At 35.3% G+C, this 72,089-nt stretch overlaps 3 protein-coding genes and 1 non-coding gene across 4 annotated transcripts; all 4 read right to left on the reverse strand.

The window, feature by feature from the left end:
* Nucleotides 1–9,515: 9,515 nt before the first annotated feature.
* Nucleotides 9,516–13,297, reverse strand: LOC107822320 (proline transporter 2-like). The gene is made up of 7 exons (XM_016648850.2): nt 13,041–13,297; nt 12,348–12,572; nt 12,132–12,226; nt 11,552–11,741; nt 11,246–11,370; nt 10,520–10,735; nt 9,516–9,912 (listed from the first exon to the last, which is right to left on the reverse strand). The coding sequence occupies exons 1-7, from the start codon at nt 13,138–13,140 to the stop codon at nt 9,535–9,537; spliced, it is 1,329 nt and encodes a 442-aa protein (XP_016504336.1). The 5' UTR covers nt 13,141–13,297; the 3' UTR covers nt 9,516–9,534.
* Nucleotides 13,298–22,265: 8,968 nt separating this feature from the next.
* Nucleotides 22,266–22,367, reverse strand: LOC142166760 (U6 spliceosomal RNA). The gene has a single exon (XR_012697137.1). It is a non-coding gene; the product is annotated as a U6 spliceosomal RNA (small nuclear RNA).
* A 191-nt stretch (nt 22,368–22,558) lies between these two features.
* On the reverse strand, nt 22,559–32,712 carry LOC107815416 (proline transporter 2-like). The gene is made up of 7 exons (XM_016640988.2): nt 32,375–32,712; nt 26,052–26,276; nt 25,741–25,835; nt 24,489–24,678; nt 24,271–24,395; nt 23,775–23,990; nt 22,559–23,170 (listed from the first exon to the last, which is right to left on the reverse strand). Exons 1-7 carry the CDS (start codon nt 32,502–32,504, stop codon nt 22,793–22,795), a joined length of 1,359 nt encoding a protein of 452 aa, XP_016496474.1. The 5' UTR covers nt 32,505–32,712; the 3' UTR covers nt 22,559–22,792.
* A 16,248-nt stretch (nt 32,713–48,960) lies between these two features.
* Nucleotides 48,961–56,488, reverse strand: LOC107824619 (proline transporter 2). The gene is made up of 7 exons (XM_016651424.2): nt 56,221–56,488; nt 52,493–52,717; nt 52,182–52,276; nt 50,993–51,182; nt 50,793–50,917; nt 50,205–50,420; nt 48,961–49,487 (listed from the first exon to the last, which is right to left on the reverse strand). The coding sequence occupies exons 1-7, from the start codon at nt 56,348–56,350 to the stop codon at nt 49,110–49,112; spliced, it is 1,359 nt and encodes a 452-aa protein (XP_016506910.1). The 5' UTR covers nt 56,351–56,488; the 3' UTR covers nt 48,961–49,109.
* Between the last annotated feature and the right edge of the window lie 15,601 nt (nt 56,489–72,089).

Below are 72,089 nucleotides of genomic sequence, written 5' to 3' on the forward strand. Positions count from 1 at the left end.
GTAGAATAGTTCCCAGAAGACAGACCATTGAATTGCAGATTAGTATAGAAAGAGCAATTTTAAACAAGTTTCAAAAGAGGCAGATTGTTTAAGGAGAAAACGAGTTCGAGCTGCAGAACTTATTAAAAAAATGATAAAATACAGAAAAGTGATATGTAACTGAGTTGGAAATCGTTCATCGAACTACCAGAAAAGGCAGTAAGTTTCAGAAAGCATGCAAGTTTACCAGAAGATTATGTTTTAGAAAGAGTTGCACTAATCTGAGAAGAGGCTCAATGGTTCAGAGAACCACTGGTTTTTGTCCGTTAGTCAATGAAATCGTTAATGCTTTTAGACGAGTGAGGCAAGTTTGATTTTAAAAACTTCCTATAGACATGATCTCTACGAGTCATTTTGTTTTAAACCATGTTAACAAACTTGTAAATAGATGCTGATTTGATTAACCCTAAAAATTTGCCTAATATCGTGAACATGCACATTCCTATAGGCATGATATCTATATGCAAGATTGCAGAAAGTTAAATATTGTCTCCTATAGGCATGATTTCTATGTGATTGGATCAGAAACATTAAAAAGAATTAAAACCCTAAAGCATGGTTTCTACCCTTTGATGCAGGAAAGTAAAATCCCTCCCACACCCTTTTACTAGATTCACCGAGTTTGTACAAGTTATTACAGACCAAAAGAAAAGATAAAAATACATCAAAGACCAACAGCTGCATCCGAGGAACCTAATTCAATCTTAATGTCTAATAATATATGATTAACCAATTCTGAATCCAGATTTCCAAAGCCTTATCTTATCCAAAGTGTTTCAGAGTTCCAAGGAATCTCAAGGATTCTCGGCATTGCTTACACCCAGGATACCATTAAAACAATAGTGCAGTGTGGAAGAGCCAGCCCTCAGGAATCCAAGTTCAGTGGGAACTCAAGGGTCCCAAAGCATGGCTTGCAAGAGGGGGCAGAACTTAATTGCTAAGAATGAGTGTAAGTGTGAAAAGGGGTTGGGGAAGTCATAACAGATTGGTGGTCATACCCAGCCATAAGGCTGGCTGACACACCCCCTGACCAACCTGTTTAGCCAAACAAATGAGAGCAAGACCTATTGAAGGTCAGACCAAGGTCTGGACAGTGATTAGGACACTGCCAGACCAAGGTCTTAGGCTCAAAACACACATAAGGGGAAAGGGGAAGTGGGAATTGGTTTGAGTTAAGAGGTTCAAAGAACCTAGTTCAAAGTCATGGGCAGCAATAACAGAGTGTTGTCATGGCTAGAACCATACTCTCATACAAAGAGGAAAAAGGAGAGGGAATTCACATAAGAATAGTAGTCACAAAGTTGCAGAAACATAGTAAAGAAGAACATAGCAGACTAAGAAGTAAACACATAGTGGAGGAGAATTATTTAAATTAAGAGTGACATACCAGTTGCAAAGTAAATAAATAGCAGAATAACAGAGTAAGCAGACAGCCAAAAATCAGCAGGAACAGACTTAAGTCTTCAGCAAAAACACTTGAGAGTTCAAAAGGAACTCAAGAATGTTTCAGGCAGTAAAAGAGAAGAAGAGCAAAGTGTTCAGTATTAGAAGCAGAGAAAACAGTAGTAGAGAAAGTATTGAACTTGTGTCATCTTGAGTGTTTGTGTAAAAAAAAATTCTGTTAGAACTTGTGAGAGCTGTGAGCTTTTATAGTGCAAAAACGAGTAGACAAGAAGGCAAGGAAATAAAATCTCAGTCAATCAAATAAAATCTCCCTTAGTCAAAGGGATTTGATTTCAAACGAGAGTGAGTAATTAAGGAAAGGAAAATAATGAAAACCTTTCAGAGTAGCATAATAAAGGGTAGGTTCATACAGAGTCTATTTAAGGTAAGAAACTATAGTACACGGTTTTGAATGAATAAGGAAACAAAGTAATCAAACAGCCGGAATGTTTTAAAAGCTTTAAATGAACTTAGTCAGGAAAATAGGGAAGAGGCTAAGTTGTAAAAAAGCAGTAGCAAATCAATCGAGCCTCAGTAAAAGGAGATTGAAATCAATCACAAGCTAATAGTATCAATTCAAAAAAAAAAAACCCTCGTATATAAGCATGCTAGTATCAAGAAAGAAAGAAAGATTGGCATAAACAGTTTTAGAATCATAAGTAAAAAAGGAAAGCAAGTTTCAGTTCAGTCTATGAACTCAACACAAATTTGAGAGCCTAGGGTTTCTAGAGTAGAACCCTAGAACCAAAAGCTCGCAAAATCCCCAAATAGGTTTCAGTCCGAGTAGGACACACAAAAAGAGAAGGCAAACTCAACAAGCCTGGGGAACTCTTTTAGAATTCCCTGAGGAAATACACAGACATACGTAGCAATCGAAAGCAGTAGAGTGCAAACTAAAACTCAACCAGTTCAGAAGAGATAAGAGATGCCATAGAAGTTTAGGAAGTAGTAAAAGAAGTAAGTTCAATAACTCAAATAAATCCAGTAAGAGTAAACACTTTCAGTACCATAAATAGTAAATGGACAGGCAAGATAGACGTATAAACATGCTTATAGAAAAATCAGTAGAAGTAGTAATAGAACAAAGGCAGAGAGACATGCATATTAACAACAAATCATAAGAAACAAACGAAAACCCCTAAAGCATGGCATGAACACACAGATTCACATAAAGAAAGAAGGAGAAGAAGAAGAATCGTTTTAGGATTTTTTGAAAACCCTAATTTGAACAGACTAATTTTAAATAGGGAAAATTAGGGGAAATCGTTAAAACATCGAATAGAGCATAGATCTGCTACAGATCTAAGAAAATAAGGAAAGAAAAACCTCAAATCAAGCTTTTTAGGGTTTCTCGGAAACCCTAGAGACGAGAAGGCCTGGAATGGTTTGGTCTCTGAACGAGTCTGGGCCATGCTAAGCCTTGTCAAAGCTCGAACATGCCGGAACTGGGCCGGAGAAACCAAAGGAACTCAGGTCAGCGGAGGACCTGAACAAGCCTGTTGAAGATCGAATCCTCGAAGAACCTTGAATAATCATGGTTTGGGAGTGAAGGGAAGAGAGCACAGGCCGTCCATGACCTGAGAAGCCGTGGACTCCGGTGAGAACTAGTCGGGGACGACGATAGAGGCGGCAAGGGTTTCGAGTGTTAGAGAGCATTTGAGAGGATGAGAGAATTCGGGGGCGGCTACTTTGGAGAAATGGTTAGCGTTAGGGGATGGGGCGGAATTAAAAAAGGAAAGAAAGAACGAGGGCCGTTGATTAAAACAATCAACGGCCAAGATTTAAAGATGTGAAGCGGGCGGGTTAGATTAATTGGGTTTGGGTTGGGTAAAAATTGGGCCATCTAATTGGGCTGAGTTGGGGTCAAAATTGAGGTTCAATTGTGGCTAAAATTGAAACGGAAATGGGCCAGCTTTTAAATAGCCATTTTTCCTTTTTTTAATTAATTAACATAGTTAAAAAATAATTTTAAAATAAATTGAAAGAACAACACTAATTGATAATATATAAACATTAATCTAAAAATATCTGGAACAATTTTATAATTATAAAACGCAGTTAATTAAAAAAATAGGCCATAATTGCAATTTCATGCAATTAAGCTTTAGAAATTCCGAATAAATTTGTAAAAATATGCAAAAATCATATTAATTATATTTTGGTGTAAATATGAGAATTAAATAAGTTATTCATCAAAAATGATAATTTTGGGAATGATTTTGGATTTTTGTGGTATTAAAATAGGCAATAAATTGGTTTAAAAATCACAAAAATACCAAAACTCTTGGGTGTGCTTATATATGCACATATATGCTATTTTAAAAATATTTTGGGTATAAAATACATAGGGAAAATTGGGTATCAACACTTGGTGCGTTCATGAAAAAACAGGATTTGCAGCAATTTGGATGGCCGATTTACTGTCACAATATAAGGAGATAGGTAACTGAATACTCATATGCAATTCTTTAAACAATCCAAGCAACCACACAAGCTCAGCAACTATCGAGGAAAAGCTCCTATATTCTACCTCGACAGAACTTCTAGAGATAGTTTTTTGCTTCTTAGATTTCGAAGAAAGGAGAGAATTGCCAAATTTAACGAAGTACCCTGTAACAGACCTGCGGGTATTTGGACATGATGCCCAATCAGCATCACAATAAGCAACTAAACAAGAAAAAAAAGCAGAAGACAAAAAGATCCCAACTCCAGGAGACTGTTTGATATAACGAACCAATCGTACAACAACTTCCATATGAGAGACCTTAGGTGAGTGCATGAATTGGCTTAAACATTGAACTGCAAAGCTGATGTCTGGGCGTGTGTTAGTCAAATATAACAACCCTCCTAAAAGTCTCTGATATATACTAGGATCATCAAGAAGATCATCATCAGTCACCCCAACATATGCATCAAACTCTGAAGACGTCAGCTTCAAATTAAACTCCAAGGGAGCACCAACTCACTTAGCTCCAGCCAAGCCCATATCTGATATCAGTTCAAGTGCATACTTCCGCTGATGCATAACAATGCCATCCTTGCTTATGGAAAATTCGATCCCAAGGAAGTACCTCAGCTCACCAAGGTCTTTGATCTTGAAACTAGATTGCAAACATGCCTTAGTTTCGAGGATCATGGTGGAGTCATCACTTGTGATCAAGAGATCATCGACATAAACCAACACTATGACAAACGTTGCCTGAGACTATCTCGTGAACAGAGAATAATCCAAATGACTTTGGACAAATCTATATGACAGTAAAACATAAGTTAATTTTAGATTCCACTGCCGAGAAGCTTGCTTAAGTCCATACAAAGACTTAAACAACTTACAAACATGCTGAGAGCCCTTAGAACTGTGAAAACCCTGGGGTAAAGTCATGTACACTTCTTCATTCAAATAACCATGTAGAAAAGCATTATAGATGTCCATTTGATGGATTTTCCAATGCTTGGTTGCAGCAATAGCTAGAACACATCTAACAGTTACCATTTTAACTACGGGTGAAAAGGTTTCTTGGTAATCTAAGCCCTCTTGCCGACTATAACCCTTTGCTACTAATCTTGCCTTGAACCTTTCTACCTCATTTGTATCTTTATACTTAATTTTATACACCCACCTACAACCAATATCCTTTTTACCTTTAGGCAAAGGTACCACCTCATAGGTGTTATTAGCTTCCAAAACTTGTAATTCAGCTTGCATAGCCTCAATCCATCTAGGATCTTTGGCAGCTTATGCATAGTTCTTAGGCTCAATATTAGTAGAAAACTTGGTGAGTAAACTTTGATACCTTGGTGTCAGAGTATCCTAGTTAACAACATTAGACGATGGATAGAGACAAGCAGCAGCAGCTTTGCCAGGGACAACAAAATCCTTCAACCAAATAGGTAGCTTAGACACCCTTCCAAATTTTCTATGTGGTGTGTCTAGATTAGTAACTGGTGGTAGCTCTGAATCGAGAATAGGTACAGAAGTAGAAGGAGATAAATTTGCAGTGAGGGGAGTTGATTCTGCAATATCAAAGACTTCTATTTCAGGTGAATCTATTGCTTGTGGCTGGTTTGATACATATGATGGAATGGGAACAAGATCTTCTAGTGTAGCAGAGGGGATGGATATAACTGGAAAAGAGAAGTTTTGTTCTATGGCCTGTGAATAGAAGGGAAATATGTTCTCATGAAAGAGAACATCTCTGCTAATGAAGACTGCCTTGTGCTCAATGCTATATAGCTTGTAACCTTTCTGAAAAGTTCCATAGCCAAGTAGCACATAAGTAGCTCTAGGACTGAATTTATCTTGTTTAGGTAGTGTCGTTGCATAACAAAGACACCCTATTACCCGCAAGTGAGACAATGAAGGACACCTGTTGTATAACACTTAAAATGGAGACTTGTTCCCCAAAATAGTGGAAGACACTCTATTAATTATATATACAACAACTTCTACACAATATTCCAAGAACTTGGATGGCAAATGGCCCTGAAATTTGATAGTTCTAGCTGTCTCAAGGGTATACCTATGTCTCATCTCAACAACCCCATTTTGTTGAGGAGAATAAGGGCAAGAATTTTGATGAACTATCCCATGTAACTTGAACAACTCACCACAAATATTATTGAAAAACTCTGACCCATTGTCAGACCTAAAAGCCTTGATTTTCCTTACAAATTGATTTAAATTCATGGCTATAAAAGATTTAAGCAAAGTAGAGACATCAGACTTCACACGCATCATAAAAACCCATGTCCATTTAGAGAAATCATCCACAAGAGTAAGAAAGTAGTTCATGCCATTGTAAGTAGAAATTTTGTAAGGCCCCCAAACATCCATATGAATCAATTCAAAAGGTGCAACAACACTATTACTATGAGGAAATGGTAATCTAACTTGCCTAGCCAATGGACATATACTACAATGGTCCAATGTAATGCTACACTTATTGTTCAAAGTAGATATTCTTCATAAGACTGCCATAGGTACATGACTCATCCTCTTGTGCCACAACTCTGAATCTGTGATCCCTCTTACTGCCAAAGACCTCATCTGCTCCTTGATTTCAGCATTGTCCTTTGGTCTCAAGATATAGAGTTCCTCTTCTTTCTTACCAATCCCCTTCACCCTCCCAATGAAGAGGTCATGGAAGATAAAGAAATCAGGATAGAAACTAACAAAGCACTGCAAAGCTTTAGTCAGTTTTGAAACTGATAAGATGTTGAATTTAAATGCTGGTACACACAGAACATCTTTAATGAAATCACCTCCTGTCAAGTGGCAATTTCCTACATGAGTAATTTGAGTAGAGTCTCCATTAGGCATTTGAACCTGTGCTGAATTTCCTACTTTAGTAGCATTAACCAACAACCGTTCATTACCTGTCATATGATTAGTAGCCCCTGTGTTTTCTATCCAAGTAGGATTAGAATCAGAATCAGATAGAGAAATATCTGCCATGTTTTCACTAGGTTCACCAATTAAAGTTTTATTCAAGAAATTGAGGATTTGAGAGTACTGTTCAGGTGTAAAAACTGGTGCTGTCATAAGTGGAATTGGATGATGAGTAGGAGCAGCATATCCATCTAATTATGCTAGATTTCCACTCGAAAAAACATCTCTCCTATTTTACTTAAAATCAGAAGGATATCTTATGATTTTATAACAGTTTTCTATCAAATGTCATTTCATGTTGTAAAAGTCACATTTCATTAACTTGAAGGAATTCTCTTTGGAATGGCCTCTTGTGTGACAGTATTCACATTCCAGATTATAATTCTTATTCCCTTGCTTCTAACCATATTGCTTAGTAGTAAATAGGGCAGTAGGTTCCATGTTTTCAGTCAACACACAGTGCCCTCCTACTACCAGTTTTTGACTCTCATCTTGAAGCAACATCGCATATGCTTGATTAACATTAGGAACATGAGATTTCATCAAAATTTGGCTGCGTGCTTGACTATATCCATCATTAAGCCCCATAAGAAACTGTAATAAGCGCTAATATTGCAATTGATTAGCATACTCCTGAGATTTTGCACATTCACATGAAGGAGGCAGCATCAATGAGTCATACTCATCCTATAGGTCCTTCAATTTAGAATCATACACAGAAATAGAAGAAGTTCCCTGTGTTAATGTGAAAATTGCCTTATACAGATAGAACATACGAGAAGTTGTCACCTTATCAAAATGCTTTCGCAGATCCTCCCAAATTGCATGAGTACTAGAACGAAATAACACTCCACTAAGCAAATCTCGGCTAACATTATGCATTATCCATTATTTTACTATAGCATTGCAACGATCCCAGTGATTAACAAAATTCTGTCCATAAGTGTCTCTTGTAATTGTTCCTTCAATAAAACCTAGTTTGTTTCTGGTGAGCAAAGAAACTTCCATGGCCAGTTGCCATAGAGTGTAATTCTCCATTCCGATCAGAAGCATTCTGATGGAAAGCGAGCTTGGAGTATTAGAAGCATGCAAATACAGAGAGTGATTGTGATCAATCACAATCACATTTTGGCGCAGTAGTATCATCTATCGCCATAGGATTTAGGGCACAAAACTGGTAGAAAAGCTCAAAATTCACCAAACAAATACCTGAGGAAGCTCTCGATCTTCAAAAATCCCTAGATTCACTCAATTAGGGCTCTGATACCATGTTAAATCTTCATGAATTGGTGAATTGAGCTGTCTGTACATGCACTCCAACGGAGAAGATGAAGAAATTAAGAAGAAGCAAAAACAAAGAAGAACAGAGCTTCAATTTTCATTACTCCACGTGCTATTCTTATAAGGCTGTATATATACATCTCTAATCTAATGAATGACAACTGTAAATCAACTAACTAATACCCCACTAACATAAGTTAGTTAACACTGTTAGTAACTAACTAACTAACTAACTAACTAACTAACCATGGTCAGCTAAGTACAGTCAACTAATCTTCAGTCAAGTAATTGTTGTACAATTGCTGTTTAATTCTTCTACAAAAAACTCCAGCATATTGTGCTAGAGTGAGTTGAATCATCTTAAGTCTGCATGTGAAAGGTATAAAACCCATGCATGGTCATATAATATATAAGGCTTATTTAGAAATAATTTAACTTTAAAATTCTCATTTTACCATTAATGATATAATTCATGGTCATACAAATATCTATGGCTTATTTTAAACGAAAAATTTCAGGAAAAAAAAAATCTTTTTTAAATTTCTTTCTACACAACCACATAAATTGGAACATAGGCAGTATAATTTAATTCCAGAAGGGAAGAGATTGGAATCTTGTACCTTTAGGATGAAAGAGTCACCACTCGGATCTATATTACTTGGAAAGTTGGCTAATTATACAACCTTCCGTATGGTTTATACTTTATACTAGTCGTACTTGTTACCTCCACAGTTTTTAACATTATGTACATCTCTTTTATATTGTGCTGTGAAGAATTTCAAAAAAAATAAAAATTGTTTCCTTCATTAATGGTCCAACAAAGAATTGCAATTCTCATCTATGATAGCTTCATTTGCCTTACCACTGTGTCAATTTGAGTCACACATGGGAAAAGTAAAAGGATTTATTCTTCCAATTTGTTGCGTTTAATTTGTCTTTGCACATGTCCTCAAGCATGACAACTTGTCTAGTCCATATGATCAAAGTGGCTAGTTCACAAAGAGAGCTCCAGTGTTCAAATTATACTGAGGAATAGTTTACAGTGGTATGCTTTACTTTCTTGAATGTTTTAGGTGAAATTTGGATAATCTTTTATAAAAGTTTTAAATTCTTTAGGAAAAATAAATTTTAATTGGATGACTTTTATAATTGTATTTGTATTGGATATTTTTCTAAGGTAGAAACTTAAGATTGCAATTACTACTTGCTTGAAACTTGAAATCTTAAATTAAATTGCAAGGTGAAATAATGGTACTCAATATAAATATTTACAATTTTTTGAGGATAAAATCAGAAGAGGTTATTCTATCTGAATAATTTACATTTACATAAAACGATCCCAAAAGATGAGAACATCACCCCCTCAATGCTGAAAGATAAAATTATAAATCAGCAAAGACATGGTAAGTTTTAGAGTCAACTGCAATAAGCTTCAATGCAGCTACTAATGCAGCAACTGCTATAAAACTAAAGAAACAAATATTAAGCCAATGCCAACTCTTCTGTAATAATGACAACTTTTTTCTCCTAGAAACAAGGTACATATGATTTGGAAGTATAAATGTGAGTGGAAATACACTAATAGCCCCAGTTAGACTCATGAAATCTCCCAGAAAAGGTAACAAAGCAGAGAGGAAAGTTGTAATGGCTATATAACCACCTCTAACAATAATTCTGAATCCCAAGTTTTTGATAGCCAGTGCACTCCCTTTAGTTCCATATCTTGTGTCCAAGAACTCGTACGTCGGACTCGCAAATATCTAGAATCATATATAGAATCAACATTCAGTATGCTAAACACAAGTAGAGATATAGCAGGTATATGCTCAAACACTAATCTAGATTTATAGTGGTAAGTTCATAATGAGTCTAGTATATACCTCTCTATAACAGCATCTCTATATAACAATCATTCACTATAAAAGCCAAGTTTTTCTTGGAACCGATTTTTATGTTATATTATAATATATGTTTTCTATAACAGAACTTCACTAGAGCAGCCAAAAATATTGAAACAAACGAGGCTGTCATAGAGAGATTTGATTGTAAATATACAGTCAAATTTCTCTATAACAGCCTCGAAACAAACAAGACTGTCATACAGTCAAACCTCCCTATGATAACCTTGTTTGTTCTAATATTTTTTGGCTGCTATAATGAAATGTTGTTGTAGAGGATATATATTATAACATAACATAAAAATCAGTTCCTAGAAAAACTTGGCTTATATAATGAATGACTGTCCTATAGAGAAGTTGTTATAGAGAGGTCTGACAAGCATAAATTTTTTGCATATGCACTTATGGATCGAGCAGAGAGCAATAGGTTCAGTTGAACGAGCTAAGATAAGAGCAGAGTGATAATTACATGCAACGCGATGATAGCTTGCAAGAAAGCAGCAATGTTAGCGATTCCCTTCAACCAAACTGGACCGGAAACATTGTTCAGCAAATAGGAAGATGCATTGGATCCATAAGCCCAATATCCAATGTAAGTAACAGCATGCATTGGAACAATGCCTAAAGTAAACTGAAAGTTAAGGGCTTTTATCATGTTCTTGACAACAGGTTCTCTTACAGTAGCCTATAAGAAAGACACAAGAGATGTGAGAATTAACAACAATGGAGATAACAAATTCAAAAGTATCTGTATGTAAGGAAACGACTATAAGACTTTTACAATGCTCTAGAGAAAGTATCTATAATTGTCATCCTTCGTTCATAACTTAATGGGAACTGAAAGCGTGTAGTTGGTTATAACAGTTAGCACACTAAAGGGCAGCCCGGTGTACTAAGCTTCCGCTATGCATGGGGTCGGAGAAGGGCCGGACCACAAGGGTCTATTGTCCGCAGCCTTACCCTGTATTTCTGTAAAAGGCTGTTTCCATGGCTCGAACCTGTGACCTCCTGGTCACATGACAAAAGCTTTACCAGCTATGCCAAGGCTTCCCTCCGGACAGTCAGCACACTATCACACAAAATTGAATTATCAACTCAAGTCAGGTAATTCACTACTTTTGACTTCATAATAAGACAGGCTGTTGACCGAAAAGATCATATACATAATAAAGTTATCAATTTCTAGGTCAGCTACCTGTATCTCTGGAAGCATTCCTGTGTTGTATGCAAAAACAAGATTTGCAGCAGCACCAATTGTTGCCCAAATCCTACTACTTTTGGTTCCTGGAATGCTGTAGTCTCGAGGAGGTGCCTCAAGACCTGCAATTCAGGATATTTAGAAAGTATGAACACACGCTGAGACGTGATCAATTTTATTTTCCAACAACAAGGTACAACAGAAAGGAAAACAAATGCAGCAGAAAGGAATAATTTTCAATGTGTGCATGCATTGAAAATTGTAATGCATTTGACTCAAGAGATTAAGGAATCAGAGGCATACCGTCTTTAAGAGACAACACAAATGCTATACAAACATACACTAGACTGAAGAATGTTGAAAACCCAAGCCAAACCCTTAAAGCTGACAAATGGGGTATAGCAATTGCAAAAAAGACACAGGCGAATCCAGCTAGTGCAATGGAGTATGGTAGTTTAATCTGATGGTCATCCCTAAAGAGAATATGGAAAGCCTGCAATCAAGTAATTGGAATCATCCCATCAGAAAGCCGATGAAGCTTAAAGATAAAATCAAAGAAGTGAGAATTTCTATACAACAACAACTTCGCCTGAGTCCTAAGCAAGTTTAGGTCGGCGCTATGAATCCTCACTTCTTTCTTCAAGCTCATATCATATAAAGCAAGAAGAGCAAAGCAATGAAACTTGCATTTATACTTGACAAAACACATTTTCCGTGGTCTGCAGGGTCCGGAGAAGGACCTCACCCCAAGGGGTTGTTATGTAAGCAGCCTACCCTGGTGCAAGCATCAGTGGCTAATTCCACGGCTCGAACAAACGGAGACAACTTTGACCGTTGCTCCAAGGTTCCCCTTCTAGACCAGGAAAGTTACAGAGCAAATTACCTTCAAGGCCTGTCCGCCCAAAATGACAAAACCAGTATTTATCAAGAACAGATTTGCATACTGTAACGCCCAAACAAGCGAATAGGCTGTCGGTCCTGCAGCAGCCAAAATCCCATTTTAAGACCAATGGAATCAAAACCAGATAAGTCGCAAAGGAGAAAATCAATTGAAATGCAAACTTGACTATGTATTTGATAAGTTTTCAGCAATGCGTACCGTATACGAATCCTGCAAGATCTCTATATCTGATATGCCTCTTTCCCCCGTATTCATGGAGCTTAGCGATAAGAGTACTAGCATATAGCGATATAGCTGATGATAAAATTAGACCAACCACACCGCCAATCCAACCTAGAGGAACCATAATTATTCCAGCATATCCGAGAGCAAAAGCACTGTTGACACCAGTGCCCAAAACAATTCCCACCTGAAACCATGAATCTGCAGTCTCCCCAACAGGTGAAATCAGCACATGATTTAAGGCAAGAATCATACTGTACAAATATTAAATTATAGAGTACTTGTTCTTGTCTCCGTTTTCTTCTCCTCGTACACATCTTAATGGGATTGTAGATAACAATATTAGTAAGAGATTCAATGTTTTGCCAACAAAATCAACTTATTTTACAAGGAAAATGGTTCAATTCAGCAGCTAGAATCTTTTAGTAATTCTACACTAAACTATCTGATCACATGGGACATAATAATACTATATTTATAAAAATGGTCCGTTTCATTCTTTTTGGATAGACTAAAAAGGAGAGAGTGTCATATAAAATGGGACAGATTGAATATACATTTTGAAGGTGGGTGCGCTCAAACTTGCTGTACATAATCTAACAATAACAAGAAGATGAATGGAAATTGGAAACAAGAATTTACGAATTACAGAGTAAAAGAGAAAGAGACCATTACTAAGTTGGTGGGCAGTATTAGGATTATCAATAGCCAATTTGTCATCAGTATGATTTTTTGGGAGAAGGGGTTGGTTCAATGGAGTCTTAGACATCTTTCACAGAATCACAAAGGCTAAGAGCAAAGCAAAATACACTTAAATCTATAGCCTCTTCTTCTATGGCACTTCTCCTCTGTATTCTTTGAATTCTGCACAGAAATAATAAAGTTTCTATTTTTTGCAGAAATATTTGGGAGTGCAACTGTCCCACTTGTTTGTCCCATGATTGGCTAGTAATGGGGTGCTTGTTTATGTCGTTATCTTTCACCTTTTCAGTTATTTTGCTTAGGTTAGTATTAAAGATTCGTTCACAGAAAGAAGACAATCTGATATCAATTTATTGGGGGTGGCAACAAATATGTCGTCTGCTTCAGTGGGACACGCTTTCTTTATTAGTTTTTAAAAAAATGACACATTTCTATTTAAGAACCTAACTTAGGCTTTCTATTTTAATTTTAATGAGAAGTTTTATAGATTACAAAGATGTTATGGTACGATTAAATCCAAAAATTTCAAAAAATTTTATTTTTTTTCCTTCAAATTTCGTATTGAGTTAAATTATGTTACTTAAATTAACAGAGTGATCAATACATTGGAGAATACTTTTGAAAAAAAAATACTTATATATTCCAGCTGGAAGACATTTTAGTTATGATTCACAATAAAAAAACATAATAGAAAATTTAACTACTATTTCCCATGTCATTATTGATAAACTGATGGTAACATCTCATCTAACCATTAGAATAAGAATTCATTTTCTTTTCCCACTTTTAACATGTATTTTATTTTAAGCTGTAAAAGAAAGAATTTAAAATACATCTTTTTCTGTGTTCAAAAAGCATTAGTAACAACTAACAACAATTGATAAGTTACCACCATGGGATATGGAGGGATGGTTGTGATCCCTCTACTCTTAATTAGAAATCTCAAGTTCGAGCATGAAGAATGGAGAAGCTCTCAGGAGAAAGTGTGTTCCCATTAATAGATTTTACACGGTGCGAATCTGAATTAGTCGAGCAAACAAGTTCCAAATACCAATGTTATTTGTGGCTTGAATTATTTCCTTGTATTTTTAGGAAACCCATAGTCCCTATAGGTTTAGGAAAACCTATTGTCCTAATAGATTTGGAAAAGGAAAACCTATAGTCCTTGTCAAATTGGGAAATCTTTCTCATATATGTTTGGGACCTTTTGGGATCTATATATAGGGGTTGTAGTTGGGGATTCTATAGATTGTATTGTGCTTCTTTTCTCATTCATAGTGAAAAACTCTCTCTGCTTTTGCCCCGAGGATTAGGCTTGGCCGAACCTCGTTAAATCCTTGTGTTGATTTTTCTTCTCTATTTGCTTTGTGTGTGATTGTGTGCTAGTTAACCCACGATATTCCGCAACAATTGGTATCAGAGCAAGGTTCGAGTTTCTACACATAATTTAGATTTAAGATGTCTTCATCATCTTCAACAAAGTACGAAGTAGAGAAATTTGATGGAGGTTCTAGTTTCAGTCTATGGAAGATTAGGATGAAATCGTCCTTGGTATTACAAGGATTATGGAAAACAATTGATGCTGATTTTCCTGAAGATATGAAAGAGACAAAGAAGGAAGACCTGAAGGAGAGAGCTTTGAGTGCGATCTTCATGAGCGTTACAGATAGCGTTCTTCAGAAAATTGCTGAAGAAACTTCTGCAGCAACGGCATGGAAGAAGCTGGAAGATTTGTATTCTAAGAAATCGCTGACAAACCGCCTCTACCTGAAAAAGAGGTTATACAATCTCTGTATGAACGAAGGTACACCTGTTAAAACTAACCTTGATGAGTTTAATTCAATTATAATGGACCTGAAGAATGTGGATATCAAAATTGAGAGTGAGGATCAGGCCTTGATTGTGTTATGTTCTTTACCACAGTCTTATGATACTTTTGCCGATACACTGCTATATAGGAAAGATAGCATTTCACTAGAAGATGTTAGTAATGCACTAAAATCTAAAGAGTTGAAAAAGAGCTTTCCAGACAACAGAATTGAGGGCGAGGGTCTTGTGATTAGAGGAAGAACACAACAAAAGACTTTAACAGGAAAAAGGCAACCTCAAGATCAAAGTCTAGAGCAAGGAAGTAAAACTGTTATGAGTGCGGGGAGCAAGGTCACTACAAGAGAGATTGTCCTAAGCTGAAGGAGAAAAGAGGGAAGCAGAAAATAGATAATTCGGCAAATATTGTTGACACTGGCAATAATTCTGATGATAGTGATTATGTAGGGGAAGTTTGTGCTGTGAGTTCTAGTCATGGGCAAAATTCTTGAGTTCTTGATTCTGGTGCTACTTTCCACATGAGTCCACACAAGAATTGGTTTGCAACTTACAAACAAATGAGTGGAACTGTCTATATAGGAGATAATAATCCATTACCAGTAGAGGGGGTTGGTAACATCAAATTGAGAATGTTCGACGGAATCATCAGAAACATTGAGTGTTGGCATGTTCCTCGGATAAAGAGAAATTTGATTTCTCTTTCGACTTTGGATGATCAAGGGTATAAATTTCACTCCGAGAATGGAATACTTAAAGTGTGTAAAGGCTCCATGGTACTCATGAAGGGTAAACTACATTCTAAATTGTATCATCTTCAGGCCAGTGTAGTTGAAGGGGAAGCTACTGTAGCTTCTGGGAAAAGTGATCTGAATCAGTCTCTGTTATGGCACTTGTGACTTGGCCATATGAGTGATAATGGATTGTCTTTGTTGAGTAAGCAGAATTTGCTGAATGGGTACAAAAATCAAGCTTTGAATTTTTGTGAGCATTGTGTGTTTGGTAAACAGACAAGGATAAAGTTCATCAAGAAGGCCGAGCACAAGACCAGAGACAAGTTAGATTATATACACTCTGACTTGTGGGGTCCAAACAGAGTTCCCTCCAAGAGTGGTGCCAGGTATTTTATGACTTTGATTGATGATTACTCAAGGATGGTGTGGGTGTATTTTCTGAAAACAAAAGATAAGGCATTTTTGACATTTGTTAAATGGAAGACGATGATTGAGAGGCAGATAGAAAGAAAAGTTAAGCGTCTTCGAACTGACAATGGGTTGGAATTTTGCAATTCTGAGTTCGATAATTTCTGCAGCAGGGAGGGCATAGTGAGACATCGCACTTGTGTCGGAACACCACAACAAAATGGTATTGCAGAACGTATGAATAGAATGTTTTGTGATAGGGCACGAAGCATGCTTTCACACTCATGTGTTAGCAAAGATTTTTGGGCTGAAGCAATCAATACAGCTTGTTATTTGGTCAATAGATCTCCATCCACAGCTATTGAGTTCAAAACTCCTTTTGAGGTATGGTCCGGTTCGCCTGCTGATTATTCAAATTTAAGGATATTTGGTTGTCCTACTTATGCTCATGTGAGGGATGGAAAACTTGAGCCGAGGGCAAAGAAGTGCATATTTCTAGGGTATGCAACTGGAGTGAAAGGTTATAAGTTGTGGTGCATAGATCAAAAAACTCCAGGGCTAATTATCAGTAGGGATGTAACATTCAATGAATCTGCCTCACTGGACTATCAGAGGGAGAAGGCAATAGCAGAAACAGATCGTGGTGTCAGTGACCGCGTAGAGCTAGAAATTGAATCTCCACTAGCTCAGCCCAGTAGTTCTAAAGTAGAGGAAGTAGAGGAGGTGCAAAATATTGATCAAGACAATAATGTTGATGCACCTGCGCAACAACCCTATAGCATTGCAACAGGCAGAGAGAAGAGAGTGATCAATCCACCACAAAGGTTTGCAAACGTAGCTGATGGTAATTTTCTTGGATATGCTAATTTTGTGGAGTTCGCTCTGTCTGTTGCAGAGACCATTGATGTGCTTGAGCCTAATAGCTATAAAGAAGCTATTTCTAGTCCAGAAACAGATCAGTGGGTTGGTGCTATGAGTGAAGAGATTGAGTCTCTTTATAAGAATCAGACATGGAAGCTTGTTCCATTGCCAAAGGGACAGAAGGTACTAGGCTGCAAATGGATTTTCAAAAGAAAAGAGGGCAATCCAGGGGTTGAAGCATCAAGGTACAAGGCAAGGTTAGTAGCTAAAGGTTTTTCACATAGGTAGGGGATAAAATTACAATGAAGTATTCTCTCCAGTGGTAAAGCATAGCTCTATCAGGATCTTACTAGCTTTGGTGGCTCTTCATGACTTAGAACTAGAGCAGTTAGATGTGAAAACTGCATTTTTGCATGGTGAGTTGGATGAGCAGATTTATATAAGTCAACCCGCGGATTCATTACTCAGGATAAGAAAAATCATGTTTGCTTGCTTAAGAAATCTTTATATGGTCTGAAACAGTCGCCTAGGCAGTGGTATAAAAGATTTGATACATTCATGATTCAAAATGCATTTTCTCGAAGTGCATATGATAGTTGTGTGTATTATAAAAAGCTTGAAGACGGCTCTAGTGTATATTTGTTGCTATATGTGGATGACATGCTTATTGCTGCTAAAAGCATGTCACATATTACCCGATTGAAGAAGCAACTAGGTGAGGAGTTTGAGATGAAGGATTTAGGTGTTGCAAAGAAGATATTGGGGATGGAATTACTCGAGATAGAAGGGTTGGAAAGCTGATGTTGTCCCTAACGGTCCTATATTGAGAAGGTCCTCAAGAGATTTAATATGATAGGTGCTAAATCTGTGTCCATTCCTTTTGCTTCCCATTTCAAGTTGTCTGCAGACATGTCACCAAAAACAGACGAGGAGATGGAACAGATGTCTAGTGTTCCATATTCGAGTGTTGTAGGCAGCATTTGTAGACACCTGATTTTTGACCCTCCCCGAGAATTTTCACATTTTTAGCGTGAATATGTGAAATTGGGTCTAATATAGCCATTTTAACTATTTTTACTTTATTTCGTTGCAAAAAGAAAAATTACAAAATATATATGTATAAATTTTAGTTTGTGTATTTCTCATAAACTCGAAAAATACAAAAATTGCACTCTACTTTTGTACTTTATATAATTTCGAAAATAACCAAAAATATAGTTCTATTATTGTTTTGTAGTCATTTTAATTTTTAAAAAATACAAAAAATATTACTTTATATTTTTATCCTTATATAAAAACGAAAATTACAAAAAAATAGTTTTATTAATATTTTGTAGCTATTTTAAATCTTGAAAAAATGTATTAAAAAAGATATAGTTTTGTTTAAATATTAGTCTTATTTTTTGTAGTTATTTTGCTTACATAGGATTAGTCGAACAACGTCGTGTTCTTAATCGGGTCCGGGCAAAAGGATAATATTCGGGTTCAAATTACCCGCTTTTAGGCCTAATTTCGGACCTAGCCCATAATAATCCGAGTCCACCACACATGAGGGGACACGCGTGGGGAACACGGACGGAATCCCATACACGGGGAACCCCACCGCGCATGGGGGACATGAATCTTGGACCCCTACACACGTGGGGTCCGTTGTCTTGGCCAAAGCTACAAAGGCACGCGGGGGGATTTTTAAAAAGAAAACTGGGGAAAGAAAGTGGGGGACGACTGTACATTCTTCTTCTAAAAAAGGGAAGAAGAACGAAAGAAAAGAAAAACCCTAACGCTCCCTCCATTGAAACCAGCCCGGTTTCCTCCATCGCCACCATCGTTACACCCTCAACCTTAACCCAAAACCACCACGAAAACAACCAGTCCTACACCCAAAACCACCGTCAACCTCCAGCTTCCCCCCCCTCGTCGTCACTGTCCAACCAACGACCAAACGACCACTCCGTCACCTTCCCTCCGTCGACCTACTGTCACAACCAAACAGGCCCGTCACCTTCCCCCAACACCATGACCAACAGCAACAACCTAACCTCCCGTCAAAACCACCATCTCCTCACGTCCAAACACCAACACCAAACAGGCCCGTCACCGCCCCCTCGACCTTACCGTCGCCACCAGCTTCGTCGTCACCCTTCTCTCTTCCAGGCCTCCATAACCCTCGGCCCTACTGTCAAAAACCAGTCGCATCACTACTCCCTCACGGCGTCACTACCCCAACGACCACTGCTGTTCGTCGTCCCCATGTCCAGCGACGCCTCCGGCCAATAAACACTGCCCGTCGACCCCACAGTCCATCAGCTTCACGCCAAGCAGCCCTGCGGCTGTTTCCCCTATCCTCACGCCACTAGTTGAACCGGAGTTCATGGAGGTGAGTTGCTCGACCTTGTGTTGAAGTCGAGTTCCAGTCCAAAGTCCAAAAGCTGAGTCGAGGTCCGGTTCGTCGAGTTTGTTCTGAGGTTTCGTCGTTGTTCCTCGTCGAGCGAGGTCAGGTTCGAGTTCCGCAGGAGACACTGTTTGTCGTCCTGAGTTTGCCGAGGTTCAAAGGTTAGTAAACCTCAAGTATTAGATAAGGAAATGTTACGTTAAATGTTCGAAGATGCAATATAGAAATTGGTATGATAATTTTCTGCTTATGTTTTCATTTTTGCTCATTTTGCGTTATGTGATTTTTGTTTATCCGATGTCATTTAATTAAATTGGACTAATTGTTCTATGACACGAGTTTGACATTAATCTGTTCGTCATTTCCTTGCTTAGGTCATTCAGACAAAATTATTATTAGTACATGCTCTTACTACTCCCGAAACACTCATTCGCTAAACTCCTTTTATTAAAAAACTTCTAACAAGTTATGGGATTTTAATGGTAAAGAGGCTTTGAGTTTTAGTATTGTTAAAAGCATGAAAATGGCATCCTTTTAAAAATAAATAAATAAATAAATAAAAAACGAGACTAGCTTCGCCAAATAAAAATGTACAGATTGCGGAGCCCTCACAAAATATATGTCTTAAATACTTAGATTCCGGGACGGGCCGTTTAGCAAATTTCACGGCCCTACCCAAAAATAATAATGCGCTAGTTTGCTTTAGGCGCGCCTTTAATAATGCTATCTCCCTAAACTCGGGTGCACATTTATGTGACCCAAATCCAAATCTCAACGAAATCGAAATATGTCTCTAATCACGGGTGCATTGATTGTGACGTGGTTTGAGATGCATTTCCATGACGTTGCAAATTCCTTTAAATAAATAGAATGAGACGAGCCTCGACAAACAAAAAATGCACAAGCTGCGGGGCCCTCTAAATGTATATATTAAAACACTTAGAATTCGGGACAGGCCGTTTAAGCGAATTTTACGGCCTTCCCCAAAATAACAATACGCTAGTTGCTTTAGGCGCACCTTTAATAATTTAACCTTCTTAAACACGGGTGCACATTGATGTGACCCAAATCTAAATCTCAACGGAGTCAAAATGTGTCGACGACCACGGGTGCATGGATTGTGACGTGGTTCGAAACGCATTTTTCACGACGTTGCAATTCTATAAAAATAAATGATAATAATAAAAGCGGTTTAAACTTAATAAAAGCACGTAAGTCATAACATATATTTAAATCAGATATTTAGCCATTATAACAATTTAAGCGACCGTGCTAGAACCACGGGATTCGAGGGTGCCTAACACCTTCCCTCGGGTCAACAGAATTCCTTACTTAGAATTTCTGGTTCGCAGACTTCATTTGGAAAAGTCGAATATTTTCCTCGATTTGGGATTCAAGATAAACCGGTGACTTGGGACACCAAAAGCCAAACCTTTCCCAAGTGGCGACTCTGAATTAAATAAATAATCCCATTTCGAATATTGTCACTTAAATTGGAAAAACTCTCTCGCGCATTTAACCCTTCGGGGAGGGCGCGCAAAAAGGAGGTGTGACAGCATTATGTATGCTATGGTTTGCACTCGCCCTGACATTTCACATGCTGTTAGTGTTATGAGTAGATACATGGCGTGTCCTGGTAAAGAACATTGGCAGGAGGTGAAGTGGATCTTGAGATACTTGAAGGGTACTGCAGATGTAGGCTTGACTTTTTACAAAGACAAGTTGAGTGAATCCTTAGTTGGCTATGTCGATTCAGATTATGCAGGGGACTTGGATAAGAGAAGATCTCTGACAGGCTATGTTTTTACTCTTTCTGGTAGTGTCATCAGTTGGAAGGCGACTTTGCAGTCTGTCGTTGCTTTGTCTATCACAGAAGCTGAGTATATGACAATTACGGAAGCAGTTAAAGATGCTATTTGGCTACAAGGCTTGGTAAGTGATCTTGGACTAGCTCAGAAGAAGACACAAGTTTTTTGTGACAGTCAAAGTGTCATTCATCTTACTAAGAATCAGTTGTTTCATGAGCGGACGAAGCATATTGAAGCCAGACATCACTTTATTCGAGACATTATATCAAAGGGGATTGTTAAAGTGGAGAAAATGTCTACGCATGATAATCCAGCTAATATGATGACCAAGGCAGTCCCGGCCAACAAGTTTAGGCATTGCCTAGACTTGATTGGTGTGTGTAGTACTCAATAGAGCCCTTGCGAGGGCTGAGGGCAAGGTAGAGAGACGTTGTTCATGTTGATGAAGAGAATTCAAGCCAAGAGGAAGATTTGTTATTTGTGGCTTGAATTATTTCCTTGTATTTTTAGGAAACCCATAGTCCCTATAGGTTTAGGAAAACCCATTATCCTAATAGATTTGGAAAAGGAAAACCTATAGTCCTTGTCAAATTGAGAAACCTTTCTCATATATGTTTGGAACCTTTTGGGATCTATATATAGGGGTTGTAGTTGGGGATTCTATAGATTGTATTGTGCTTCTTTTCTCATTCATAGTGAAAAACTCTTTCTGCTTTTGCCCCGAGGATTAGGCTTGGCCGAACCTCGTTAAATCCTTGTGTTGATTTTTCTTCTCTATTTACTTTGTGTATGATTGTGTGCTAGTTAACCCACGATATTCTGCAACAACCAACTTTTAATGTCAAATGATTTGCCGAGTACAACTTGTTGGGAGGAGTGCTCCAAACAAAGACGTCATTGTTGTTGTGACCATCTTCTCCCATTTTCTCACTTATGCTTAACTTCTTATTTTTAGGACAACTATTTATAGGGAAAATCACTACTTTCCTAACATATATGATAAAAATATTTCCTTTTTATGAATTTTCAAAGGGAATGGTCTGAGCTTAAGCATTTATGCTTGCAGCCTGAATGTTGTTTTTATAATTAAGATGCTATGCTACAGTAAAAAAAGAAAAGGATATTAATCATGAGTTTATGCTTTCTGGCAAAGAGCATATGAGGGGTAAAAGATTTGGTTTTCTCGATTTATGTATATCATCCTTACGCAGGGGTCATGCTAATTTTCTATGTATCGTTTCAATTTTATCAAAAGTGCCAAAGGAACAATAGCGTATATGGGGTAGTTCGAGCCCCCTCCCCCCGTCCCCCTTACATTTATAATTATCGTTTCCATAACTACAAGAAGCAAAAGAAGTTGTTTGACTATTGACACACTTTGCAAACAAAGATGAACTAACTGTATTATGAGGAGACACCTTGTCATGAAATTGTATAAAAGAGACTAGATGTAACACATGAAGTCAATTTGCACATTTACTAATAAATACCAACTGACCTTTCACAATCAAAACTTGATTTCCTTTACATATTTCATCCAACATCAATCTGAATCAGTTTTACAATATCATTCGTCCAATGTACTGACAAACATATACCTCACTGAGGCCAAGAATTAAGAAAAATGACATAAATTTGAATGCTAGTAGAATAACATGAGGGACATTCCCCTCCAAATAATGACTTAAAAAACTACAAATCAGCAAATGCGTGGTAAGTTTTCGAGTCCACTGCTATAAGCCTGAATGCAGCTACTAATGCAGCAGCAGATATGACACTAAACAAGACAACATTTACCAAATGCCAACTCCTTTGTAACGACGACAGTTGCTTTTTCATGGCAATAAGATACATGTGATTCGGAAGAATAAACGTGAGTGGAATCGAGCTGATAGCACCAGTGAGACTCATGAAATCTCCCAAGAAAGGTAACAGAGCAGATAGGAAAGTAGTAACCGCTAGATAACCTCCTCTAACTAGAGTTCTAAACGCCAGGTTCCGAACAGCAACTGCACTTCCTTTAATCCCATATTTTGTATCCAAGAATTCATATGTTGGACTCGCAAATATCTACAATAAGCAAAATAAGGCAATGTAACATGAGAATGGAGTATTAATACTATAGTGAGTTGATTTCTTTAAATGGACGGTTAACTGTAGTTATCATTTTTGTGCGCGTAAAAGTTTTTTATACTACAAGTGTATGTTAGACTTGTTAGTATTCTGTATCCGAAAATTAAATTCTGGAAACACAGTGTTTCTTTAAGGAACTTAATCCCCTCCTAGTACCCGAGATTTAGGATTATTTCCTCCAAGGATGTAACGGATTACCCTCACTGCTGTAGCAGTAAAACCCCAATAACCAAAGAACTCAAAGATAGATTGAAAATCACACTTACTGTTGTTTTCTTTATAAAGAAGGATAATTCAGAATTTTCGTAAGGAAATCCTCACCAAATCCGAAGCCGAGCAATGATGACGAGGAACTTGACTTCTTCTCAACTCTTTAAGATATAGAAAAAGTGCAATTATATATATCACCTAACAAATGAGCTTTTCTCCACAATGTTCATTTTCCCCTCCATTTCCCGTTCACACTATTTTTGAACTAAAAACCCAACAGTATATAGAAGTTAAACTCAATACGGTAAGATGAAAGTGGAAAGATTATTACATGTAAAGCGATGATGGCTTGCAAGAATGCGCTGATGTTAGCCAGTGCCTTAACCCAAACCGGACCGCTGACATTGTTGAGTAAATAGGAAGATGAACTGGATCCATATGCCCAATATCCGACGTAAGTAACAGCATGAACAAGCACAGCCCCTAAACTAAACTGAAAATATAAGGCTTTCAACATGTTGTCAACAACAGGTGCTCTCACTGTAGCCTGTTAAGGAAAAAGATTTTTAAAAAATTAGTCAAGAAAAAGAGGTCATAGACTAGATATACTTCAGTCAATTGCAAATATTTTTGGTACAGAGCTGAGTTTATTAATGACCAAAGTGTTAGGATCGAAATAATCAGGTGTCATGTGGATATATCGAATATGATAAGCAAATCAGGACAAATCAAATATGATAAGCAAATCAGGACAAACACCTAACAACAAGTTTATTGATAAAGTTCTCCATTCTTCACAAGAATATATCGAATTCGAGGTTAGTTACCTGGATCTCTGGAATCATTCCGGTGTTGAATACGAAAACAATATTTGCAGCTGCACCAGCAGTTGTAAAAATTCTGTTTATCTTTGATCCAGGAATGCTATAGTCCCTAGGAGGAGCATTCATACCTGCAAATACGCAGATAGTAATCAAATATGCCGTATTGTAAAAGAATTTCACATATCTGGTGTTGTCGTCAGACGTAGAGGAGAGATGCATACCGTCTTTAAGAGCTAAAGCAATGGTTATAGTGAGATAAATTAGACTGAATACTGATGAAATCACCAGCCAAGTCCTTAGTGATGACAAGGTGGGAACAGCAATGGCGAATAAAACGCATGCTAATCCAGCAATCGCGATGAAGTTTGCTAGTTTCATATGAACATCATCCCTAAAGAGATGGTAGAAAGCCTGCCAATCATAAACAAAATTGTTTCAGAATCATGTCTACTAATTAACAGATTTAATAAAAATTAAATCTGTTAATTCCGCATTGATGGAAATTGAGATGAAGTGCTATATAAGGCAAAATACAATTTCACACAATATGCAATCGTAAGGTTAATTGGGCAAAACCAGACAATATGTACCATGAGCTTGGACTCTGACCACGGACGGAGGTTAAAATAGCACGGTCTAGCCAGTTTTCGGACTGGTCATTCAAAAATAGTCGGCGTTTGCCAAGTCATTGAAAAATAACTACTATAATGCTGCAACACAGATCGGTCCAACATAATATACTGGAGTTCGGTGCACCTGTGTATGAACTTCCAGCATATTATGCTGGACCGGTATACTTTGCTGGCTCCAGTATAATATACTGGAGACTGGAGCACCGGTGCTCCAAACTCCAGTATATTATGCTGGAGTCAGCAAATTATATTATACTGGAACTCCAGTATATTATGCTGGAGTATTTTTCCGGATTTTGAACAGTGTTTTCGTTCAGATTTATCTTTACATGAAAAGTAGCTAAATTTCGATAACTTTTGAAAATGTGGCTATTTTTGAATGACCACTTGTAAATCTGGCTATTTTTGAATTTCTCCCCTAGACGGAGCTACGATTTCGGTTACGGGTTTGGAAGAACCCATAGCTTTGGCCCAGATTCAGTATTTGTGCTAAATAATCCACTTAATATGTATAAATAATTTAGGACAAATATCACTTTTAGCCCGCGGTCGAAGCTATTTATATCCGGTAGCTGCAAAAGTGTATAAAATTTGTTTTATTTTTGCATCTAACATACAGAAATGTATATATACACAAAACATATTAGTTTTTCAACTATTATTTTGACAGCGGCTATATAGTGTCATTTTACTAGTAATTTATCCAATACCTAATAAGTTACCGATTCTAAAAATCCAAAACCCATATAATCAAAATCCTATCTCCGCCAGTGACTCTGACATGATAACAAGCTCACAGATTCTCAGACAGAGGAACAGAGGATAGGGGAATTCATCCTACCTTTAAGGCCTCTCCACCTAAAATGATGAATCCAATATTTATCAAGAAAAGATTTGCATACTGCGATGCCCACACAATTATATAAGCTGTCCGACCTGCAATATTAACCAAGTCTCAATTTCAACTATAAATTCAAAGGAATTAAAATCTTGTAAAGCTTAAGAGAAAAGAATGCAGGCTCCGCGGAAGGGTCGCACCCCAAGGGTGTGATGTAGACAGCCAATCACTGGCCTGGCTAGTTGCTTCCAAGGCTCGAACCCCTAACCTATAGGTCACAATGATACAACTTTCTCTTGTTTACTTGTTCTTACCATACATAAATCCGGCAAGATCTCTATATCTGATATGCCTCTTTCCACCATATTCATGAATCCTGGCAATAAGAGTACTTGCATATAATGATATAACTGTTGATAAAACAAGACCAATGACACCACCAGTCCAACCCAAAGGAACCATGATTGTGCCTGCATATCCTAGAGCATAGGCACTGTTGATACCAGTGCTTAGAACAACTCCCACCTGAAACCATGAATCTACATTTTGCAAAACAGAAGACTCCACATTAAAATTACTACAATTAAGTAAAAATAGAAAAAATAAATATACATAAGAGATTGGACATTGCTCTTTTTTCTTATTCAACTCCTAGATCTCGGTGTAACTAATTTTTACACCACCACTTATTATGGTCAGTTGCCTATAGAGTCAAATCTCTCTCTTGTTCATATTTTTTAGCTGCTATAGTGAAGTGTTGTTATAAAGATCATATATTATAACATAATATAAAAAAATTGGTACCAATTATGAAACTTAGCTGTTAATTATAATGAAGTGATGTTATAATCTAAAGATTTTTCAATATTATCAGTTATTTTTAACCTATAATAGCTGGTTAGTTACGATTTTATTACATTATCAATTAATGTTTATCAAGAGTTTTATCTATAATTACCTAATAAGTGATATAAATATTTTTTACATCGTCAAAGACATAGAACTTAAAATCTTATGATACTACACTTCTCCAAGAATATCCTAAAAGTAAGCCAAAATTCATGAGCATATTGTCTCTCAAACTAATAGACCATATTCTTGAGATCATATCCATTCGGAGGGAAAAAGAATACGCAGTTTGCCAGTTGCAATGGCAATTGTGGTATGAGCTATTTCCAGGTAAAATATGGTAAAATTTTATCTGTGTGCCTATGGACCAAACCATATCAACTTACAACAGTTAATTGTTGATTTAATGAGTTAAAGAATATATATTTACTAATTATGGTTAAGTGAGAGAAGTCAATGTGCAAATACATGTTATAAATTTATTGGATTGGTATAAATATCAAATACGAATAAATTTTTACGTAAAAATATTGTACGCACTCAGTATTTATACCAAATTAAGTGATTTAATCATAAAAGTTTATAGTATGAGCTAAAATAATCATTGATTATACAATATAATTACTTAAATAACAGATCAACCACATCTACCTTAAAAATGTAGATTGGTGGCAGTACAATGTAGCACAGGACAATAGCTGGTATTGGAAAAAAATATACCACATAAGAGACAAACTGGCAGGGGGCTATACTCATGGAGGATGGCAATCAGGAACATGAAAGTATACAATCAAAAAAGGCTATTCCTGGCTGAAGGGGAACCTGGACACATGCCAATGGGGAAGATGGGTCTGGAACAAACAAAACATTCCAAAACACTGCTTTATTTGTTGGCTGACTATGCAGAAGAAGCTGCTCACAAAGGATAGGCTAGCTCGCAGAGGAATCAACTCAGATGGTCTATGTGTACTATGTGGAAGTGCACCAGAGTATGTTGAATGCTTATTCTATGAGTGTCACTTCTCCAAGCTATGCATCACTGAAATACTCCAATGGTTAAAGATAAGGATCACGAACTTTGAAGGACAGTTCCTATGAAAAAGAATAGCCAGGAAAATGGGAGGCAAATTGAGTAGGAAGTTCTAATATGCAGTATTGGCAGCAACTAATTACCATGCATGGAAAGGGAGGAATGAAGCCCTGTGGCAGAATTCAGTTCCTAGATCACATAGAGTATGCGAGCAAATCAAAGAAGAATGCAGAGTTCGAGTGGTGGAGATACTCAGCAAGCGGAAAAGGGACAAGGATAGAAGATGTCTGGCAGAGGCGGACTTAGGATTTGAGTACGACGGGGGTACCATTGTATGCTAATTACTAGCGATAAAATTTGGCGGGAAACTCTTTGAAAACTCAATGATTATGATGACTTATCATCCAAGTACAAATAAAAAGAAGTTCTAAAGAAATAGAAATCATAGAACAAAGAGAGATTTCTTCGCAAAATAGATGTTACGGAAGGGAAGGTATTTGATTACTTAATTTTATTCTTTTTCAAATCTCTCCCTTAAAATTGAAAGCCTCAAATGGCAATTTATCGCGCTTCAGAAGTAGAAAAATGGAAATCCTAGTTTAGTTTTAATATATAATAGTCAACTTACTTAATTTTATTCTTTTTCAAATCCCTCCCTTAATATTAAAAGCCTCAAATTCAATTGATCGCGCTTCAGAAGTAGAAAAATGCAAATCCTTCTTCCACAACTTTCTTCAACAATCACTTTGACAAATTAGCGGATATTCGTCAACTCTGACTTGACAATGACAACTAATTAAGAGTTTGAGGTTTTTCTTCAGTTTTTTAACTATTAGCACACCCTTAATCTTGATTTGTTTAGTAAGTTTTTTTTTATTTATAATTTTTGAAGTTTAAACACCGTTTTGATCATAGACCCCTTTTTTAATTGACAAAAAGCTAGAAATTTTAAAGTTTGAAACAATTGACTATTATATATTAAAACTAAACTAGGATTTGCATTTTTCTACTTCTGAAACACGATAAATTGCAATTTGAGGCCTTTAATTTTAAGGGAGAGATTTGAAAAAGAATAAAATTAAGTAAGTTGACTATTATATATTAAAACTAAACTATAATTGAATTCAAAAAAAGATCAAACTAAAAAAGTGAAGCAGGAGAAGGTGGTGAAACTGGGTTTTGGACCCACGACGTCCAGCAAAGCTAGAAACTTAAACGCCCCCTCAAAATCACCCCTCCAGTTCGCCTCTTTTTGTCTGGGGGCACACAAAAAATATTTAAGGGGTCCCAGTTGTATGCATATATATATATATTTTGCCAAGGATAACAGGGTCCCGTGATCCCTCAACCATCAACGTAGGTCCGCCTCTGATGGCTGAAAGAAGTATATAAATAGATAGGAGATAGGCAGGACAAATACTTGTACAGAATAGGATAACAAGTAGACTTACTTGTGTTGAATTTGGCAAATCCCACATCGATGGTTTAGCTATTTGGTAGGGAATTTTTCCCTATAAAAGGAGGCCTAATGTTTAGGATTTAAACACACCTCTCATTTGCCTTCTTATCTTCTTAAGACATTTGTATCTTCTCTCTTTAGTATTATTTCACTTGTATTTTTGGAGTGGAATAAAATATTGGCTGTGTCCGAGGAAGTAACTAGGCAACATTGGCCGAACCTCGTAAATTCTGGTGTTCCTTTTATTGTTGCTTTATTGTCTTATTTATTATTTAGCGGCTGTCATAATTATTGGTATAGTAGTTGTGACTCATTCACACTATATACATTTGGCTTCCGCAACAACTTGGACAAAGCTGAGTAAGTGCGGGACTTTCTTTATATAGCTAGAAGCTAGAGTTTTTTCCTTCGTTGTACTTGTTCAGGAGACTTTTTCATTCCACCAAAAAAAAAATTACTTAAATAACACATGTATTTATTCATAAATTTTGTACAAACACAAGTGTTCTTTTTCTTGTTCTATATCGTGGAAGATAGTGAACAAGTCAGACACCAAAAAGAAAAAGAGTAGGGAAAATAGAGCCTATAAAATGTGCAGTAGAGAAGCTTTTCTTGTTTCTCCATAGCAAATTTTGTATCTAATTATCTTCCTACGAAGCTTTTAATGCTCAGACATACGTTTTCAGGCCAAGATTTTTTTAAGTTACGTGAATAATTTTTTTTTTACCTATCTATACTACATATGAAACTTATTTACCCTCCCTAATTAAGCTTTAAATTAATTATATGAGCATATACAATTTACTAATTATATACAAATTAGTATTAGTGAATATCCCTTTATATTAAAAATAGAATATGGAATCAGTTATTTCCCCATCCCTGCTCTCTCTCTCCGTCTCTCTCTCTTCTTCTCTGTTCATTCCCCAATTTTTCTTTCTTTGTTTTACTCTGCTTGTTATCCTCTCTTTTTTTTTCCCTTTAAGAGAGTAACTTAACAATTTCCTTTCATGTTGCACAATTGGTGTTCGAATTAAAATTATCAATCAACAAATTTTTAAAGGTGTTTGACTCTTTGAATTTGATTTTAGGTTTTCAAAAAATATTATTTGTTTGGATTGGGCGTTGTTGCAAATGATTGAGAAAATTCTATGAAGTTTATATCTCGATTTTGAGGGTATTTGGTGAAGATTAGATTTGATTTGACTGAATTTTCATATTGAAATTCGAAGAAGAAGCAGAAGAACACACCACATACGAAATATATACAAATCATATACAAAATATATCCAAAAGACATATTGTATAAAATTTGTATGAAAATTATATTTGAGTTGTCTGATGTTGTAGTTGTATTTAATTAGATAAGAATGATATATGAAAGTTGTAGATTAGTATATTGTATAATCAGTTGTATGAAATTTATTTTTAGTATGTACGTTGTTGTAGATATATCAAATTTTGTATTAAATTTGTATGAAATTTATTTTTCATATGTATGTTGTTGTACCATACATTATTCTTTTCTTAAAATAAGTAATTATGGCAAACAGAGAGAAAATTGCGCTAATTATAGCTTAAATAGGTAATACACAATTGGAAAGAGTCTTATTTAGATGGAAGGACAATTTGGGCTTCCTTCCCTTCAGTTATGTCATTTTTCAAGCAAAAAAGTCTCCTAATTTAATGCATTAATAAAAGATTCTATATAAATTGTAAGAAATTTTTTGGATAATTTTGGTAAATAAATTTTAAATATTGTATAGCAAAGAAAAAATCCCATAAAAAATTGGAGAGGGAGTTCAGACTAGGTACAAGTTCCATCACTTCGAACAATAGAGCCCAAACGTGTAGTACCTTCGGTATATTATCTATCTTTTAGAATTGATAATCTTTAATATTTGTCTAAATTATCCTTAGTATATATCTTAAATATTTTGCTTAATTAACATGTACTAAATGACTTCTTTTAGAAGTTAGGATAGAATATAGCACAATTTTGATTTGATGATGTCAGCAGTTCAATATGACTGCTCTTTGAGATCTTGTCGTGGCGTACGCAGGATTTTTCATAAGCGGTGTCACAATTTAAAGAATTGAACAAATAAATAACTTATTGTAGCTGTAAGCGGTATCATTTTTTATATTTATCCCTAATATTTTTACTTTTCTTATACATAACTAATAAAAAATTTCGACCGGTATCCCGTAGCACCGCATAGTACAAGGTGTATACGCCCCAGTTTGAAGTGACAGACGTTGAAAAGTTTGAAAATGATGCTTATAATAAAGAAAAATTACTCTCTTTATAATAATCTCCGGAAGGTTTCACTTTCCACAATTATTATGTTGACTCACTGTTCTAAAGATGGAAACAAATAAGTGCAAAATAAAGCAAAACATCCATATTATTTTGACTCGGTGTTCTAAAAATAGAAACATATAAGTGAAAAACTAAAGAAAAACATCCACGTCGGATTAATATTAAAGTTTCATATTCTTTTGGTGCAACAAGGTGAATTTTAGTCCGAATAAATACTTACTCGTATAAGGTGTTTACACCAAACTAAATAAGTAATATATAAAAGACAAGTTTCTTGAATTCATTAATTTGATGTAAACATTGAGCGCAAATAACTTTTTAACTGCTAGGTAGACATTGTTAGCAGGAACACTCCTGCAACTTCATCAAAGTATGTGTTACTAAAGAGTTGGAATGATAACACTTTTTGTATGCGTTTAGACAAAATTCAAATTGAAATTGAAAATAAAAAGTTTATTTGAAGTTGAAATTGAAAAAAAGATTATGAAATTAGTTGAGTAGTTATGTATTTGAACATAAACTTCCAAGTGAAAGTTAAAGTTCTATGAGATGAAGTTGTAAGATTAGTAAAACTTCAGTTTCTTAAATCTTAACTCAAGACTTCATCACTATACTTCAACTTTGCAATTACCATTTCTTGTTTACGTCGAATATTTTCTTGTTATGGTATACTTTTCACTATTAACAAAGTGGAAAAGGATAGCCCGATGCACAAGGTATCTCGCGTTCATCCAGGGTTGGTGGGAAAGGCCACATCCTATGACTCGAACACATGATCTATAGGTCACAAGTTCACGCAAGGTTCAGGGAAAGACCACACCCCATGGTTCAAACCCGTGACCTCTAGGTCGGAGATAACTTTACCATTGCTCCAAGATTCCTCTTCTTATTAACATGACGAAAAGAACCAAAAAAAATAACAAAAAAGGAAAAACTAAAGATGAAATGAAACAAAGAGAAAGATCAAAGAGAGAACCTGTTCCAACTTGATGAAGAGTTTCAGGAACTTCAACTTCTAAAGCCACCATATGATCATCATTAAACCTCTGTGAACGTGATGGAGTAGAAATAATTGCTACTTCATCCCTGTATTTATCTTCTCCCATTTTTCACACTGATTTTAATTTCTTGAACAACTAATTTTTCAATGAAAAAACTCAAAAATACAGTTCAGAATCCAGTTCTAATTTGGATATGAATGTGAAGAGGACAAAGCAGAATGGCTGAGTGATACCTTTTGCACGTAAAACACAATGAAATGAAGCATTTATAGTATGAATTGATCTATAATTATTGGTGGTTGGATGGGAGAGTCGACAAATTCTTGTTCCTACTATAAATATATACTCCCGTTGCCCATTTTGCATAATTTGGATTTCGAGAGTCAAATTACCTTATTTTGATTGAGAATTCGGACATAAAAATTTTAAGCTTTTTTAAAAATAAAATAAAATGTATACATTTAAAAACTATGTAAAAAATACCTTGGAGCAACAATAAGGTTTTTTTGTATAACCTATAGGTCACTGGTTCGAATCGTAGAAGCAGTTACTAATGCTTGCATTAAGGTAGGCTGTGCACATCACACCATTGGGATGCGGCTCTTCCCCTGAACCTTGCGTGAACGCGAGATGCCTTGTGCACCGGGCTGCCTTTTTTATGTAAAAAGTACTACATTCATCGGGCGGATGCAATGTATCAGTAACGAGTTTATCTGAACCCAACGCGGAATATAAATTTATGTATAAAAATCTACCAAAATTGTCATAAATTATAAATATGAATTGATAGTTTTAAAAGTTGAACTCATAGAACTTAAATCCTGGATCCGCCTCTAACTACATTATAAATTTGTTTCAGTATAACCACCCACTACTACTCAGAATCCACTGAACCGATTAATTTAAATTAGGAGATTTTCCTAGCTATGCAAAATTAGGGCCCTAAGTACTCTACCAAAGTATAAAACACGACTTTCAAAAACTAGCAATAGTTTTATAACACTATTTACATATTCAACCTCCAACAAAACTAGGGATTTTGGAGATATTCCTGTCTTATTTTTCTTCATATATTCTCTTTCTTCCTGTCTTCTCTTCCCACAAACCCTAGCCTACCCAGCTTTACAAATTGTAGTCAAGCCCTACGATTCCTGAAATAAAATCTAAATAATTTATTTGTCACATGGAAAATGGTAAATAAGACAACAATGGTGTATTAATAATTATAAGAAGATACTCCCTCCAGTCCACAATAAATAGTTTTTTGGCCTTTTTTGTGGTTCAAAATAAGTGATTTTTCCAGATTTCAAGAATGAATTAATTATTTTTTTTCCTACATTGCCCTTGGAGTAAATAGTGTTGGAGTATGTGTTAGGAATGTTTATGTGAAATAGTAAAGGTTAATATGAACAATTTTATTGCTAATTAATATTAAAAGATGGGTTCCTTAATCTGTATGAAAACCGCCCAAAGATCACTTATTTTAGACGGGAGAGAGTGCATTTTATAAATTCCATGTGCAGATTAATGCACAAATTTGAGATTAATGCCAGTAGATTAGCATTAGAATAACAGTAGATAATGCCAAGATGCTTAGACTCTTGTATTAATTTCTGTCGATTTCCCAAAACAAATATTTATTCTTGATTTGCTGCTGCAAGTGTTTTAACTTATTTTGTTCTCTGGGTACGTGCCCATGTGACTTCGAAACAGATCAGAACCAAGAAAAAACAAAAATATGAAGAAATTATATAAGGTTTCCTATTTTACTAATAAACTTCAATCAAATTATTAGTTAAATTATCATTGTATATGGTATTTCAATAAATAATTTATGTTGAATAAAAACAATCTTGCATAATTATTTTGCAGTTGAGACATAAATTAATTTGTGTTTGAGCTAATTTTAAAATTTAAAATGTTGCAATAATAAACTTATTTTTTGTTTTAACAGCTATGAGGAAATTTCAATCATTTTATTAGAAAAAGTATTTTTCAGCATTTTTACTAAACACATCATGTGCATTTCTATCTGAATGCGTAATTGTTTATTGATCACGCCCAACTATGCCTTATAAAAAGGACTAAGCGGTCGTTGCAAATATAATCAGGTTTACAAGTTCGGAGTCGAATCCCACAGAGAACTAAGGCTTAGCTACAGTTGTTGACTATCACTAAAAAGATAAGCTCGAACAATTCCTAAGTTATAAATATTAAGATTCTTATATCTAATTAACTAACTAATTAAAATAGTAGATTAACAACTAAAGATACTGCGGGATCGGAGACACGATTAAGGAGGTCTAGAAATATGATTTACTCTATTGTCGGAATCCTTTCCGCTACGTTTTCTATAAAATTGCTTAAGTCTTCTCTACCGATCATGAGCACTCTAACTGTTGTAACTCTCTCCCGAGTAATTACAATAATCTACTAGACATATTCTACTGAATTACGCTAGGTGGCATTAAGTACGGCTCACTCGGATCACACCAAGGTTTCGTTATCCCTAATCCCACCTTTAAACCCTCCGTATTGATCCCTCATATACGTTAGGAGTGATGTTGTTCAACAACTACCTAAATATGCACTCTCTCCCGAGTAATACACACGAAATAGGCACAGCCGATTGAGGGCCCTTCAATCGACAACAATAATAATATAGTTGAACAAATAGAGAAATCCAACAACTCAATTATATAAAAACATAACAAGAATTTATCCTACAAAAGGTTCTATCAAAATCCTAGATAATAAATTAGCTATTCATAATAGTATGCAAAACTACAATACTAGAATTCATAACCAATAATAGAAATAGAGGAAGAAAGAGGAAAAAACGTGGAGTTGAATCCTTCTCCTTACTCCTAGCGTATTCTTGCCTCCTTAAAGTCTTCTCTCCCCTCAAAGAGGTGTTTTGGGATGTATTTTTATGACCTAGGGTTAATGAGGGCGGAAGTTTTCAATTCAACTTCGGATAGGAGAGTTGGAGGGCGCGTCAACTTTCGTGCAACGCGCGAACTTAGACGCGAACTCAGCTTTTGCAATTTTTCAGTTCGCGAAGCGATCTGTGCCTTCGCTTCGCTTTGCTATTTTGTGCTTTCATTTTTCTCCTTTTTCGCGTCTGTTTTCATGCCACGCACGAAATTGGACGAGCTCTCAATTCTTTCCATCTCTTCTTTTTGTGTCGAATTGTCATTTTTTGATCATTTATCATCCAAACTCTTTCCTACGCATAAGAAACACATAATGAGTATATTTCACTTCGAAAACCACGTAAACTCCCGCGACTCGCACAAGAATATGCACTTTCATCATTTATCACTACCCCACACTTAAACTCTTGCTCGTCCTCGAGTAACTTAAAATTAAACGCATATGAAAGAAATACCTTTCAAAACATACTCAAGCATCGCACCAATGACAATGGTTTATATCAACGCTTAGAACTCAACATATGCACTCTTCGTATATTTCCTCAAGTTTTAAACTCATGCCAAGATTATTTAAAATATTTGTGTGACTCTTCTAACATCCCATCCTCAAAACTTGACTCTAATGCATTCCACACTATGACTCGCTCCTTGTACCTACTCAAAATTAAGGTCTCTATCAATCATTTGTAAATTATGTGCCCTCACCAACAAACCACATAGAGAAAATAGTCCACACTCAATATAAGTTCAAGTATAGTTTAAGGACTCAAATATTGAAAGAATTCGCTCACTCTCACAAAGAAACTCTTATGCTATGCAAGTTAGTACCATAGGCTTGCCTGTAGTGTAAGTCTCTACTAATTTAAGCTCGTAAAGTTTAGGATCAAGTAGGACTTTATAGGTTGTAATGTAGGCTAAGGGACGGACAGGATATATTTGAGAAAATAGTGACTAACCCTCCGAAATTGTGATGACCCAAAGGGTCATCTTCTATTTTAAAACTCGAATCCGTGTTTCGAGGCCTTAAAAACCTCATTTTATCTCTTCTCGATTTGCGTGTGCAGTCCGGACGTGTATCCGGAAAGCCCTTATGTGAAATGTTTTTAAAATGATGATTTTTGGCCTAAAAAGTTGCTTTTTGTTAACTTCGATCAACATTTTGGGTAAACGGATCCGGACCCGTATTTCAATGGTTTCGGAGAGTATGTAGTAAAATATGGGACCTGAGCGTATGCCCGGAATCGAATTCCGAGGTCCCTAGCCCGAGAAATAAATTTTTGAAGGAAAATTGATAAGACTGAAAATGTAATAATTTAAAGAATTTGATCTTGTTGGTATCGAGCCCGTATTTTGGTTTCGGAGTCAGGTATAGGTCCGTGATAATATTTTAACCTTATATGTGAAATTTGGTGAAAAACGGAATTGATTTGACATGATTCGGACCTTTGGTTGAGAAAATAGAATTTTTGAAACTATCTTGAAAATTTCATGCAATTTGGTGCTAAATTCATAGTTCTAGGTATTATTTTGGCGATTTGATCGCATGAGCAAGTTCGTATGATGTTTTAAGACTTGTGTGCGTGTTTGGTTTGGAGCCCCGAGGGCTCATGTGAGTTTTGAAAAGGCTACGAAGTGATTTTGGAACTTAGAAATTTACTGGTGTATGTAGCAGGCCATTGCGAGATCAGGCTTCGCAAATGCGAACCAAGCAGGAATGGAAATTGCGAGGTATTTATCACAATTGCGAAGAAAGCTTGGGCCAGCAGAGTTCGCAAATGCAAACAAATCTTCGCAATTACGAAGGGGGACTGGGGAAGGGCATGTTCGCAAATGCGAATATTTACTCGCATTTGCGATAGCTTGTTCGCATTTGTGAGCTGCTCAGGTTGTAATTGCGACATCTGCAGCCGAGTAAAAGGGTCTTAGACGGGATTTTTCATTCATTCTCCCATTTTTCAAAACCTAAACTTCAAGAGGCGATTTTCCAAAGGTTAGTTTTTACTTTTTCCCCAAATCATAGGTAAATGACTCTATTTCTTTCAATTTTTTACATCTTTTTATAAGATTTCATCCTAGAATCTAGGATTTTTCATGGAGAAATTGAGAATTTTTGGGTAGAACTTAGGAATTTCGAAATTTGGGGATTAGACCTCAAATTGAGGTCGGATTCAAAACCAATTATATATCCGGGCTAGGGGTGAATGGGTAATCGGGTTTTGGTCCAAATTTTGGATTTTGACCAAGCGGGCCCGTGGTCGATTTTTTATTTTTTGGAAAAAATATTGGGAAACTTACAATTATGTATTTGGATTGATTTCTTTAGCAATATTTGATGTTATTAAGTTAATTATGACTATATACGAGTGGATTTGAGGTGGAATCGAGAGGTAAAGCGATAATTGAGCTTTGAATTGCTCGTTAGATTAAAGTAAGTGTTTGGTCTAACCTTGACTCGAGGGATTAGGGATCCCCGACTTAATTGCTATGTGAAATTCTATGTGTGTGGTGTATATGTATGGTGATGAGTACCTATACGCCGCCAAATTATCTGTCTAGCCTCTTCCCTTCCCTGTTCTTACCATATTATTTTTCTGTCTTAACTGCTACATGCTTATTGATGTTTTCATGTCTAATTAGTTCTTATTAAATGTTGTTTTCTCTATTGGAGGTATAAATTGTTCCTTAATTTCATTATATTACATTGTTGGTTTAAGTTGGTTTATTAGTGTTTCATGGTACACTTTGGTTGGTCTCGCTGTGTAGTATTTAACTGATGAAGTATCGTAATGGTATAGATTTTTCATTGTTTTGGCTTGAGGTATAAACGTTTTGGAGGGTTTTGAGCTAAACTGTGAGATATTTATTCTTATTTTGTGATTGGTACTGATATAGTGGGATCGGGTTGCACGCAATATTAAGGAGGAATAAGGGTGAAATGTAATTGTCTGGTGGGATCGGGTTGCACGCCGCAACAAGGAGTAATAAAGGTGGACATGTGGGATTGTGTTGCATGCCGCAACGGGAGGAATAAGGGTGATATATTGAGGAGTAATAAGGGTGGACACGTGGGATCGGGTTTCACGTTGCAACAAGAAGTAATAAGGGTGAATGTTTGTATTGTTACTTGTTATATGGTAGGATCGGGATGCACGCCGCATCATTTTGTTGTTTATGTATTCTTCCTCTACTGTGATTTTATTCCGTAGCATTGTAACTCTCTTAAGGATTGGTTATAGTTGAGTATTGGAAGAATATCTGGGATCCATATTTACCTTGCTACAAGTTACTGTTTCAATTCGTTTTGTATTTCTTTTTGTTTTATCATATACTGTTGCAGGTTATATTGTATAAGCCCCGCCTTAGCCTCGTCACTACTTCATCGAGGTTAGGCTCGGCATTTACCAGTACATGAGGATCTTCTAAGTTGTACTGGATGAGGAGAAGGATCCCTGATAGTAGATGATGGGGAAAGTTGAGAAGCATAAGGATCAGAAGTAGAGGTTAGAGATGAATGCAATGGAGCAGACACAGCAGAAGGGTCAGGTTCAACTAGTTGCAGCACATGGAGCATAGGAGAAAGACCAGTGCTCATGTTCTTGAAAGGAAAAATATCTTCTTGAAAGACAGTGTCTATGCTTACAAAGAATTCCTTGGAGGTTAGGTCATAGAGAATTGAGTTATCGAATAACCAAGATGAACTACTGTAATTGCTCTTGGACTAAACTTATCACCCCTTGTTACAGAGGTAGCATAGCACAGGCTACCAAATACCCTGAGATACTGTAGTGAAGGAGCTCTGTGGAACAGTTTCTGGAAAGGTGACTGACCTTTCAATAACACAGTGGGTAATCTATTGAGTAAGTATACAGATGTGGATACACACTCTCTCCCAAAATATCAAGGGTGCAAATGCCTGAAACCTTAAAGATCTTTCCATGTCTAGGATGTCTCCTTTCTGCAATACCATTTTGTTGTGGTGTATACACACAAGAGCTTTGGTGTACAATACCATAATCCTTAAGTAAATTGTTCACCTGATCATTGAAAAATTCTGAACCATTATCTGTTCTAAGACATTTCACTCCACTGGCAAACTGAGTTCTGATATATATTAAGAAGTTCCTTAGTACCACAATAGAAAATATATATCTAGAGAAAATCCATGTATATCTAGAGAAATTATCTACTAGAGTCAGAAAATATCTCTTATCATCATGAGTGGGAACCTTATAAGGACCCCATACATCAGCATGCACAAGATCAAAAGACTTAGCAAAGCAAGTAGTACTTAGAAGAAAGAGTAGTCTTGCATTTTTAGCAATAGGACATATAGAACATGTGTGATTATTCAGCTGAGAGTTACTCAAGATTTTTATATTTTTCAACACTATTAAAGGAGCATGTCATAGTCTTCTATGCCAAAGAGACAGATCAATAGTCTTAGTCTTATTGTTGGAACTATCTTCACTTATTGAACTAGAAATGGTATTTACAGATGACTTATTGATGACATTCTTATTCTCAATGACTTGCTGTGAATTTGAGTTTCCTCTGTTCCTCAGAATGTACAGACGATCTTCTTCTCTACCAATTCCGATCACCTTCCCACTTGAGAGTTCCTAAAATACATAGAAATTCGAAGAGAATGCAGCACAACATTGTAACTCCTTGGTGATCTTTGATACTGATAATAGGTTGTATTTGAATTCAGGTATACATATAATACTTTTCCAATTGTCTTGTCTTGAAATATATGAGATTATCCTGTCTTAGTAATAGTAACTTGCTATCTAGTAGGTAGGTGTACTTTATTCTTACTCATTTGTGATAGTTCTTTGAATTTGTGAAGCAAACCTAACTGATGTACCATATGATTTGTAGCCCCTGTGTCTACTATCCAGTTATGATCTCCTAGACTAGATATTAGGGCAGTAGGAATACTTGTAGTTCCTATCTGGGCTGTGTTAGCAATAGGTTCTCCCTCTTTTCCTTTGTTCAACATTTGTAGAATTTGATTATACTACTCTGAAGTAAGGAACTGAACTAGAGCTGGTGGTGCTGTATTAGAGATAGGTGTTGTTTGCTGGGATGATCCTTGAGCTACAAAACCCTGATTTCTTGCACCACACACATTGTTAGCATAGTATTTGGAGTGTCTCCCTTCTTCCTGTATTTGAAATCAACTAGATATCCATGCAGCTTGTAGTATTTGTCCCTTGTATGACTTTTGAGCTTGCAGTAGTCACACTGAAGTGCAGATCTTCTATAATTGTAATTGGTCCTAGTTTTGTAGCTGGTGTTACCACCACCAAAGTTGTTACCATTGTTGCTTCCTCTGCTGCTTAGAAGTGCAGTAGCATCATTACCATCAACACCAGTACTAGCATTGATCCCGCAACTGCCATTTCTCCTTTGACCTTTTACATTCACTATCATAGCATATGCTTGGTTTATGTTTGGTAATGGCCTTGTCATAAGAATTTGTTCCTTTGCATTCTCATAGGATTCATTCAGACTTGTTAAAATCTTGTATAACTTCTGCAACTAATAATGCTCTGCATGTTTGATAGACTCTAGACATTCACATGAAGGAGGATGAGCCAGTGTTTCATACTCATCCCATAGTACACTAAGCTTAGAGAAGTACACAGACACAAGTGATATGCCCTGTGTTAATGCAACAATTTTCTTGTGCAAATAACATGCTCTAGAGGCATTTACTTTATCAAACCTCTCTTTAAGGTCTTCCCACACCTTATGTGCATCAAACACATAAATCATAGTACTAATTAGACTTTGAGATAATGAGTTCATTATCCAAGCTAGAACAATGGCATTACATCTGTCCCAGAGTTCAAGCAAGCTAGGATCATACATTTCTCATCTACATGTTCCTAAAACAAAACCTAGTTTATTTTTACCATGCAACACAATCGTCATTGACCTACTCCAAATTGAGTAATTTTCAGAACCTTGAAGTTGAATTGAGATTAGAACAGAACCTTGTGCATCTGAAGGATGAATGTACAGAGGATGATTATGATGTACTAGATTTGGAACATTCATCGTTTGAGTCTGAGTTGCAGTCGCCATAGGAGGAGCTGATGAAGTAGAGGTCCCGTCGTCATTCACCATTGTAAACAGTATTGATTGTATCACACCACACTAATTGAGGTAATCTAGGTCACGACTCACTCAATTACACCAGAAATTGATGCTAATAGAATAAGCCCTAATTTCAGGAAATTTGCTAAAAAATGACAACAAAACAGAGTGAAGAGAGCGATTAACTAGTGATATTCCTCTCCTGAAGCAACTGAGTTAATTGATCTAGCCTTAAAGCTCTGATACCATGTTGAACAAGTCAGCCATGGCAGAAGAGAAAGAAAGTCGGTGAGAAGAAGAGAAGCTTTGTTATGTGTATTAGACAAAAATGCTTTCAACTAATTCTAAGAAAGCTGATGTACATCTGTTAAGTAACTTCTATTTATACAACTAATTAACTAACCTACTCTTTCAACTAACTTCACCTAGTTATAATATTTTAACTTAACTACTGGACCCCGCATCTTTTCCTTCTACAAAGAGATTAAGGAAGTAGAGGCATACCGCCTTTAAGAGACAATGCAATCGCTATACAAACGTGTACTAGACTAAAGAGCGTTGAATTCTCTTCCAAACCCTTAAAGCTGACAAATGGGGTATAGCAACAACAAAAAAGACACATGCGAATCTAGCTAAAGCAATGAAGTACGACAGTTTCATCTGATGGTCATCCCTAAAGAGAATATAGATAGCCTGAAATAAAGTTATTGGAATCATCCTATCAGAAAACCAATGAAGCTTACAGAAAGAATCAATGAAGTGAAAATTTCTATGTAACAACAACTACGCCTTAGTCCTAAGCAAGTTTGGGTCAACGATATGAATCCTCATATCTTTCTTTAAGCTAATGTCATATAAAGCAAGAAGAACAAAGCAATGAAACTTGCATTTATACTTGACAAAACACATTTTCTTTCTTCTAATATTTTCCTTTTCAGTTATTTTTGCTTAGGTTAGTAAAGATTCCTTCACGGTTGATCCACTAAGAAAGAAGACAATCTGATATCAATTTATTGGGGGTGGAAACAAATATATTTTTTTTCTAGAATAAAACTACTCTTTCGCTCCTGTGACACACTTTCCTTATTTGCTCGTTTAAAAAAAATGACACGCTTCTATATTTAAGAACAATGTAGATTAGGCTTCTTATTTTAATTTTAATGAGAAGTTTTATAGACTCAGAAATATTATGGTATATTTAAAATCATAAGTTTCAAAAGCTTTTATTTTTTTTCTTTTAAATTTCGTATTGAGTCAAATTATATTACTTAAATTGATAGAGAGTGATCAATACAGTGGAGAAATACTTTAAGAAAAAAATAATACTTATATATTTGAGTATAACATTTTAGTAATGATTCACAATTAAAAAGCATAAATTAGAGAAAACACAACTATTTCCCATGGCTCTATTGTCTATAGATAAACTGATAGTAACATCTCAACTAACCATTTCACCTGGAGAATAAGAATTCATTTTCCCCACATTTAACATGTATTTTATTTTAAGCTGTAAAAGAAAGTGTTTAAAAATACATCTTTTTCTTTCTGTGCTAAAAAGAATAGTAGTTACAACTAACAACAATTGATAAGTTATCACCATGGGATATGGAGGGGTGAATGTGATTGTTGATTGTCAAAAGTCACACATTGGTGGGTGACAATTTGGGTTTAGAAATTTTTTCCTATAAAAGGAGGCCTAATGTTTAGAATTTAAATACATCTCTCATTTGTCTTCTTATCTTCTTAAGGCATTTGTATCTTCTCTCTTTAGTATTATTTCACTTGTATTTTTGGAGCGGAATAAAATATTGGTTGTGTCCGAGGAAGTAGGCAAAATTGGCCGAACCTCGTAAATTCTGGTGTTCCTTATATTGTTGCTTTATTGTCTTATTTATTATTTGGTGGCTGTCATAATGTTTGGTATAGTAGTTGTGACTCAGTAACACTATATACATTTGGCTTCCACAACAATTGGTATCAGAGTCAAGGTACTGTCTAAGTATGCTCTGTGGTTGCAACATAGTCTGATCTTCCACATCAGAAAAGATTTATCTTGGTAACTGAGTCAAGGTTCTGTCTGAGTATGCTCTGTGGTTGCAACTTAGTCTGATCTTCCACACCAGAAAGAAAATAATCTTGATTTTTGTCGTCATCTATTAAATAATATTTGTGTCAAAGATGGGAGACAATAAACAAGAAGAATCTACATCAAGTGTCAACAATACGTCATCATTGGCATCTTCGCTTATGACAAGAATTATGTCAAATGCGAAATTTGCGGTAGAAATTTTTGACGGATCAGGACATTTTGGGATGTGGAAAGGCGAGGTTCTATATGTCCTTTTTCAACAAGGGCTAGATATTGCCATTGAAGAAAAAAGAGCATATGTTATTGGAGAAGAAGATTGGAAAATTATCAACCGTATTGCTTGCGGTACCATTAGATCCTACCTTGCTAGAGAGCAGAAATATCCATACACAAAGGAAACTTCTGCAAATAAATTATGGAAAACACTGAAGGATAAATTTTTGAAGAAAAATAGTCAAAATAAATTGTACATGAAGAAGGGACTATTTCGTTTCGCCTATGTTCCTGGTACCACAATGAACGAACATATCACCAGTTTCAATAAGTTGGTCACAGATTTGCAAAATATGGATGCAACTTTTGATGATGGTGACTTGGCCTTGATGTTATTGGGGTCACTTCCTGATGAGTACGAGCACCTTGAAACTACTCTACTTCATGGGAATGACGAAATTTCTCTCAAAGAAGTTTGTTCGGCTTTGTACAGCTATGAACAAAGAAAGGGAGAAAAACAAAAGGGCGGAGAAGGAGAAGCACTGGTTGTGAGGGGTCGTCCTTAAAATCAAATGAGGACAAAGAAGGGAAGATCCAAGTCAAGATCTAGACCCAGCAAAAATGAATGTGCCTTTTGTCGAGAAAAGGGACACTGGAAGAAAGACTGTCTGAAGCTGAAGAATAAGGCCAAACATAACAATGGAAAGGCCATTATGGATTCAAATGTAGCTGATTGTGATGATTCAGACTTCTCATTAGTTACAACAGAGACATCAACATCATCAAAAATATGGTTGATGGACTTGGCTTGTAGCTATCATATGTGACCCAACAGGGACTGGTTCGTGGATTTTCAAGAAGGAGAATATGGAGTCATCCACACAGCGGATATTAACCCTCTTACCTCATATGATATTGGTTCAATACGATTAAGGAACCATGATGGAATGATCAGAACATTAATAGATGTTCGATATGTACCGGATTTGAAGAAGAATCTCATCTCTGTGGGAGTCCTAGAATCAAAAGGGTTCAAAATCATTGCAGAAAATGGAGTGATGAGAGTATGCTCCGGTGCACTAGTAGTAATGAAGGCCAATCGGAAGAACAATAACATGTACCGTTATCGCGGTAGTATAGTTATTGGGACAACGATAGTAACATCCAGTGACGAAAAAGAGGCAGAAGTAACCAGGCTATGGCACATGCACTTGGGACATACTAGAGGTAAATCTTTGAAAACATTATCAGATCAAGGATTGTTAAAAGGAGTAAAGGCTTGCAATTTGGAGTTTTGCGAGCATTGTGTCAAAGAGAAACAGACAAGGGTTAAATTTGGTACAGTGATCCATAATACTAAAGGTATTTTGGATTATGTACACTCTGATGTTTGGGGTCCTTCCAAAACACCTTCATTAGGTGGGAAGCACTATTTTATAACCTTTGTTGATGATTTTTTCCCGAAGAGTGTGGGTGTATACAATGAAGAGCAAAGATGAAGTGATGAGAATTTTTATCAAATGGAAAATGATGGTGGAGAATCAAACAGGCAAGATAATCAAATGTATTCGCACAGACAATAGAGGTGAATACAAAAATGATCAATTTTAATAAGGTCTGTGAAAATGATGTCATCGTCCGACACTTTACTGTCAAGCATACACCACAACAAAATGGAGTGGCAGAACGTATGAACCGGACCTTGCTGGAGAAGGTACAGTGTATGTTGTCCAATGCTAGCTTGGGACAACATATGCATGCCACCTCATTAATCACTTACCATCTGCTTCTATTGATGGAAAGACACCATTTGAAAAATGGTATGGAAAACCTGCTGTAGATTATGACTGTTTGCATGTGTTTGGCTCAACTGTATATTATCATGTGACAGAGTCAAAATTGGATCCATGGGCAAATAAGGCTATTTTCATGGGGATTACTTCTGGAGTCAAAGAATATCGCTTATGGTGTCCTATGACAAAGAAAGTAATATTCAGCAGGGATGTTACCTTTGATGAATCTGCTATGGTAAATAAGGTAACAGAAGATACCAAACAAAATGAGGGTGCTTCTAAGCAGGTGGAGTTTGAGGGAAAATTTATTTTTCCTACACAAGAAGCAGAGGAGGAAACAAATGAAGATTATCCTCTGGAAGAAGAGCCAGTACAGAGGGAGATTCCAACTCAGGAACCTCAACAACAACTTGAATCAATTGCAACTAGCAGGCCAAAAAGGACAATAACAAAAACTGTTCGTCTTATAGAGACGGTTGCTTATGCCGCCTCAATTGTAGCTGTTGATGTTCCTACCACTTATAAAGACACAGTCCAAAGTTTAGAAGAAGATAAGTAGAGGATTGCCATAAATGATGAAATACAGTACCTTCATCAGAATCATACATGGAGATTGGCCAATCTTCCGAAGGGAAAGAAAGCAATTGGGTGCAAATGGGTATTTGCAAAGAAAGAAGGATTTTCTAACCAAAAAGATGTTCGCTACAAAGCAAGATTGGTGGCCAAAGTATATGCTCAAAAGGAGGGAATTGATTACAATGAAGTGTTTTCTCCAGTTGTAAAACATTTCTTCATTAGAATTATGTTGGTTTTGGTAGCACAATTGGATTTGGAACTAGTTCAGATGGATGTAAAAACTGCGTTTTTACATGGAAACTTGGAGGAAGAAATCTACATGACTCAGCCAGAAGGATTCAAAGTTGCTGGAAAAAAAATGGTATGCAAACTTGAAAAATCATTGTACGGATTGAAACAATCTTCTAGACAATGGTACAAGCGATTTGACAAGTTTATGTTGCGGTAAGGGTACAAGAGAAGCAAATACGATCATTGTGTGTATTTGCGCAAGCTTGAAGATGGTTCCTTTGTATATCTTCTCCTGTATGTTGATGATATGTTGATAGCTTCCAAGAATTCGGAAGAAATTGATAAGTTGAAGATTCAACTGAAGAAGGAGTTCAAGATGAAGGATTTGGGTGAGGCAAAGAAAATTCATGGCATGGAGATAATAAGATATAGACGTTCAAAGAAACTCTGTTTATCTCAGAAAGAATATTTGAAAAGAGTACTATAACGTTTTGGCATAGATGAAAAGACTAAGCCAGTTAGTACTCCACTTGCTCCCCATTTTAAGTTAAGTACTACTATGTCGCCAAAAGATGAAGCTGAACGGGAGTATATGTCAAAGGTACCATACGCACATGCTGCTGGTAGCTTGATGTATGCAATGGTCTGTACGAGACCTGACATTTCACAATCTGTTGGAGTTATTAGCAGATATATGCATAATCCAGGAAAAGAGCATTGGCAAGCTGTGAAGTGGATTCTACGGTATATTCATAATACTGTAGATGTTGGGTTAGTTTTTGAGCAGGAAGGCAATCAGTCCGTATTTGGATATTGTGACTCAGATTTTGTGGGTGATCTGGACAAACGAAGATCAACTACTGGTTATGTGTTTACTTTTGCAAAGGCACCAGTTAGTTGAAAGTCTACTTTGCAGTCAACAGTTGCTTTGTCTACAACAGAGGCAGAGTACATGGCTATTACAGAGGTTGTGAAGGAGGCAATTTGGCTTCAGGGGTTGCTAAAAGAGCTTGGCATTGGACAAAAAAAGTATCACAATTTTTTGTGATAGTCAAAGTGCTATTCAATTAGCGAAGAACCAAGTTTATCATGCAAGGACAAAGCACATTGATGTTCAGTATCATTTCGTACGATAAATCATAGAAGAAGGTGGAGTCACGGTGAAGAAAATTCATACTACGGAGAATCCTGCTGATATGCTGACAAAGGTGGTGACTGCGGTCAAATTTCAATATTGTTTGGATTTGATCAACATTGTTGAACACTAAAGATTGAAGATGAAGATACAACCAAAATTTGTTATTGAGAGAAAGTTGAAGATGTGGAATTTTGCCAAGGTGGAGATTTGTTGATTGTCAAAAGTCCCACATCGGTGGGTGACAATTTGGGTTTGGGAATATTTCCTTATAAAAGGAGGCCTAATGTTTAGAATTTAAATACACCTCTTATTTGCCTTCTTATCTTCTTAAGACATTTGTATCTTCTCTCTTTAGTATTATTTCACTTGTATTTTTTGGAGTGGAATAAAATATTGGTTGTGTCCGAGGAAGTAGGCAAAATTGGCTGAACCTCGTAAACTATGGTGTTCCTTTTATTGTTGCTTTATTGTCTTATTTATTATTTGGTGGCTGTCAAATTTTTTGGTATAGTAGTTGTGACTCATTCACATTATAACATTTGGCTTCCGCAACAGTGATCTCTCCACTCTTAATCAGAAATCTCGAATTCGAGCATGAAAAATGGATAAGTTCTTAGGAGAGAGCGCTTTCCCTTTAATAGATTTTATACGATGTGAATCTGAATTAATCGGGCAAATGAGTTCCATATACCAACTTGTAATGCCAAATGATTTGCTGAGTACAACTTTTTGGGGGAGTGCTGCAAACAACGACGGCGTTGTTGCTGTGACCATCTTCTCCCATTTCTCACTTATGCTTAACTTCTTATTCTTTAGGATTTTATAGAGAAAATCACTACATTCCTAACATGTATGGCAAAAGATATTTCTTTTTTGTGGATTTTCAAAGGAAATGGTCTGAGCTTAAGCATTTATACTTGCAGCATGGAATTGGTTTTTTAAATTAATTAAGATGCTATGATATAGTAAAAGAAAGGATATATCTTAATCATGAGTTTATTTTTTTCTGGCAAAGAGCATATGTACTAATCTATTGTGCTGGTTTACATTAGAATTGTCTTTTCCATAACTACAAGAAGCAAAAGGAAGTTGTTTGACAATTGACACACTTTGCAAACCAAGATGCAATAACTGTGAGATGGGGAGACAACCTGTCTTGACGACAACCTAGTGCAGTAAGCTTCCGCTATGCGTGAGTCTATTATATACAGCGTTACCCTACATTTCTATAAGAGGTTGTTTTCACGACAACATGTCTTGAGATTGTATAAAAAAGACCCTAGGTGTAACACATGAAGTCAATTTGCACATTTTCATCAAAGAGGCTTATAATGGAAAATCAGAATTGATGAAAGTTACCTAACAACTCAGTTAATTACAGAACTTGATTATTGACAACATATTGTTGTAAAAGAAGGAACAAGCAATCTATTATGAAGATATTGATAGGGACTAAGTACGCTTTACACAATTCATCCAAATCTGAATCTGTTTTACAATATCCTTCATCCAATATACGGTACAAACAATACCTCACTGAGGCCAAGAATTGAGAAACTTGACATAAATTTGAATGCCATTAAAATAACATGAGGGACATTCTCCTCCAAATAATGACTTAAAAATCTACAAATCAGCAAACGCGTGGTAAGTTTTCGAGTCCACTGCTATAAGCCTGAATGCAGCTACTAATGCAGCAGCAGATATGACACTAAACAAGACAACATTAACCAAATGCCAACTCCTTTGTAACGACGACAGTTGCTTTTTCATGGCAACAAGATACATGTGATTCGGAAGAATAAACGTGAGTGGGATCGAGCTGATAGCACCAGTGAGACTCATGAAATCTCCCAAGAAAGGTAACAGAGCAGATAGGAAAGTAGTAACCGCTAGATAACTACCTCTAACTAGAGTTCTAAACGCCAGGTTCCGAACAGCAACTGCACTTCCTTTAATCTCATATTTTGTATCCAAGAATTCATATGTTGGGCTTGCAAATATCTACAATAAGCAAAATAAGGCAATGTAACATGAGAATGGAGCAATAATACTATATATAGTGAGTTGAAATCTTTAAATGGTTGGTTAACTGTAGTTATCATTTATGTGAGCGTAAAAGTTCTTTTATACTACTAAGTGTATGTTAGACTTGTTAGTATTCTGTGTCCAAAAATTAAATTCTAGAAAAGCAAACACGAAATAGAAACGTAGAAGAAGCAAAAAATTAATCCGAGCCCACTGAAACACAGTGTTTCCTTAAGGAAGTTAATCCCTTCCTATCACCCGAGGTTTAGGATTATTTCCTCCAGGATAGAACAGATTACCCTCACTGGTGTAGCAGTAAAACTGCAATGACCAACAAACTCAAAGATCGATTGCAAATCACATTTACTGTTATTTTCTTTATAAAGAAGGATAATTCAGAATTTTCGTAAAGAAAATCTGACGAATTTGAAGCCGAGCCGAGCGACGATGACGCGGGGCTTGACTTCTTCTCAACTCTTTAAGAGCTAAAAGAAGTGCAATTATATATATACACCCAACAACATGAGCTTTCATCCTCCAATATGGGGACAATGTTCCTTTGTAAAGGAGGAAAACTCAAAAAAAAAAAAAAAAAAACCCTCATTTCTCACTCACACTATTTTTGAACTAAAAACCCAACAATGTATAAAAGTTAAATTCAATACGATAAGAGGAAAGTGGAAAGATAATTACATGTAAAGCGATGATGGCTTGTAAGAATGCACTGATGTTAGCCAGTGCCTTAACCCAAACCGGACCGCTAACATTGTTGAGCAAATAGGAAGATGAATTGGATCCATACGCCCAGTATCCAACATAAGTAACAACATGAACAGGCACAGATCCTAAACTGAACTGAAAATATAAGGCTTTTAACATGTTGTCAACAACAGGTGCTCTTATTGTAGCCTGTTAAAGAAAAAGATTTTATAAAGTTAGTCAGAATCAAATAAAATCAAGAAAAAGAGGTCATAGTCTAGATATACTTCAGTCAATTGCAGATATTTTTGGTACGGAGACCGGTGCTGGTGCAGCCTGGTGCACTAACCTCCCGCTATACGTGGGTTTTGAGGAAGAGTCAGACTACAAGGGTTTATTGTACGCAGTCTTACCCTGCATTTCTGCAAGAGGCTATTTCCACAGCTCAAATGTGACCTCCTGGTCACATGACGACAACTTTACTAGTTACGTCAAGGCTCCCCTTCGATTTATTAATGACACAAATTCATTAATGAAGTGTTCGATTCTTCACAAGAATACATCGAATTCGAGGTTAGTTACCTGGATCTCTGGAATCATTCCGGTGTTGAATACAAAAACAAGATTTGCAGCTGCACCAGCAGTTGTAAAAACTCTGTTTATCTTTGATCCTGGAATGCTATAGTCTCTAGGAGGAGCATTAATACCTGCAAATACGCAGATAGTTATCAAATAGGCATTACTTATAAAGAAATTCACATATGTTAAGGAGAGATGCATACCGTCTTTAAGAGCTAAAGCGAAGGTTATAGTGAGATAAATTAGACTGCACACTGATGAAATCACCAGCCAAATCCTTAGTGATGACAAGGTGGGAACAACAATGGCGAATAAGACGCATGTCAATCCAGCAATCGCGATGAAGTATGCTAGCTTCATATGATCATCATCCCTAAAGAGATGGTAGAAAGCCTGCCAATCATAAAAAGTAGTTTCAGAATCATATCTACTGACTTACAGAAATCCAGAGAGTTACTGGCGCACGGTTCAAAATGGGATAACATGTCCGTCTATCCTTCTCTTCTTAAATACCATACTTTTGTAGGATCCCAATCCGTGACGCACATCTAACCACACCTCGTGCGATGCACTCTTACCACTAGGCAAAAACCATGAGGGCTTTACAGAGATTAACTTCTAAACATAATTTCTCTTTATATTTGATTGTAGCTTTCAAACTAAGGCTGCTTATAATAGACTTTTGTGGCCCGACCCTTCCCAGCATCCCGTGCATAGTGAGAGCTTAGAGCACCAGACTGCCCTTTTTAGCTTTCAAACTAAATTAAACAGCCTCTTTTCCACACCTTAATCACATTCTCATCTTTCTATATACAACTTAACCATCTTTTGAAATAGAAGGGAGATTTGGGATGAGACATTGCATAGCAAGTCATAGGCAGGGGGGATCCAGGATTGGAAGTTTATGGGTTCCTATTGTAATATCAAATTAATATGCAATAACAACTGGGTTCACGCTTATATATTTATTGATATTTAATTAATTTTTTAATAAAAATACAGGGTCTATGCAAAAGTTACTGGTTCCCGAAAACCCAGTAACTATACTCTACATCCGCCACTGGTCATAGATACTCATAAAAGATAACAGAAAATGTTAAACTGTGTGACAATCTCATTTGAAAAATAATCTGTTAGAAAAAAACATATTTGCATTTACTTAATTACGTCTAAACACACCCTCTCACGTGTGGCTTGACTCTTTTTTATGTCCAACCACGTGAAAGTTCTATTTGATAATGTATAATAGTGAATTTTGAATCAAGGACCTCTGTCTGTTCTAATTCTATTTTGAATATGTGATTACTTTATCTAAAAGCTTATATTATTAGGAAGAGTACATTGCTGCTTACTTAATTATATCTAGAGAAGAGGGTAGGGGGTTTATCTTACCTTTAAGGCCTGTCCACCTAAAATGATGAATCCAATATTTATCAAGAAAAGATTTGCATACTGCGATGCCCAAACAATTACATAAGCTGTCCGACCTGCAATATTAGCCAAGTCTCCATTTAACTATAAGTAAAGGAATTAAAATCTTGTAAAGCTTAAGAGAAAAGAACGCAAGGTCCGCGGAAGAGTCGCACCCCAAGGGGTGTGATGTAGACAGCCTACCACTCTGGTCTGAATGGTTGCTTCCAAGGCTCGAACCCCTAAACTATAGGTCACAATGATACAACTTTCTCTTGTTTACTTGTTCTTACCATACAAAAATCCGGCAAGATCTCTATATCTGATATGTCTTTTTCCACCATATTCATGAATCTTGGCAATAAGAGTACTTGCATATAATGATATTATTGTTGATAAAACAAGACCAATGACACCACCAGTCCAACCCAAAGGAACCATGATTGTGCCTGCATATCCTAGAGCATAGGCACTGTTGATACCAGTGCTTAGAACAACTCCCACCTGAAACCATGAATCTACATTTTGCAAAAACAGAAGACACCACACAAATTATTTCAATTAAGTAAAAATAAAAAAAAATCAATATACATATGAGATTGAACATTACTCTTTTTTCTTCTTCAACTCCTAGATTTAAGTGTAACTAATTTTTACAAGATCAGTTATTATGGGCGATTATCTATAGTTATTTTTTTTGGATTTAAATAATATACACCGACAATTAAAAGATTTTTCAATGTTATGCTTAGGTTAGTTACTATTTTATTAAATTATCAATTAATGTTTCTCAAGAGTTTTAACTATAATTACTCAATAAGTGATATAATTTTAAGCTAAAATAGTCATGATTATACGATAAAATTTCTAAAGTGACACACATGTCATTTATTTATTTAATAAAGTTGATTCTTTTTCTTGTTCTATATGATAGTGATCACAAGTCAGACACCAAAAAGAATAAGAAAAAGAAAAAGAAAAGGGAGAGTAGAGCCAATAAAATGTGCAGTAGAGAAGCTTTTCTCATATTGTTCGTTTTTCCACAGCAAATTTGGTATCTAATTATCTTCCTATGAAGCTTTTAATACTTAAGACATAAGTTTTCGTGCCAATATTTTTTAAAAAAGATACCCCTCCGTCTCATATTAACAGTCGTAGTCACTAAAAATAGTTATTTTAAATTATTTGTCATTTTAGAAATTCACGATAAAATTAATTATTTTTTTCCTTTTTTACCTTTCATAATAATTATTCTTAAAGGTGGAGATAACACATAAATAGAATAAATATTCAATAAATAGAAATTATATCTTAAGACATAAATAATGATAGAATAGTCCAATCCCTTTTCTAATTATTACATTTCTTAAGAGCGCGTGTAAAAAAGAAACACGACACATAATATGAGACAGATGAACAAATTGGAGAGGTCGGACTAGGTACACTTTTGAAAGATATTTAAACTCTTAATTATAAGAATATTAGTCTAAATTATCTTTCGTCTATTTCTTAAATATTTTACTTAATAACATTTGCAATAAATGACTTCGTTTAAAATGTCAATTATTTTAAAAAGAATTTAATTTAGTAAAACGACTCATAATAGGGGTAAGATATGCATATACACTATTCTCCCTATAACCCACTCGTGGGAACTGAGTTTGTTATTGTTATACTTCCTCTGTTCGAAATTATGTGAACCTATTTCCTTTTTGGTCCGCTCCAAAAAGAATGATCCATTTCTAAATTTGGTAACAATTTATCTTAAATTTACAATTCTACCCTTAATGAGAAACTTTTATAACCACACAATTACTCTGGTCCCTTTTTGAAGTGTTTAGGACTATAAATTTTAAAAGTCTTTATTTCTTTTTAAACTCCGTACTTAATCAAATAGGTTCGCCTAAACTGAAACGGAGGGAGTAATACAATTTTAACTTGATGTGCATGTTTTATGTGATGAGTACAATTTTGGTCAGCAGTTCAATTTCAATATGACTGCTCTTTCAGATCTTTTCGTATTATTCCACACTGTCAGTTACCTAAAAGTCTTTCAAGTGACAGACTTTAAGATTTTGAAAATGATATACTCCGTCCGTTTCATATGAGATGAAATAGTTTGATTCGGTATAAAATTTAAGAAAAATGGTATAAAATTTAAGAAAAAAGAAGAAGATTTTTAAAATTTGTGGTCTTAAAAGCTTAAGGGGTAAAATGTTTGTGGGGCCATGATATTTGCGTGATAATAAAAGAATCTCATTAAAAATAAATGAATAAAATAAAAGAGTTTAAAATTCAATTATTTCAAAATTTAGAAATGTATCATTTATTTTGAAACAGACTAAAAATAAGAGTACCTTATATAATATGAAACGGAGAGAGTATTATAATATCTCTAGAAAGGCAACTAACTATACATAGCGGAAAAGATAGACCATAGGATCAAACAGTTGATTATTACTTCGTCCAAATACTCTCTTCGTTTCAATTTAATTAATATAATTTGACTTGACACAAAATTTAAGGGAACTTTTTTTTTTAAATATTTGGTCTTAAAAGTTTAAGGTGTAAAAGTTTTGTGGGACCATAATATTTGTGTGGCTATAAAAACTTTTAATTAAGGAAAAAGTAGGTAAAATAAAAAATTTAAAATTGAATTATTTTTAAATATAAAAATATGTCATTTTTTTTAGAACATACTAATAAGAAAAATATGCCATTTAAATTGAAACAAATAAAGTAATTGACAAAATCCCACGCTTCCCGGTTTGATATAGAAAGTATGAATATAGTAATATGTACATGATCTTAAAAGGTGACAAAATAGAATTTTTTCACAATTATTATGTTGACTCAGTGTTCTAAAGATGGAAACTAAATAGAGAAAAATAAATCAAAACATCCATATTATGTTGACTCGGTGTTCTAAAGATAGAAACAAATAAGTGAAAAATAAAGAAAAACATCCACGTCACATTAACATTAAATTTTCATTATCTTTTTGGTGCAACAAGGTGGATTCTAGGCCGGATACTTACTCTTATAAAATATTTACATCAAACTAAATAATATATAAATAACAAGTGTTTTGAATTTATTATTTTGATGTAAACATCAAATGCAAATAAATTTTTACCTGCTAGTAACTATTTATGAACATAAACTTCCAAGTGAAAGTTAAAGATCCATGAGATGAAGTTGAAAATTAGTAAAACTTCAGTTTCTTACTTTCTTTGTTCCAGTTTATGTGAATATATTTTCTTTTTGGTCCGTTCCAAAAAGAATGATCCCTTTCTAAATTTGGAAACAATTTAGCTTAAACTTACAATTCTACCATTAATGAGAAGCTTTTATAACCACACAAATACTCTGAGCCCTTTTTTGACTTGTTTAGGACCACAAATTCCAAAACTCTTCATTTTTTCTTAAACTCCGTGCCCACTCAAACAGGTTTACATAAATTGAAACGGAGGTAGTAAATCTTAACTCAAAACTTCATCACTATACTTCAACTTTGCAATTATCATTTCTTGTTTATGTCGAATATTTTCTTGTTATGGTATACTCTTCGCTATTAACATAGCGGAAAAAGGTACCCGATGCACAAAGCATCCTGCGTTTACGCTGGATTCCTTAGTTCGAACTCGTGACCTATAGGTCACAAATTCACGCAGATAGAGGCAGAGCCAGAATTTAAAATTTATGGGTTCTGAATTTGTCTCGGAACCCATAGATCATCTTAGTTACCGGGTTCACAATTAAATATTTGTACATATTTAATAAATTTCTTAATATAAATACAGTGTTTAAGCAAAAATAACTGGGTTCGGCCGAACCCGCACCTATAAGGCTAGCTCCGCCCCAGCACGCAGGGTTCGAAAAAGGATCATACTCCATGGTTCGAGATTGTGACCTATATGTCCCAGGGAGACAACTGTACTGTCGTTCCAAAGCGGAAAGAACCAAATAAAAGGAAAAACAAAAGCTAAAATGAAACAAAGAGAAAGATCAAAGAGAGAACCTGTTCCAACTTGATGAAGAGTTTCAGGTACTTCAACTTCTAAAGCTACAACATGATCATCATTATACCTCTGTGAAATTGAAGGAGGAGAAATAATTGCTACCTCGTCCCTGTATTTATCTTCTCCCATTTTTCACACTGATTTTACTTTCTTTGAACAGCTAACTTTTCAATGAAAAAACTCAAAAATACAGTTCAAATATTCAAGTTCTAATTTGGATATGAATGTGAGGAGGACAAAGCAGAATGGCTGAGTGATACCTTTTGCACGTAAAACACAATGAAATGAAGCATTTATAGTATGAATTGATCTATAATTATTGGTGGTTGGATGGGAGAGTCGACAAATTCTAGTTCCTATACTATAAATATATTACTCCCTTTCATCTTCGATTGCGGATTCAGAATTTTCATCAAGGTGTTTCATAATATAAATAATTAGATATATCGAAAAGTGAAGAGGAGTCAACGTATAGTAAATATACATAAAATAACAAAATATTATCTAGCAAAATAGTATAATTTTCCGGCGAAAAGGTATCGCTTGACGCCCCTTGCTTCAATGTGGCTCCACCATTGTCCATCTTGCAATGTTTTTAGATTTCGATAATTAGATATTTTAATTTTGATTGTGTATTCGGATATTAAAGTTTTAAGTTTTTTTTTTTAAATAAAAAATATATATTTGAAAATTATATAAAAAATATTATATTCAGTGGAAGATGCAATGTATCAGCAACATGTTCATTTGAACCCATCACAAATATATGTGAAAAAATGTACTTATCATAAATCATATACATAAACTAAAAATATTAAAAGTTGAACTCATAGAACTTAAATTCTGGATCTGCCTCTAGCTACATTACCAATCCACTTCAGTATAACCACTAGTAGTACTCAGAATTTACTGACCCGACTAATTTAAATTGAAAGAATTTCATAGAATAAATTTCACAAATGGCCATGTAACTATGACTTTGTTTCACCAAAGTCATATAATTATGTTTTCTCACATAAAAATCATAAAATTGCCACTAACTCACAAAAAATTCATAGTGCCCGAAAAATACAACTTTCCAATAGTATTTTCTTATTCCATGTACCAGAGTTTGGTTATGTATGGAGGTTAAAGAAAGAGAGAGAGAGAGGAAGAAGAGGAGGAGTGAGAGTGGGGAGATGTGTTGGGAAGATAAAGCAGAGAGCCCAAGTGCAAGGAGAGAATCTCGACCGTTTGATTATTCATGCAATTTTTTGGAGTATATGATTTTCTGAGATTCCATCCATCTCCCCCTTAACCCTCCTTGAATAGTTTTTTTTCTTTCTAAAATTTACTATTCCCTTTTCGTCAACCCTAATGACATGATTTATAAGGGTGAAAATGAGAAGACTTGAAAAGCTTTCACCACCATTTACTTTAAAAGAAAACACTAAACTTCTTTGAAGTGTTTTGCATGAGATTCATACAACAACAAAAAAAGGATATAACAATACATATACAACATCCAACAAATGATTAAAAATTAGGGATGTTGGAGATATTCCTTTCTTATTTTTCTTCATATATTCTCTTTCTTCCTATCATCTCTTCCCACAAATCCTAGCCTAATAGCCCGTTTGGCCAAGCTGCAAAAATCAGCTTATTTTGAGAAGTGCTTTTTTTCAAACGTACTTTTCTCAAAAGTACTTTTGGTGAGAAACAGTTTGTGTTTGGCTAATTAGTTTGAAAAGACTTCTAAGCAGCAATTAGTGTTTGGCCAAGCTTTAAAAAACTGCTTCTAAATGTATTTTTCTCAAAAGTGCTTCTAAAAAAAGTGCTTTTGGAGAGAAACTACTTTTTTCTGCTTCTCCAAAACTGCTTCTGCTTCTCCTCAAAAACACTTTTTTTTCCTTCCAAAAGTTTGGTCAAACACCTCAATTTTTGGCCAAAAATACTTTTGACAAAAAAAAGAAGCACTTTTGGCTAAAAAGAAGCTTGACCAAACAGGCTATTACGTCCAGATTCAACTTAACAAATCATAGTCAAGCCCTACGATTCCTGTAATAAAATCCAAATAATCTATTTGTCACATGGAAAATGGTAAATAAGACAACAATGGTGTATTATATTAATAATTATAAGAAGATATATTTTATAGAATAGCAGTATATAATGCCAAGAACTAAAACCCAATCTTTCAAACCAATAATAATTATAAACAATTTGAAACAACAAATAATAGAAAGCCTTAGTAAGTGAAACATATTATTCAACATATATTTAATACTCCCTTCGGTCCACAATAAGTGATCAATTTACTTTTTTATTTTGGTCCAAAATAAATATCCATTTATATAATCAAGAAAGAATTCAATTTGTTTTTACAAAATTATCCTTATGTACATATTCCTAAAAAGTTTTCTTACTTCTCAAATTAAATAATTAATTAAGAATAGTTTAGTTATACTAGGTATTTTTGTATAGAATTTAATATTTTCTTAATGGACGTACCAAAAGTAAATTGATCACTTATTATGAACCGGAGTGAATATATAGCAGCAATCAGAGTATAAATGAGATTTTAATTTTAACATGGTAGTCATATATGGCGGTGGGATATGAAAAATTGACAACATGAATATTAAATGGTGCAGGCCAATAACTATAGCTAGCATATTGAATATATATTGACAGGGGATGGGATTTAATCATTGCTCTGACTTCATAAATTTTTCTATGAATTGTTTTCAATTAATTATTACCCAGCAATGATTTATTTTAACTGTTGACTGTCGACGTTCGTCTTTCACATGCATAAAATATTATATTTTGCTCATTACTTTCTACTTTAGGGGCGAAGTATAATATCAGATACAAGTTCGAACGAACTCAACAATTTTTACATAATGTGGTCGCTCTATGCCCTTTAACGGGCTCCTCGTTTGGTTGGAAAATAAATTATTAAAAAATAATTATTTCAGAATTAGTTATTCCGAGTTTAATAGGTGTAACTAGGGGTGTTCAAACCAAACCGGAAAACCGCCAAACCGAAAAACCAAACCAAACCGATTAAACCCGACTAGGTTTGGTTTGACTTGGTTTGGTATTGAGTAAAAAAACCCGAACCAAACCGACATATAAATATATAAATTTTATTTATATTTTTAAGACTTTATAGTGATTTTTCTTTAGAAAATATAGAAATATTTGGGATCCTCTCATGTATTAACCTTGAAAGCGTAAATTAACGAAAAATTATTTTTAGACGACTAAGAAAATAACTATCATGTGTCACTAAAAAAATTCTCCCATTAGAATATTTTAATAGATCATATGTTTGTCAATTTTTTCCATATTTACTAAACATATATTCACTTATCAAAGTTTTATTTATAATTTTAATAAACTAAGATTGAAATAATATTCATGTAACAAAAAACCCGAAAACCCGAAAAACCCGACAAAACCGAACCAATCCAAACCGATATAATTGGTTTGGTTTGGTTTTGATAAAAACCGAACCAACCCGATCCATGTACACCCCTAATCCCATCCTTTTATATTGGGATGAAAATAATATTATAACCCCTGAATAACTAATCTCGGGATTAATTATACTATCATTTTATCCCGATCAAACGTGAAAGAATTAATTATTACTTATCTCTCGTACCAGACACGACAGCATGCCAAACAAATTTAATTTAGTCGTGAAAAAACCATGAGAATCAGGTTTCAAATGGCCTTTTCATTATCCACAATTAGTCGATGTAGAAACCCCAGCTGTTATTATGAATAATGTAATCCCTAAATGCTAGTTTTTTTGATATTTTTTAAGAGCAGCTACGCCGCGTCATTTATAGGTCCAATAATATTGGACCCATTGCCATGTGAAGGACCAACGGATCACTCAAAAGTCGAAATATTTGATATTCAATAAAAAGATAATACATAACTTCTATACACCGGATTCATTACTTTCATACCGAATAAAATTGGAGTAACGTAAAGTTGTTTCTGCGTGATTTAAGGTAACAGGTTCAAGCCGTAGAAGTAACTATTACTATTTGCATTAAAATAGGCTGTTTACATCACACCCTTTGAAGTGCGACCCTTTTCGGAGTTTACTTGAACGTAAGATCAAGAATGCTTTATTCACCAAACTACCATTCATCCATACAAGTAGAATTAATTATTTAAAAAATAAAATACACAATCTCTTTTAACATATTAAATTATATCAATAGTCTAATAATTCTTTAGGAAAGTCAATAAGTTAAATATGTTTAAGATTCAATAGCGAGTCAAAGAAGAATCAAAAGATGTTGTTTGGCAGGTTTGAAAAGTATTATTGTCACGACCCGGATTTTCCGCTCTCGAGAATCGTGATGGCGCATACTAATGTGAGCTAAGCAAGCCGACTGTTTGACAAGATTATCATTTTACCCATTTTATATTCTTTAACAATTATAAAGCAATAACGTGTAGACAGCGAAATTTACAATAAGCGAAAGAAAAGCAATAAATTATCTGAATATGTATCTAATACAACTGCTTGAACATCGACTACCCAGAACTGGTGTCACAGTTTCATAAACGGTCTGAGAATACTACATACAAAATCTGAAAGATAAAAGATACATTGTTTCTGAAATAAATAAAGGAAACATGATAAAGGAAAAATAGGAGGTGACGCCAAGGCCCGCAGACGTCTGCAGGATTACCTCGGGTCGCTTGTGTGAACTGAAAACAACACCCTCACTGCGGTCCAAGCGCTCCGGTATCAGTATCTGCACATAGTGCAGAGTGTAGTATCAGCACAACTGACCCCATGTGATGGTAAGTGTCTAGCCTAACCTCGGCGAAGTAGTGACGAGGCTAGTACCAGACTACCAAATAAACATGTGCATTTAAATCATATATAGCGGAAGTAGAAGCAGATAATTACAATTAAAATTGGGCGGGGGAAACATGCTGCGGGGAGTAACATGTAACAACAGAACGACAGTAGAGAAACATAAAGAATGTCATAAATCAATTACCAGCAAAAATAAGGAAATAAAAGAAACAGGCATACACGTAATACCGTTGCAGGCGTGCAACCCGATCCCATTTCATATATTACTGTTGCAGGCGTGCAACCCGCTCCCATTTCACATATTACCGTTGCAGGCGTACAACCCGCTCCCATTTCACATATTACCGTTGAAGGCGTGCAACCCACTCCCATTTCTTTTGTCAGCACCAATAAAAAAAGGGTCCCAGCAAGGGAATAATAATATTGAAACAAACATCCCGGCAATGGAACAATAATATGACAATAACATCCCGGCAAGGGAACAATAATGATAATAACATCCCGACAAGGAAACAATAATGATAATAACACCGCAAGGGAACAATAATGATAATCCTCATATGAAGCGCAATAGATACTCGTCACCATGCCTATACGTCGTACTCCACAATTAACACGTAGCAAATAAGACACGACTCCTAATACCTCAAGCTAAGGTTAGACCAAGCACTTACCTCGATGCCACGAACACAATTCAAGTCTCTACTATCGTTTTACCTCTTGATTCCACCACTAATTCGCTCGTATCTAGCCACAAGTTACTTAATTACATCAATAAACGCTAAATGAATCAATTCTAATGCATGAAAATAAGTTTTTCCAAAGTTTTACCCAAAAAGTCAAAAATCGCCCCCGGGCCCACATGGTCAAAACCTAAGGTTCGAACCAAAACCCGATTACTCATTCCCCCACGAACTCAAATATATAATTTATTTTGAAATCGAACCTCAAATCGAGGTCCACATCCCCAATTTTTGAAAAACCTAGGTTCTACCCAAAATACCCAATTTCCCTTATGAAAATTATTGATTTTGAGTTGAGATCATGTGAAAAGATGTTAAATATTGAAGAAAACTAGTTAGAAATCACTTACAATTGATTTGGAGAAGAAGTTGCCTTTAAAAAATCGCCCTAGGGAATTTTGGTTTTGAAAGAGTGTGAAAAATGGTTGAAATGCGTCTAAGTTATGAATTTACAAGTCTCTGATGTCGCATTTTGAGACCTTCGCATTTGCAAACAAAATGTCGCATTTGTGACCTAGTCTATTTTCGGGTCTTCTTCGCATTTGCGATAGACCTCTCGCAAATGCGAAATTGCATTTGCGATACATGAGTCGCATTTGTGACTAAGGCAGTAACTGGGGGGGGGGGGGGCATCGCATTTGTGAGGCAAGGCTGGCCTAAGCTAGTTCGCATTTGCGACCCAGCCCTCGCATTTGCGAGCCAAGCTTTGCAAATGCGAAACTTGCAGGCCTGTAATAGAACAACTGAAACCTGCAATTTTTCCAAGTCCAATTCTACTCCGTGGCTTATCCAAAACTCACCCCAACCCTCGGGTCTCCAAACTAAACATGTCCACCAACCTAAAAATATCATACGGACTTGCTCGTGCATTCAAATCACTCAAATAACATCTACAACTATGAATTTAATATCAAAATCATGAAATTCTTAAGAACATCAAATTTCCCAATTTCCTCAAATAAGGTCTGATTCATATCATTTCAAGTCCGTTTCTTACCAAATTTTACAGACTCGACTTAAACCACATATAAGACATGTACCGGGCACCAAAATCATAATACGAGCCCGATACCATCAAATTTTAAATACATTTTATTTCCAAAACTCATAAATAATTCCAGAAAATAATTTTCTTTAAAAATTCATTTCTCGGGCTTGGGAACTCGGGATTTGATTCCGTGCATTCACCAAGTCCCATATTTTCCTACGAACTCTCCGGAACAGTCAAATTATGGGTCCGGGTCCGTTTACCCAAAATGTTGACCGAAGTCAACTTAATTCATTTTAAAGTCAAAATTCATTATTTTTCACATATTTTCACATATTGGCTTTCCGGCTATGCGCCCGGACTGCGCACACAAATCGAGGTGAGACATAAAGAGATTTTTAAGGCCTCAAAACGCAGAATTTATTTTTAAAATAAGTGATGACCCAAAACAATTATCAACTAAGAAACCGGAATGAGGTAAGAATATCTAATTGCATTTTATGTGACAAAGTTACTAATTGTAGAGTCAAAACAACTATTATTCTGACCATGATTTTTAAAATACTTTTTAATTTTTTTTATTTATTAACAAATTACGATTTATCATACTTTTTATACAATTTTTAAATATGAAACAATTTTTATTTCCAAAAACTTAAAAATCATATGTACGACCTCATATTAAAAATTAGGTGGTTTGACTCTCGTATTCTGAATTTCATGCTAAGTAAATCAAGGAGTAGAAAATTAGATACTTGCAAAAGAAAAAAAATGGACCACAAAAAGCAGAAATTAATTAATTAATTAATTTTATTTGGAGAAAGGTTGACCAACCATTCGCCTTGATAGATATTAATATCGAACTTTGATATTGGAGTGGACGATATTAATTCATTTTTCTCGTGTTCTTCATGAACAGAGACAGATCCATGATTAAATGGGTTTAAATGTACATTGAATTAATTATACTGTTAAAATTATAAGTGTTTACCCTAAAATCGAATAACAATTAAATTTGTACGCGATTCTAGATATATGGATTGATTCAAGATAAATAATCAAAAATATTAAATAAATGAGTTAAAGACAAAATAAAAGACCAAACCAGTTGTAATATTATGGCCTAGTCCAAACCCAGGTTGAATAGTGATTTTGCCTTCGATTGGACTTTTGGTTCGAGCCCAATTATGAATAGAGGACAGAATAATTAAATAAGAACTTCTGCAACAGCTAAATTAAAGGCAGATAATGAATTTTTATCGCTTTGATTTGTGTGCTACAATGTTCCTTATAAACGAAAAACTTTCTCTTTATATAGTAGAAGAGTTTCATCCCTAGTACAAGTCTAAAAAAGGTAAAAAATTTCCTTTCTCGTTAATTACTTATCCGTAACCGACATCGAGCAAAATCCGCGTCGTGATATCCGGTTGGGTACGAATATCACGGCCCTCTATTCATCGTGTGTAACCGTTTATCGTGTTTTTCGAGGTCTTAGAACTCATACGTTGCTTTATCAGGCCTGATGGTGAGCATATCGTTCACTTTTTACGGATCTCGATACAAAGGGCTCCCAGCCTCGATTTTAATATCGTGTGTTCATCCCCTGATCACTCCGTTTTCTTCATCGAGAAACCGGGATATGTGTTATCCCCGATTTTACTCGTATACATTAGGTTCAAATCTAATATTTGTTGAAATTTTAGTAAATTTTTACCTGCATATTTACATTTAGCATTGAAAGTTATGGGTTCAGATAAACTCGTAGTCGAACGGTTACGTCCGTCCCTGGACATGAAGAAAATAATTCCGTCAAACACGTGCACTCCTAAAAGATTTAAAGATTTGCTATCCCTAGAGAACCTTACTTTATTCTTAACCAATACTACGTACTAACTATTTAACGACCTATATCAAAATATGATAGAAAATAAATATGATAACGTAACAATCTCTTTTATTTTCTCTTGTTTGGTAGAAATGACTCTTTGTTTCTTCTTTTTCACAAATCTCCTTTTCCTACGAACTTTGTCGCTAATCTGACGCTAAATAGCTCGTAGATAACATAACTTTTTAATAACATGTCACTGGTCCATCGCTAAGTAAGATTAGCAACGAATTTTGGTGTTTAGCTACATAATTTATCTGTCCGAGTGACCGCCCTTTTGTAACAAAATTCTACCGTTATGGTTGTTGATCCTGCAGAGTCTACCCAAAGGTTCAAGCCAGATTGTAGGAAGTGTGTGTGCAAAATTTGAGGTCAATCGGACTTTATTTGATAGGTTTCGACGTTGTTTGTGGAATTTGAAATTTCTAAGTTCTTAAGCTTGAATCCGAAGTTAATTTGGTATTTTGATGTTGTTTTGAGTGATTCAAAGACTCGACTAGGTGTTAATGATGTTATGGGAGGTGTTGGTATGTTTGGGTTGATGTCTGAGGGCCTCGGGTATGTTTCGAGTGAGTTTTGAGCGAGTCTGGACATTCTGAAACTTAGAAAATGGGTGGGGCAGAAATTTTAGCGCTGGGCGCGGTAGATTTAGTGCGGCCGCGGAAAATGGTCCGCGGTCCGCGGTCATGAAGAATCCGCAGGTCATTGGTCCAACTTCGGAAGCTCATATCTTTTGATCTATAAGATATTTAGAGATGATTCAAAAACAAAATATGTAGATCTTTGAATCTAGTTTTCCGAAACGTATTATAATAGACATTTGGACATCTGTAGCGAAAGTTATAGCCAAAATACTAAAGCCTATCACTGCAGAGGAAAACCTGTGCGGCCACAGTCGTTTTTCTGCGGACCGCGGTCGTTTTTGTGCGGTCTGCAGAGGTGGAATTCAGTGGGATACTCTGTAAATACGGGCTTTTGGGTTTTATTTAACATTTGACCTAGGGAGCTCGGATTTTGGCGATTTTTCGAAGATTTTTCAAGAAACTCATTGGAGTAAGTGATTTTAACTCAGATTTGGCTAGAGTACATGAATCTATCATTGAATCCATCATTTAATTCGTGATTTGGGATGGAATTTGGGAAGAAAATTATGAAATCTTTCGAGAAATGTAAAATGATAATTTGAAGGACCAAATGGTATCGGAATTGGATAATTTTTGTAGGGGTGAACTCGTATCGGAATGAGTATTCGCTTTTGTAAATTTTTATCCGATTCTGAGACGTGGGCCCCAGGGGCATTTTGGTTATTTTACCTAATTTCGCGTATTAGCTTAGAATTTTATTGTAGAATGAGTTATTTGAAGTGTTATTTACGTTATGCAATTTAATTGGATAGATTTGGGCCATTTAGAGTCGGATACGCGTGGCAAGAACGTGGTTTCGGATTGATTATTGAGCCAGATTGAGGTAAGTGTTTGGTCTAACCTTAGCTTGAGGGATTAAGAGTTGTTTCCTATTTGCTATGTGCTAATTGTTGAGTATGATGTATAAGCATGGTGACGAGTATCTATACGTTGGTGTCAAGCATGGAAGTGAGTCTTATACTATGATTATGTGACTCCATTTAGTATTGTATATGATCTATATGATAATTTCTATTGAGGAATATGACTTGTGGAAGTATTATTGTTAATTGAACATGGTAGAGCGTTGGCTCAAGTTAAGAATTTAATTGTTGAACATTATAGAGCATTGGGTCAAGTTGTGAATTGAGTTGTGAAGTAAACCTGAAAGAAGAAAGGAGAGAGAGAATCATGATATTGTTTTCCTTGCCGGGATTTGATTGTTGTACTATTGTTCCCTTGCTGGGATTTTATTGTGATTTCATTTACTTCCTTGCCCTTATTTCTTGTGATTGTTGTTTGGGTGAGGAAGAGTGTTAAAGCATGAAGGGTGATGCCATGTATGATTTTGTGAGGAAGAGTGTAAAGCACGAAGGGTGATGCCGTACCGCGCGATGTACAATTCTGTGCCGATTATATTGATTTTATGGTGAGGATGAAAGTAAAAACACGAACGGTGATGCCGTGCAGTTTATATTGATTCTTATGGTGAGGATGAGAGTAAAAGCACGAAGGGTGATGCCGTGCACTTGTCCTTGATTTTTCCTGATTCTAATTGAGCTATGTTGTCCTTTACGTTTATTTACTGATTTTCTGTTATTACTTGATTTTATTTCGATGTTATAGATTCCCTTACCCTATTTGCCTTGTGTTTGTTGCTTGGGTGAGGAAGACTGCAAAGCACGAAGGGTGATGCTGTGTATTGTTTTGGTGAGAGAGTGTTAAAGCACGAAGGGTGATGCCGTATATTATTTTGGTGAGAGAGTGTTAACGCACGAAGAGTGATGCCGTGCACTTTCTGTTTTCTGTGTTATTTGTTATTAACAATTCAAGTGTATTAACTATTTAGATCCTTTTTCTGTTGTGATCCTTTGTGTTGGAATCCATAGTATTTACAACGTCTTATTTTTTTTGTATGTTCAATACTTCAAATTTCAACAATTATTACATTTTTAACTCAATTAGTTTCTCAACTAAAGTTTCCTTAAACCGTTTGAGGTTGTACTTTACTTAAAAAGGAATTTCTACTATATTTTGATTTATTGATTTCTCGTATTAAAGGTAATGATTCATTCAATATTGTAATTTAATTGAAAAGAGTATTTTCTTTATCAAATGATTTCTAAAAATAACTTCATATTTTCTTGTTGATTTCCTAATTGGGTTGGAAGCTGTACTCTACTTTATATCAAGTAAATGAGGCTCTTCAAACATTCTTAGTTGTATTGGGTTATGGATCCCATGATTGAGTAACATGAGAAGGTTGTTGCGAAATGTGAGACAGAAACATGTGGACACAAGGTGCCGGGAAAAATATGATGATTTTTATTAATGACAGATTATGATATAGGCACGAGGTGCCGGGGAAAATATTATGCTTTTATTTAATGGCACGTGAATTGTCCATGCGGTTGTGATATAAATATGGGCACGAGGTGCCGAGAAATTATGAAAGTGGGCTGAAACCTATATTATTTATGATTATGAAATGAGGCGTCACAAGGTGACATTCACTGGAAAGAATTATTTCGAAAGATGCTTATTTGAAAGATATTTATTTGAAGGAAATATATTTATCGAAAAGCATATTATCTTAGAGATTATTACTTGAAGGATTTATAGGCGAAAAATTTATATTTGAAGGACTTGATTAACTGATTGCACTTGTATTTATTAGTTTTTGAGGAACAATTATGGTATTCTTGTTTCCTGCTTTTTATATCACTGGTTGATCATTGCTGTTATCATTGCTATCTGCTTCCTATTATTTTGTATGATATATTGCACAAGTTTATTTGGTAGTCTGGTCCTAGCCTCCTCACTACTTCGCCGAGGTTAGGCTAGACACTTACCAGCACATGGGGTCGGTTGTGTTGATACTACACTCTGCACTTTTTGTGCAGATCCCAGTGTTGTAGATTCGGACTGTAGTGAGATTGCTGTTTCTTGTTCATCAGGTGACCCAATTCCTGCATGCGTCCGCAGGTCTTGGTGTCTCCTTCTATCTACTATTACTGTTTCTTTCATGTATTTCCAGAGACAGTGTTGTATTTATTTCTTTCAGACCTTTATTTGTAGTACTCCTAGACAGTCTGTGAAATTGTGATACCAGTCTTGAGTAGATTTGTTACAAATTGGTTTTAGCAGTATTATTAAATCTTTACAATGCAGACTTCCGCTTATTCAATTCTGTTATTATCTAATTGTTGACTCTTAACTGTTATCGGATTAAAAATGAAAATAAGGTAGATAGTTCAGTTGGTTGGCTTGCCTAGCTTTCACTAGTAGGCGCCATCACGACTCCCGAGGGCGGAAAATCCGGGTCGTGACAGATTTGGAGTAGATTAGAACAAGATTTGAGTTAACTGTAACTCACATACTAATTCTGAGTGTGGCGAACACTTTTGGAGTGAACCACCTTTATTTACTTTCTCTACTTTCCGCAAAGACTTACTAGGGACTGTTTTGACAAGATCAATCCGATACTGTAATAACTCTTTTTACTTTTAATGCATAATAGTAATCGGCGGCCCCGGTGCCTTTTATAAAAAAAAAGTGTATATAACTTGTTAAATTATATTGATAACGTATTATTTTTTATATCATCTATGTATAACTGAAAATATTGTATGAAACACAGTACAAAGAAATTGACTTAGCAAAGAATGTAGATATGGTTCACATTTCTTACAATAGGTTAATCATACAAATTAATCTGTACATTATAGTCACCATCATTTGTAATAGAAGGAATTTTTACATTCCTATTCCATACATGAAATTATATTATCCTCAATGTTTAAGGTTTGATATAATTATATTTAGTATACCTAATTACCAATTGTATACCATAAGGTGTTTTAACTGTACATTAATTGTACCTTATATCACTCCTAAATTTATGGTACCGTATATTCCTCCAAATCCCCACCCCCCACGTTTCTCTCTCCCAACCTCACACCCTCACCCACGTATCACCACACATCCACGTTTCAAACCATTATTCCGTCTGCTAAAACCAGGAAAACAATTGAAACCCTCTACCATTAACGTCTAAAATCAAGGTTTTTTCTTCTACAACCAGTCAAAATTGAAGTCAAATCTTCAAAGTTCATGCACAACAATAACTTTTGATGGTTATGATTTCGGGTTCCTTCAGTAATATAAGAGGGAAGGAAAAGAGAGAAGCAATTCCACCATTGACAACCATTAAAAAGCTTTGAAGCTTTGAATTCAAATTTGGGTGTTCAAAAATCATTATTTATTTGGATTGGGTATTGTTGTAAATTGTTGAGAATATGGTTTGGAGTTTATATCTCAATTTTGAGAGATTTTGGTGAATATTAGACTTGGTTTTGACTGAATTTCAGATTGAAACTCGAAGAAGAAGAAGAAGATATGACATACATTATATTGCAGCAATTGTAGATAAATTGTAGACTGTTGTTTATTTATTTTTGAGCTTTTGTGTTTTGTGTTAAAAGTTTTGATGGGAGCTTGTTATTCTACTTTGTCTGTTTTGGAGCTAACTTGTGCAAATGAGAAGATGTTTTTTAAGTTATATATATTGCTATACCTTTAAATTCAAGAAAGTACGGTTGTATTATATTTAAAGAGGCGCGAATTTATAGAATAGGTTGAATGTGAGGATTGAGTCAAATAAAACTCACAATGGCTTGTTTTATACGTTTATTCTACAACAAAACTACATATCATTTGAAAAATTAATATGAAAATACAGAATTTCAATGTTTCTACAAATTATCTACAAACTGTTCATAGCAGAATTTATCTTTCTTTTCATGCATGTTCGTCTGGAACACTAAAGTTACTTGATATGCCAATATCTCCCGTTATAGAGGAATACAACTTATCTACAATTTTCTACAACTTTCACATATTATTTTCACCCAGTAAAATACAACTACAATAACATAAAACTTACATACAAATTTTATACAATATGTCTTTTGTATATTTTGTATCTGATTTATACATACTTAAAACAATTTTAATACAACTAATTATATATTATACAACTTATCTACAAATTATCTACAATTTTCGTACATTATTTCTACTAAGTTATATACAACTACAATATAATACCACTTAAATATAATTTTTATACAATGTTGTTCAACTTTCATACAATAGTTAAATGAATAAAAGAAAAATAAATAAACAACAGAATATAATTTTTCTACAATTTATCTACAATGTATCTACAATTTTTCTACAATTTCTGCAATATAATGTATGTCATGTCTTCTTCTTCTTCTTCTTCTTCTTCTTCTTCTTCTTCTTCTTCTTCGAGTTTCAATCCGAAATTCAGCCAAAACCAAGTCTAATCTTCACCAAAACCCCTCAAAATTGAGATATAAACTCCAAACCATATTCCCAATTATTTGCAACAACACAAAATCCAAACAAATAATGATTTTGAAAACCCAAATTTGAATTCAAAGTTTTAAAGCTTTTTAATGGTTGTCAATGGTGGAATTGCTGCTCTCTTTTCCTTTGCTTTGTATTATTGAAATTTGAACATAATTGCGTTTGATGTAGAAGAATTGTAGAAAATTTAGTTGTTTTTGATTTGTGAATTGTAGAAGAATAATCAATTCGTTTTTGAATTGTAGAATCATAATCAATTCGTTTTTGAATTGTAGAAGAATAATTACGTTTGATGTAGAGACGCTAAATTTGAAACGAAACTGAAGAAGAAGATTAATGTGCGTGATTTGCGTTTGGAAGATCTGGAAGAATATTTAATCCCCCAATTTTAGCGCGCCTAAATAAGAAAGCCTACAACTACAATGATTCCTTATTTAATGCATGATTTATATTTTGTAGAAATACTATTAGCATGAAAGATAATATGTAAACTATGAACATATTTAATAGTATAGTTTCATATATGGTATAAGATCGAAAATTTTCCTTTGTAAAAGCTACACTACTGTGTATGCATTTTAAAACCTTTCTCTTGTTTTACGTTAAATCTTATGGTTGGGCTCATCGACACAGGTAGGTGACCTTTTTGATTTCTACGAAAATCCAGCTCAAATCCACAATTCATATCGATTTACAATGCAGATATCTTTTTAAGGAAAAATGAAATTGTATAGTCGCCATAAAATAATAGCTAAAAATATATATAAAATATATATTTTTTATATATATACATTTGTATGTTATATAAAAAAATTATACAAATTTTATATACCTTTTCGGCTATCAGATGTAAATAGTTTTTGGCGCGGGCTAAAATTAATAATACCCCTATCTTTAACGGCCATTTGTTGAGATCACCTAATAATTGTTTTTATAACAGCAGTGCCCGGGTCAAATTGAGTACCTCGACTAATTTTATGGAAACCTACTATTTTTCGTCAGCATAGGTATCAGATAACTTTATCCACCATTGGAATCAAACTTGTTCGTTAGTGGAATTACCTTTTTTTAGGTTTTGAATGTAGTGCCGAAAATGAACAAAGTTATTATTGTGATTTTACTTTTTTTGAGCTGAGAGTATCATAAATAGCCTTTCTAGCTACCTCTGCACAAGGTGCGCTTGTGTGTGTAGTTTTTCAATTCCGAACCCGATATATGGTTTTTCAAAATAATAGTTTTGTCTTTCTTGGGGTATTTTACATGAGATTATGGCGTAAAAAAGAAGAATAAAAGATATAAATAAGGCGAGAAATACTCGAAAACAGAGAGTTCCGATTTGGATGAAAAGCTTAAAAAGAATAATAAAAGGTATGTATAAGAGGATAAATAAAGTATTAT

Source organism: Nicotiana tabacum, chromosome 11 (assembly GCF_000715075.1).
Source record: "Nicotiana tabacum cultivar K326 chromosome 11, ASM71507v2, whole genome shotgun sequence".
NCBI classification, from domain to species: domain Eukaryota; kingdom Viridiplantae; phylum Streptophyta; class Magnoliopsida; order Solanales; family Solanaceae; genus Nicotiana; species Nicotiana tabacum.

Bases quoted from the DNA above. Each gene is read 5' to 3' on its own strand.
- LOC107815416 (XM_016640988.2), bottom strand. From the start codon at position 32,504: ATGGGAGAAGATAAATACAGGGATGAAGTAGCAATTATTTCTACTCCA. The intron at 24,396-24,488 runs GTATGCATCTCT...GCGTATTTGCAG, and splicing joins TGCTTTAGCTCTTAAAGACG to GTATGAATGCTCCTCCTAGG. The intron at 23,991-24,270 runs GTAACTAACCTC...TTTCCTTAACAG, and splicing joins GAATGATTCCAGAGATCCAG to GCTACAGTGAGAGCACCTGT.
- LOC107824619 (XM_016651424.2), bottom strand. From the start codon at position 56,350: ATGGGAGAAGATAAATACAGGGACGAGGTAGCAATTATTTCTCCTCCT. The intron at 52,277-52,492 runs GTAAGAACAAGT...CTAATATTGCAG, and splicing joins TCTTGCCGGATTTTTGTATG to GTCGGACAGCTTATGTAATT. The intron at 50,918-50,992 runs GTATGCATCTCT...GCGTATTTGCAG, and splicing joins CGCTTTAGCTCTTAAAGACG to GTATTAATGCTCCTCCTAGA.
- LOC107822320 (XM_016648850.2), bottom strand. From the start codon at position 13,140: ATGTCTAAGACTCCATTGAACCAACCCCTTCTCCCAAAAAATCATACT. The intron at 11,371-11,551 runs GTATGCCTCTGA...CCTGAATTGCAG, and splicing joins TGTGTTGTCTCTTAAAGACG to GTCTTGAGGCACCTCCTCGA. The intron at 9,913-10,519 runs GTAATTATCACT...ATATGATTCTAG, and splicing joins AAGCTATCATCGCGTTGCAT to ATATTTGCGAGTCCGACGTA.